We start from the raw sequence: 72,089 nt of genomic DNA on the forward strand, positions 1-72,089 counted from the left end.
TCAGGAGTACTTTTATTGTAACTATAGTAACAGAATCTTGTAAATCTGAATGTGCTTCCCCCTCCCTCACTTAATATTTTTATGAACTAGGGAGGAGCTTGTCTGAGACATTTAGTCAAGCCCTGCTTATCTGACTGTTGCTTTGGTAGTGGCTCTTCCTCCTGCCCATCAAGGCCATTTCCTATATCCTCTACATATTTATTTATTTATCATATTTATATGCTGTCCATCGCACAGAAATGTGACTCTGAGTGGTGTACAATAAAACCATAAAAACAATAATTACAAAGATACTTTAAAATTAAAACATAAATATTATTATTAAAAAGAAAAAAAACTAAAAAGGGTAGGGAGAGCATAGATGTTACACACAATGTGGCCACCTCATTAAATCCCCATTTCCATGAGACCCCCAACCCTGTTGATATAACCAAGTTTTATGGGACTTCTGGAAGAACATCAAGGAGGGGTCCAGTCTCACCTTGGGGAGATGATGTTCCACAAGGAAGGAACCCTGGCAGAAAAGGCCCATCTCCTGGGTCCTGTCCAATGTAGTTCCTTAGCAGAAGGGACCCTGCTGGATATGACATTGCAATAGCTTTTTAAAAAAATGAATAAAAATGTTGCAGAGTGGGGTTAGAATGTTGGCTTAGGTCTAGAGAGACACCGGTTCAAGTCTCCACTTAACCATGAGGCTTACTGGATGGTCTTAGCAACCACCATCTTTCAGCCTCAACTATTTCACAGGATTTTTGAGAGGATAAGATATGAATGAGGACTGTGTATATCAGCTTAGAAGAAATGTGGGATATATACACTATGTACTGAATAAATATCAATACAAATGAGGACTTTTTGCAGGATAATTCATCCCATTTCTTACTATATCCCAGTATTACATTCTCTCTTTCCTGTTCCACATGTTCAGTTCTCATTCCCCACTGGATTTTTCTTAATGATTTTTCCAGAAAAACTTGAAGTTTTTCTAAACTTGTAGAAATCCTTCTCCTTTACAGTACATGAATGGTATTTTGGCAGCACCATGATCAACAGTTGGAAAACCGAATTTGTGATTAGTGGATACAATTAGTGGGAAGAAGGTTGTCTCTAGCTTCTAGGTAGCTTTTTATTGAACAGTACTTAGCATGTAGTTTAATTTGATAAGTGGCTGTGGATGCATTAAGCATTTTGTTTCAGTTTCAAGCTATAGCCCATTCCTTTGCATGTTTACTTGCAGGTAAGTCTCTTGAAATTCATGATGTTCTAAAATAAATGTATAATTCACTGAAATCTAACAATCATCTTATATGCACATGTATTTTCAATGTATTCAATCCAGTTTTCCAAGCACACACTCTGACGTGGAAGCAAGTTTAGTCCCACATCAACCTTCATAGGATTGCTTCCTTAGCATAATTTATGTCAGATAAAACTTGATGCACATTTATTGTATTATTCTCACAGAAATAAAATATATGTTCAAATCATCTTTCTTATTTTTCCATTAGAAGGTATTACACATAGTTCCATCACAATGGCAAATGTGTCTACAAGTCAGTCTCAGTGCAGAAGTAATTTCAAAAACATATGTGCTTGTGTGTTGCATGGTATGCTTTTACTGCTGTAGAAAACATATAAATACCCTTAGGAACATGCATTTAATTTATGTTTTAATTTAATAAAATATAATGGAAAATGTGTTCAATTCGAAGCCAAATGGAGCAGAAAGACACTGTAGGATGTCTAGGAAGATCCTTCCTTTCTCCCTAAGTTTAGGCATTCACTACACTCTTTTAATAAACACCTACATACTTCTTGAATTTTTACTGCAAGCAAGACACTATAGTAATATAAATAAAGATTTCTTTAAAATGTTATTGTGAAGTGGTTTGCTGTTTACTGAAATATGCATCATATCATTTTATTAAGAGTTAGAATCAAGATAGAACATTCTGAAGCTTAACAAAGTTTCAGATATGATCATGTTATATGACCGCATACTAAGCATTTGGTCCATGCTGCTGCACCACACTTAGATAAGCTAGCTTTCAGAGCAGCATGGACCAAATGCTTAGTATGCAGTCATATAACATGATCATATCTGAAACTTTGTTAAGCTTCAGAATGTTCTATCTTGATTCTAACACTTAATAAAATGATATGATGCATATTTCAGTAAACAGCAAACCACTTCACAATAACATTTTAAAGAGTAGAGCTGTGATGGCCTCAATGGATATCCCAACAGTCACAAATAAGTGTTAACCATTTGAATAATGATTGTAGTATATGAGGAGCAGGAATTTAGAACTTTTTTTCATGTATAACGCAGGGCTGAAGAACCCAATGCTCTCCAAATGTTTGTGAGCTATGGTTATCAGCACCCCTGTCATTTATCAATGTTGCCTAAGTTGATGGGAGTTGTAGTTCATCAACATATGGGTTCCAAGGTTAGGCTGAGGGCCACATTAAATCATCCCTAAGTTGCCAACACCCATTTTAGAATGATACAAGCATATATCGTTTCTAGACCATGATAACCTGATTCATGTCCACCCATTTATCCATAGTAATATGATTGCATTATTAGATCTATTTACAGGTGCTTCATTTATTTATTATTAGCAGTATTGTATACTGGAATTGTATTTTAGTTCAAAATCCATAGCAAATGTAAAAGCCACACAATTAATTATTAGTTATTTGTGACAATGACACAATTTAACAATGACATTAAACAATGACATTAAAATAAAACAATCATTAGAAGAATTCAAAATCAGGTTAAAGCAATGTACTTTGACAACAAAAGTGGATAATGTGGGGAGACCCAACCTAATTCCCAGGGGAGTTCATTTCACATTTTGGGGGCAAGGCAGGAAAGGCCTATCTCTACCATAATCTGACAAGCCTATATGAACAATGTGTCTTCAGAGGAGACTCCTGCGGTTTTCAGTCTTAGGTATTTGACAAATGGATATTCATCTACTAGAAGTGATCAAAAATCTACTTAATTTAGAAAAATCTGTAAATTTTGGGGGAATGAGCAGTAATAATCTCTTGGGGGGAGATGGGCGGTAATAGAAATGCGAATAATAAATAGATAGATAAATGATGTATACACATTTGTATGTCCTTTGCATATTACAGAATACAACTTTTACAACTCTATTTCTTGCATATTAACATTAAGAAAATGATAAGCTTGATTTTTCTCTTTCTCAAAGAAATGTCTTAAGAGTTGCCAGGCCAAGCAAATGCTAAGTATAGAGTCAGTAAAGACATAGGTTCAAATACTATATAGTTATTCTAAAACTGACAGAGTTTAATTTTGGTTAAAAATTAGCTTCAGTTAGAGCTACCCATCTTTCTCTATATGGCAATTTCTATTCAGTCAGTGTGGGGAACAGTGGAATAATTTGGCCTGGGCTCAAAGAACAGCTCAGATTTAGGTACTTGCTAATTTTTTTTTTAATCTGCAACTTACAACTTGTTTCTTTTGTTGCCTTATTCTGTTTACATGTCGTCATTTTACACTTTCATGAATACGAAGGGGTGTCAAATACACAAAAAGTTCTGGATTCTACAGCTCTCTGAAAGGTTCTGTCTATATTGGCTTACCATGTTGAGTTAAACTACAAAGGATATTTGCAATAGGGCCCCTCTGCCTTTTTGAAAAAGTTACATTTCACGTGTTTTTGGAATAATGCAAATAAAACAGATTGCCCATGGAACTAGGGAAGTCTAGGATGATTACTGTTAAATTGTTTACACACTAGACTTCTTCTGCAATGTTTTCGGCACAACGCTGCCATGGCCTTCAAAAGCACTTAAGGTGCTGCAGATTGAATTGGAGATGACCCTAGCTTTACCTTGTCAGCTTCATCAGTGCCTGATGGTCCATTTCAACAGCACACTCATTAAACTCTCTGTTTTCATTCCTCTAAACTCTGGAGAGAGCAATGCTGGGATCTTGTTTTGTTCCTTTATGGGCCACAGCTTTGCCTGTACTGGAGACTAATTTGCTTCTGTTTGGTGTCGTATGTGGTCCACTACCTTTCTTGCTGCTTTGTTACCTCCATCATCTGGTCCCTGTTAAGATCTGTATGCAGGGCTATGCATACATTCTAGTTTCCAAGTATCTGGACTGCTCTACTGTAATGAACGTAGTTACAAGCAAAGCATTCATGTGTACAAACATATACACAATTAAAGTTTGGTTCTTGCAATCCCTCTACCAAATAAGAGAAATAATTTTAAGTTCACAAATTGAAGACTTTGTCAAAGTATAACAACATTCTTATGGTAGTAACAAAATGCTCCCAAGCGTATTTCTGACTACTATACATAATCTTCACCTGAATGTCTGAAATGATCAATGATACTGTTACCAGGGGTATTTTTTCTTCAACTTTATCCATCTTTTCCTAAAAACCTAAAGTTTACAATCAATAAAGTAAGTTGCACAAAGTAAAGCATTAAAAAGGCATGTGCTACTTTGTCATATAATTTATTATCCTTTACTGCTTTCTTGTATTCTTTTGTAAAATAATTTTATTAAATTTCAGAAAAAGATAAAACTACAAAAGAAAAAAAAGAACTAAAAAGTGTGAAAACACAAGAGAAAATTTTTTAGATAATTACAAAAAGAAGTGACTTCTGACTTTAAACATCAAGGATATACAGTAATTTCCCATAATCAATCCCTTACTCTATATGAAACCAAAATCACTTTATTTCTACAAATCAACCCCTTAGCACATTGTAAAACTCACTAAGTACCATTGCCCCCTCCCCTTATATTAAAAGAATGGAAAAAGTATAAATTACCTAATCAACTTCCCCCCCAAAATAACAATTACTTAATTATACCCTTCCTATTACTATTCTATACATTCCTGTCTACTATAATATAGATCAAAAATAAAAAGCATGTAAATTGTCTGCCATTATAATTAATGATACAAGAAACATGAATTAATATTATTTTTTAAAAAAACCTTAATAATCATAATCCCAATCATTAACGATAAGTCATCCAAAGCCAAAAGACCATCCAGATAAATATTTTTGGTCCCTTAACCCACTTCAAAATAGACCAAAACATTTACAGTACATATCCCCATAATAAAAACAGAGCTATTTTCTTTAAAAAATCAAACAGCCCAACTGCTCCCCTCACAAACACAGACTTCTCTCCAGAAAACCTCCCATACATAATAACCCCTTCTTTTCCATCACATTCCATCAGAAAGTCAAATTTACTCATGTCTTGCAGCTCAATTTCTCCGTTTAAGTTCTTCATTCAGCATTGCCAATTTCATCCAGGATTTCAACACAAGCCCGAATCTCTCTCTTAGGAGAAATAATTCCATCGCTGTTAGATTCTTCAGGTTCATCCACATCATCCCCAACCAGATGGCACATTTCAGACCACATATTTTCCACAATGCTCCAAATGTCTTGCAGAATAACTTGGCATAACCACATATGACCACATATTTTCCACAATGCTCCAAATGTCTTGCAGAATAACTTGGCATTAAGCAGAAGGAATCTGCTTAATATCTGCTTTGATATCCCAGCAACAGTCAGAGAAAGCCTGGCTAAGATCCTCCATTTCTGAAGCAGTAAGTTATGACACCCTCTAGATACTTAACCAGCAGAATGAGAGTCAATGGAAAATTTCTGAACTGAGTTAAGATAACAGACAGTTCTCAGAGAAAGTAGCTGCAGGAAAGTAAAAGTTCAGAATGGCAGATTCAACGTGTAGGAAAAATGCCAAAATCTTCAAAATTAGCACAAAAATAATAAAAGGGAGGTGATAACATACTTACAACCCACCTTAATATTAGATGGAAAGCAAAACCCAAAGCTTTAAAAAATTTATCACAAAAATAACGATAAGCACCAAGAGAGATTGTTTTTCCTTAATGTAGAAAGTCTCTCTTAGGGTATAAATACTTAAAAAAAAAATTGGGTGCTTTAGAAATGGGGTGGCTGGACTTGTCCCTTTAAGGGTTACAGCATGGCTTGGAAATGGTGACATCCCAGCCTCCCAGCAAAGTCTTACTTTTCAATCACACACGCTTTCCACGATCTCCTGGCTACAACTCGCCGTCCGGAGGACGAATGGGTCAATTCCAAGTGTTTTCCTTAATCCTGAAAAATGCTCTGGCCTACAGGAGAAGCCAGCCTGAGCCTGAAGAAACTGCCACAATGCCAGTTCTGCCCACGAAGCTCGCAGGCACAGCTGCTCAGTCTGCCATATTCCCAACCAAAGCCTACTGCTTTCTTGTATTCTAAACTGCAAAATGTTTCATATGCTCATAGTAGCCTTGTGCTCTCTGAAGAAAATCTTTGTCTTCAGTGATTCCTAAAATAAACATGTGACACTGTAAAATAGAAGACAGAAGATTCTCAACCACTTCATAAATTCAAAGAATATATTCCACTTCCCATTTCCCATTGCAGATTTTCTCCCCTGGAAAATACAAATGCTAACTGGATTTCTTTCCTGGTACAGGTAGTCCTCACTTACCAACTGCCTCATTTAGCAACTGTTCAAAGTTACAACAGTGTAAAAAAAAAAGCTTTGTGACCAATCCTCACATTTATGACTGTCACAGCATCCTGTGGTCACATGATTGCCATTCGTGTGCTTCATAACCCGCTTGTGAAAAGCAGTGTTAATAGAGAACGCAGAAGTAAAATTGTAAGTTGCGGTCATGTGATGTTTTGCTTAGCAACCACAGCATTTTGCTTAACAACTGAATGGGAAGTAAGGTCCTAAGCCCATTGTGGTCACATGATTTTCTGCTTAGCAGCTGAGTTGCTGGTCCCAATTGTGGTCACTAAGTGAGGACTACCTGTAGTATTATCTCTCTTGGATTTGCTAGGAGTGAACCACATACATTCACTACCACCAGAATCTATGATAGGATTTTTAACTTTAGTGTGGTGAAAGTTGAATTGAAAAAAGGGATCTTGAAATTGCTCTTTAACAATTAGCATCTGGACTGTCATGGCCTCAGGGGACTCATCCTCTGAGAACAAGAACAAGCCTGAGGAGAGTTCTCAAGCCAGTGAACACTCAGAGAGTGCCTCCAGCACAGCCTTGGAGCTCCAGATGTTCATGTGGAGTCATGGTCTCAGGATGTCTTTTAGCTTATGAGAGTGACAATCCCCTAGATGTATACTCAAAGGCTGAAACATGTCAAAGCAAACACCTGCAAAGAAGGAATCATTGAGAGGACAGGTTTATTCAGCAATTGGAACAGCTTCTGAGTAGGTCTGCATTCTGAATGAAGTTATGCAACTCAACTTCACAGCTTCTAAGATAAAACTCATCACTGGAAAATACTGAGTACTTTCCAAAGTCCGGAGTATGAGCGGCTGCTTGAAATTTTGCCTTGAACTAGCTGGATCCAGATCCAGCTTGTACCTTGCTGCTTTCTTGCACTCTCTGATATTTGGAAACCCCTTGCTATTTTGGCTGACTCCTGGATTGTTGTGAGATCTTACCTAATAACCAGCTGCTCCAAGCTACCTGTTTGGCTAGAAAGCAGACTCAGGCCGGCGAGTCCTGTCAGAACGTGGAGAAGTATAACCTCTGTGAAAAGGATACGAACAGCAGACTAAGCAGGGCACCTAATCACAGTCTTTTTTATTATGATGAGATATTTAAATTATAGTAATTATTTATATCTTTGTACTTATATATTTAATGTAGGATGAGGTCATTTTATGCAAATGTTTCTCTTCTGTTTTTGTAGCGTAATAGTGTAGAGCCTACAAGGAGACTCCTTATCATCAAAAACCTATTGCTGGCCATACTTGCTTTTGGCTCTGACATGTTTAGCAATCAATTAGGTGGCTCTCCTTATGCTTCTGCCTGCCCACTTGCCCTCCAGCAGCAATACCTTTTTGTGGAGTATCATAAAGTAACAAACAAACTGTTACTGTCTTGAAAACATATAAAGCCCATCCAAAGCACATCACATCAGAACAGAAATAGCGGACTCAAACTCCGAGGCAGAGCTGGATTCTCTAAAGTTATTCTTCTCACACTGGCTTCCATATTTTGTGTGCTGTTCCCCCCTTCGTGCTTCAAAGTATTTCCACAGGTATCCCTCTTGCAGGGACGCGGTGGCACTGCAGGTTAAACCGCTGAGCTGCTGAGCTTGCCGATTGGAAGGTCGGCGGTTCGAATCCGTGTGACGGGGTGTGCTCCCGTTGCTAGTCCCCGGTCCTGCCAACCTAGTAGTGCAAAAACATGCAAATGGGAGAAGATTAATAGGTACCGCTTCGGCGGGCAGGTAAAGGCATTCCGTTTAGTCATGCTGGCCACATGACCACGGAAGTGTCTACGGACAAACACTGGCTCTTTGGCTTTGAAACGGAGATGAGCACCGCCCCCTAGAGTTGGACATGACTGGACTTAATGTCAAGGGAAACCTTTACCTTTACCTATCCCTCTTGCATACTAATTCAACATGCAGGATATTTGTAGTACAAGTCTTTCTACTTTGCAGTAGTAGTCTCCCTTTAGATCTTTACAGATCACATTTCATACATCTCATGCTGTATTTTTGTGAGCTGTAACTACATTACTACCAAACGCATTCCTTGATGGAAAGGATAGGGGAAATTGAGCAACACAAAGGTACACAACTTTTCCAGAATGAAGGCTGTACTCAGTCTTTGAATGGCATGCTGGAGGCAATTTTTCAAACAGTTATGCATGCATCTGATAACAAATATCAAGACTGCTGTTTCCTTGCTGATATTAACAGCAGGGAAACAACCAACGTGATCAGGATCGCTGGGATGGCTTTAGTCTCACTTCAAACACTTGGTGACCACTGCTAGAAAAAAAGTTTCTTGGTGGAAACAGCTATCTTGAAAAGGATCTTGGGATAAATGTAAAATTAAGCCCAATATATGTTAGAAATTAATCTAGATATCATTATCACCATTCACAAGTGGCCATTTATATGTAAATAAGAGATCTGCCTCTGGCCATTTCTTTTTTTTCCCCCTCCCTGGGACATTATTCTAACCAAACAGGCAAGCCAGTTTTTAAACTGAAGAGTGACTTGCATCTTCAGGGATAGGAACTGCTGTGAATCATTTATTCACATGTGAATGACTTTGTTCAGTTTCAAGCCTCTTGCTCTGGACTGTGAATTATACCGGTAATTCCAGCTCTACAGGATCTTTCAGAGGCGACCTTGGCTCTGTTTCAGAGCAATCTGTTGTTGTACAAAACAGATGCTGCTCGACTTTAGAACTCTGAAACAACAACAACAAAAGGAATCCCTTTAGAGTCAAATAAATTAAGAAAAAGTATGCTGTGCAATTACTGTACGGAGTGTGTCCAATTGTGTTTGAACAGTACCATATGGGAAGCTTCAGACTAGACTGCTGCAAAAAACCTCCTTGTGGAACAGCTATAGCCCTAAGAACAACAGCAGAATCTGACAGGGTGTTAATGGGTACAGACTACACTCCCATTGAACCATTGAACACTGATTTGCATTTTGTTGGCCTGGCAGAAAACAAACAAACAAACAAATCCCAAAGCCTTGCCAATACTTTTTCCCCTTCAAATGTCTCCATGAGCATGTGGTGGTCTTCACAAATTCACATTGTCCTTTCCAAATTTTTGCAGAAGTAAAGGCAATTATTTGATCTTAACAATCTTGTAGGTTTTCAACAGCCATCAGCTAAATGTTTTCTTCTTACTTATTCTTCCCAAATTTTTATTTGGGAAGTACCTGAAGAAATGCTATTTTTTAGTGGCCGACAACTGATTTGGGAAAGGTGCTGGGCAACAGGGAAGGAAACAGTGATGGTGCCACAGCGATGAATGCCCTTATCCAGGGGTGTCCACAGGATGTGCTAGAAAAAGTCAGGATGGTGGTTGCAGTGGAACAATTGAAGCTCTGCCAGTTGTTTTTCCATGCATTGCATGTAGACAGCTTCGGTCCCACCACTATGGCTGCCATCTTCACTTTTTTTCACCACAGCCTGTTGACACCTCTGACTGTATCTGAAGGTAGACTTGGCAGCATATCTCACCTTTAGTGCAGTGTTCCCCCGCCCCCCAAAAAGTTTTACTTTCCCAGATGTCCATTGTCTAGGGCTGAGCACATTTCAAACATTATTTAGAAGCAGTGATTTTGTACAAGCTTGAAAAAAGATGTGTCTGCTTTAAGGAGTCAGTTCATTATTTGACTCTTATGGCATTTGCACCTTTTTTTAAGGCTCCTGCAGAAACCTGAAGAAAGAGAAGCTGTTTTAATGAATAGTAGCATGTACTAGTTCTAAAGCACTTCTTTCAAATAATTTTGGAAATGTGCACAGCCTTATGACTCTCAAATGTCTCAAACTGATGTTCGTTGCTTTATGCCTCATTTTTCATGAAGTATTGTAGATTCATAGTTTGTAATATATTTGCTATTCCTCTTTAGGAATGCACTGGGTCAAGAGAAGTATGCAAATATTATAAAATGAAAATTGTTTGGTAATATGGTCTGATTTGAGTCATGAGAACATAAGAAGAGCCTTGCTGGAAAAGTACAAAGCTAGTATTCAGTAGCCAAGCAGATGCTCTGGGAAGCCCTTAAGCAGTAATGACTCCTACAATATCTCCTTCTATTCCCCAAATTGATTGATATTCAGTGATAGGATATCATTGTCTTGGACACTGGAGATAAGTTATACACATAACTAGTAGGCATTGCTATCACTTTAATCTCTATGAATTTAATGAATTCCCTTTTAAAATTGTCCAACTTGGTTGCCGTAACTTGTGACTGAGAGTTAAATAGTTTAACTAGATACTGGATGAAGGTGATCTGCAATAAGGCATTTCATATTTCACATGATTTACTTTCAGTTCAGAAAAAATAAGAAAAGAACATCATTCAGGTTTGTCTGCCAAACTTTTACGAAAATGGAAAAGACTAGTCTGTAGTCTTTGGCAAGGGATGATCATGTCTCTCCTATCCCCCAAGACAAGCCCAGTTGGTTTCTTTGTAATTTACAAGCAAATACGTTACACTGCAGCCCCTCATGACATGAGGCATGCTAGTCTACAGTTTCCACTATATTAATGACAGTAGCTGGAATGCTCCTAATATATTTTATTGGTCTAACATAAAAGGGAATTTCCACAAACAATTGAGCAGCCTGGGTTCCCCCCTTGCTCCAGGTGTGAAATATGAATGTAAAGCATATGAGTCTTTACAGCCACAGCAAGCCAGCTACATAATGTCTTCCTTTGTTGCAAAGCAAGCCAAAATTATTAGATCTTGAAAATCTGCCATCTTTATGATCTTAATCAAACCAACAGATGTTAATCAGCTGCCAGCACTTTGTTCACTCATTGTGTTATGTTTGGCTTCTGCAGAAAAGGATTTAAAGGGGAAAGCTGAATACAGATGTCTTTGGCTTAAAATCCTCACATCAGATGATGAACTAAATATGGGTGGCTGCTGTTTGACTTTCCAAATCTTTCAGGACTGGATTTATTTATTTACTTTATTAAGCATATTTGTATGATGCTGCAATCAAAAATGACTCTTGGTGGCTCACATAAAAATACAATGTAAAACAATCCCCATACAAAAATTAAAATACACAACATTATTGACACAGAATGAATGAATAAATAAATGATGGCAACGACAACTCAAACCAGCTTTGTTTCTGCTCTGTTCTTCATGACAATCCCTTGGCTGGTGTGCTGTTGTCCTCTTAATCCAATGAAGCCCAAAGCCTTCTTTCTTCAAATGTAGTCCCATTTTCACCTGTGCAACTACTTCTAACATAAATTTGCAGAGCCTCTGGGTGGGGGACCCATTGCTTATAAAAGCAATAAAATTAAGTTCTGGCATGAATGGAGCTGGCATTAATTTAACAGCTTTGTTAAAAAAAAATAGCAAAAAAAATCACAAACTCATTTTGACATTAAAGTGCCTTCACCCTGCAAACATGGTGAGATTCCAGGATGAACAATTGCTAATCCTTATGAAGAGGCCACCCAGTGCTGGAAAGAGTGCTGCCTGCTGCCCCATTGCAAGACTGTGCAGGATACTGTTTCTGGAGGACAAAAAAAGACGGCATTGCCCTGTATTAAAGTCCTGCTCACTGTCTGCTCTACTTTCAAAGTACACTTTTCATGTTCTATTGTCTTGAATGCTCCTGTCCATTCTAGATATTGTGCTTCAGTTGTTGCAGGCTAACCTCAGCAGTTCATTTAAGAGGAAAAAAATGTCCCTTCACCTGACACAGTGCGTACCATGCTTTCAAAAGCTACCTTTTATCATGACAGCTATGAAAGCACAGCAGTTATAACACTTCCTTGCAAATAGATGTTTGCTGGTTCGAAACCTGGCAGATTTTAAATTACTTTTTCCCATTCCCTGAGCTTCCTGTTTTTTTGTGTGCTTTTTTTTTTTAAAAACCTCAGTGGTGCACTGTTTTACCATTTTCCCAGTCACCTGAAGTAGAAGAGTTTCACCTTCAGCTCCCAAATAGTTCAAATAACCTATGGAATATTTGGAGCTTGGTGTGGAACCTTGCTATTGCAGATGACCGTGAAAATGGAAAAATAGTATACCACTGTAATTTTTTTTTTTAAAAGAAAAGTACAGGGAAGAGTGAAAAGCTCAGGGAAATAAAAATAATTTCCCTGCTTGAATCAGCAACCTTACATTTACAAGGCAAGTTGTAACTATTTTGCTATTATGTCTAAAAGACATTCAATTTTTAAAAAAGTTCTTGTGACTTAGTATGTGCATTTTTGATGCTTTAACTTTGTACATATAATTTTACTTAAGTGTGCGTGGGAGGGCACACAGGGGAATGGTCCAATAAGAAAATGTGGTAGGCTACATTGCAGAGTGAATATTTCATAAGCTGTTGTCTGAGTGTTTTAGGATTTTCTTAAACTGGCTTAGATTCAAGCTGACATGAGCACAGGAGAGGAACAGCTTAAACGTTAAGTGTGAATATGACCTTAATTTACACACTTGGTTTATGAGGTTTGAAGCATTTCAAAACTAAGGTCCAGTTTTTTGTACTATATGCCAAGTTTTGCAGCCAAAAGGAAAACATGAATTCTACGCATTCGGAATAAATTATGTATTCTCTGCAGTAGTTCTTAATATACTTAACCCTCTAATTCAGTCCTGATGCACAACCTAAGATTTGGAAAAAGTAGGGAAAGAATTTTTTTCTGCCCTGGAACACTGGATATGCAGGACAAACAGGGATTAAGGAGAAATAGGCAGTTGTATGATGTACTTCCCACCCTGGTCATTGCTGCCCAGGCTCACTTTTTCAAATTTTCTGGCACATCTACAATAAATATACAATAAAAATATGCATTGCTTTATACACTAGTTCTGAAGAAAACTATGAGCAAGCAGCTTTGTGAGAAAACCAAGAGCTGTATTTTTAGAGATCTCTTACCTGCAACTTCCCAGGAATTTCTGTGCAGAAAGAATGCCTTGAATCACCTTAAGTGCATAGTGTCAGTATGCCATTATAGCCCTGTTTCAGTTCAATAAATGGTCTCAAAAAGGCAAGAAACAAGAAGGCTGCTTTTGCCAGTGCAAGAATTTTCCATTTGTTTATTTCCTTGTGGAAAGAAAAAGACAGAAGTAGTGGTGGAAAAAGCAAATAGTGGTAGTAGACTTAACGGGGGGCAGGGGGAATAGGGAAGCATTGTCATCCAGCTCTGGTGTCTGAGGGCATACAAATGCACAATTAAGGGCTAATAAATTATTTTGTTATTTGTATGTTATTTGTATGGCCACAAAGCTTGGAAACAAAACATCCATAAAAGTGAAATTAAAAATATAAGCGAGCAATTGCTCAAAAAGAAACCAGTCCTTAAAACTTTTATCACTTCAATGAATGAATGGCTTTCATGATTCATTTCCTATTTAAACTTATTTTAAATTATTTTTTATAATAAAGTATGAAAATGGTGAAAGGTCCCCTGTGCAAGCACTGAGTCATGTCTGGCCCTTTGGGGGGACTCCGCTTTCACCACGTTTTCTTGGCAGACTATATCGGGGTGGTTTGCCATTGCCTTCCCCAGTCGTCGCCTTCCCCAGCAAGCTGGGTACTCATTTTACCAACCTTGGAAGGATGGAAGGCTGAGTCGACCTGAGCCGGCTACCTGAGAGAGAATCCAGCTTCTGCTGGATAGTAATGTATAACTTCAATAATTTTAAAATCCTAATGAACAATTGCTCTGATTGCAAAGTGAAAACAAAGAAGTAAAAGTCTCTTTACAAATATAACAACTGACTAATTAAAGGCAATTTAGGAACTCCAGAATCATAGCAAATGAATAAAACAGCAAGAGTTGCTTTAAATGACAGTGGAAAGCAGGAAGCTTCTGCTAAAAGGTACAATAGCTGGTGAATCACAGCATCCCCCTCTCCCACCCATCTAACATGCAATGAAACATAAGTTCCCATTGTTAGTGTTGAAATATGAATCAATCACCTGGGCTGCTACACTTGGAATGCAAACACCACTGTCATTCTTCTCAGGAGCCAAAATACGTTTGGCCAGTCTGTTCCACTCACAATTTGGAACCATTTCCTCAGTCACTGTTCTGGTGGGAATATTTTTTCCGCACATGAAAATAACTTTCCTACATTTTCCTTAACAATTATGTCAGCTAGCTTTACAATATTCTGTACTTAGTTCAGTGTGACTCTGCTAATGATCCTTGAGTACTGTCTGTCAGAACTAAATCAGAAAGAGGAAAATCAACAAGACAATGGTAGAAATAGAAATACTGGTATTTCATATAAGCTCAAAGCGATAACACAAGTCTTATGACATCTCTCAAGAGCAACAGTTTGTCCTTCCAAAGTAAAAAAAAAATGTGGGGGGGAGGAGTGTTACTTTCAGTCATTGGCAGAATCATTTGCCTTTTTACCTTCTTGATTTTCATATTTATGCTTTGGCAGCACAGGACTAAAACAATGAGCAACAGATGTCTTTTTCAATCTGCAGAGCATATAACATGCTGTCATCTCCTTTTGACTCATAGTTCCTAGAAAAAAACAACAGAGCTCCTGATGTGTGGATACTGCACTGTCAGAAACATGTATGTACATATATGGGTTTATGTCCATGTAATTGGGCCCACATGTAAACTTTAGGGAAGACTAACATTTAAGTGTCTGGATTCAATCACAAGATTAATTGCTACAACCCTTTTCTTTTTGTTAGCATGAATGACTGGTAGCTATTATGACAAAAATATTGAGAATGTACATGAAGAATAGTAGCACTAAAGAAGGCTGATGGGGGCCTGTGTTTGATCATTGTGATCAAAGACCTACAGTGCAATTGGCCTTCCGTGTACAAAATGTAATTTGTGTTGAGAGAACTATGCATAGATTTGGAACTTGAGGGCTTGATATGTTTTCTTAGACTTTTATCTCCTCCTCCTCCTCCAGCAATAGGTCTTGCTCACCTTAAGCCTGGTACCCTTGAAAAGGACTAAATTTACAGCGTTGAGTCTGGCATTGTCCCAGAACTCCAAGTGGATCTAGATTTCCAGAACAGAAAATCCATGGTATAGATTAAACCTTGGGAATTAATTTGAAAGACTCCAAGATCTAGGGAGAGGCTGTCATAGAACTGTTCCCAGAGATATTCTACACCTCTGCAGTGGTTCCTGGCTCACCCTAGAACCTCCTTCCATAATAGAAGGGAATCCAGATTACCTCCCAGGCCGGTGGAGCATAGATTCTTCAAGGTGCAGATCCATGAAGCCCCTTTACAAAGGAATGTGTGCCTAATAGCTCAAAGTAGTAATGGTATTTGTAAGCAAAGGTTTCCTTGTGAATAAAAGTCAAGAGTACACCAAACTGTCTGCAGCTAGAACTAGATAGGGGCTGAGAGATCAAACTTTAAAAACCCTTACCTGAATTCTAGTGGTTGATATGGTTTGATAGTTTCTGATAATCACTTGGTAGCAGCAAAGAAGTACATAAAAACTACTCCTTTGCTGCCAACTAATGGTAACCCAGATTTTTGCAGCCCCCAGATCTGGTATCTCTTATGACAGAAACAATCCATTTTTGTAGGTCTCAGAAAACAGATAGATTTGCAGTTCAACTTTCTTAACTCTACTTTGCTTATTTATCCCCATTTAACTTAGATCTACTATTGCTCTTCAACTGTCAGGTGTCCACAGATTTAGTCCTTCTAAAATAAACATTGTGATGGAGTATGGCAGTCTGGATTTTTTTACAGCAAAGATTAAAATGGAAACCTGACCACCAAAAAGGTGGCAATTTGTTGCTATCATTGTATATGCTATCATTTCTCCATCCAGTGTCTTTATAGAAAGGTCCTGTACCCATTTTTCAGTGCTATATTATCACTAATTTTGCAACTCAAAGTATAAAGATTATGGTATCTTTGGTACTTTATTATGCTTTTTGTCAAAAATGTTTAAAATAATGGGAACTGGTGCTGATTAAGATTTTATACTGTCTGAAGTAACCTATTTTAGAAAAAGATTGTTTTCAATACATTACATGGCCATTGCATATGAAGCAACATGAATCTTTTATTGCAATGTCTCCAGCAAAGTAACAAAACCTCTGGATTAATGTGGTGTCATTCCCTTTTTGGTGGATTTATCTCCCAGGATTACTGCATAGTTAATTAAGTGCTGGGGAGGCAAATCCACATACATATTACTGAACTCCTTTGAAGAAAAAGTATAAATATTAATTCTGACTCCTTATCTTTGGGCTTAATTCTGAAAGATAGATTTGTTCCATTGATTACTCTCCTTCAACTGTCACTTAGGAAGAAGGCATCCCATCAGAATGTAATAAAAGAGAGTGATAGAACGCAGAACTTCATCAACCCTGATCACACACCAGCTCCCTTTGGCTCTTATAATTCTTTGTTTCTATTATAACTGTTATTAAATTTTGTTATTTGCATTGAGTAGTTGCTGGAGTAGAAAGATGGGATATATCTCAATCAAGAGATCAAATAAATAGATAAATAAGAACAATCTGTAACTTTGATAATTAGTGACTGAAGCTGTTTGTTTTTATTTTATTTTCCCATCTCTTTCTGTCCCCTACCCTTATGAGTGTGTCAGAAAGCTAGGTCAGCAAATAAGATGTTGGGGCAATGTATTAGATGGATCACTCAAACTGATTTCAGTGAAGAATCTTACAGTTGCTTGTTCGACCATTTCTCAAATGTTCGTTCAATCCATTTGATTCTGAAAATGCAACCTGGAACAAATTCTCTAATCCCCAGAAAGAAATTACAATCAGGAAAAATATAAAAGACACATCCTTATACCTGGGTGTGAAAATCTTAGTTTGCGTATTAACTCATGGAAAACTTTCTAAATTATGTCAGAGGTTATCAATACTATGAAGTAACTACTTCAGACAGTAAATTGAGGCTATCATAGAACGATAGAAAACTACAGGTTATTTCATTTAATTGTTTTTACTGCCACAGAGTAGGAGAATCACTAGAAATATTTTCTGCCTCAGTGGCCAACATATGTTGTTTATGTCTGCTATAAAACAAGGGGAAAGTGCAATTTGCTAATCTATCTGAAGTGATAAAATATCTTCACCAAACTATTTGCTGGTCTAGTCTATTGTTGTTTTGATTGGCAATGGCTTTTCTGGGTGTAAGGTAAAGGTAACCAGTTTATGTGATTACATATATATAAATATATGTTTGCCATCTACAAGGTAATCCTCCTCATTGCTGGAGATGCCATAGACTGAATCTGGAAAAGTGGCACCCTCTACATACACCCCGCTATTGGTCTTTTCTTTCTTGATCTGAGTCTATTATTTTTAGGGGGAGGTGGGATTAATTAGAACTGAAAACATGAAGAGCTATGGTCAAAGTAACTCACCTGAGTGGTAAGTTAAACCATTTCTGTGTTGTTGATCTCCGTGTTGCATTGAAATACAAATGTGTAAAAAAGTTTAAGTCTTCCCCAAATGGACTTAGACGGTTTAGCATGCTCTCAACACTAGGAATAATATCGTGATTGGTGTGATAAATGTTATTTTATGATATTTTCACAAACATATTTCCCTAATAAAATAAATAGGTCACTACTATTTTTGAAATTATATCTAGGATACAGTCCCAATTTACAGTATATATAGCCAATTTATTTGACATGGCTCAGGTTTGTAAGCCTGATAAAAGTGAGACGGTATATGAATAATTCCTACCAGTCCTTTGGAGTGGTGTTCCTGTGTTCATTTTATAGTGACAAAAGATACCCTCCTTGCAGCCTGATGAATGAGAACTTCCAACAGACACCAATCACACTGTTCTAAGGCACCACTAACTGCTCTCAGAAGGCCAAAACAGTATTTCTGCACTTTTTTTTAGTCAGCAATTGAAAACACCTGGTATGCAGCTGAGACAGCAAACCAGATCTTCTCTGAAGCAACTGAATTGCTTTACAGAAATTAAAGGCTAATTTTTATACAGGAACCTTCATTCATCTTCAGCAAGGATAAATTTTGGCATAGTGTCAGCAGTGGAAACCAGGGGTTTCTATCTGCATGTCTTTTCAATGATTCTTGCCTAGTTCTACAAATGTGAATGCAAAGCTATCACAGATCCAAAGATTTATCTGCATTACAAAGTCCACTCAAATAAACAGCATGAAGGAAAGAAGCAGTTGAGCTTTTAGCTTATGGTCGAAGTGTTACACCCCTTCTTATACCGATTTCCCAAAGATGAAACCCTATTTTATCATGCATGATAATAATGACTCTTTGTGGGAGCTGATTTACATTTTCAGAATTATTACATGGTAGATCCTGCATACAAATCGATAGTTAAGTACTGCAGAGCTCAAAATGGTTCTTGCTTACCCTTTCCAAGTGATATATCCTGTTCTATAATTTATTGGTTAAAGAGAGGGAAGCAGGTACACATCTCAAGGCCCCAACATGAAAGGGACACTGCACTGAGACCTGAAGAACTGAGATGGAGAAAAGAGAGTAGCCCATCTGCATCCTTATTACAGTAAAGAGAGAAATTGGGCCAAATTGTACCAATGCCTGAAGACATTTTTCTTTTGTAGATTTTTAAAATCCTGCCTTTATTATTTTTATAAATAACTCAAGGCAGGGAACATACCTAATACTCCTTCTTCCTCCTATTTTCCCCACAACAACAACCCGGTGAGATGAATTGGGCTGAGAGACAGTGACTGGCCCAAGGTCACCCAGCCGGCTTTCATACCTAAGGCAGGACTAGAACTCTCAGTCTCCTGGTTTCTAGCCCGTTGCTTTAACTGCCAGACCAAACTGCTCTCCATTCAGTTTGGCTAATTGAATTAAAAAAACACTGAAGGATATCAACTGTATCCTTGGATCTGGATGGTAAAAAGCAGTAGAACTAGGCATTGCCAGAATATTATTTATTTATTATTCAAATATGATTACCGCCCATTTCCCCAAAAGAGGGACTCTGGGTGGTTATTAGCTATATCCTATTTTAAAACTCCAAATTTTCTCACCCAGCAGTTTCATGCAGAATTTGAGTAGGATGGAAAACAAATTAGAACTCTGTGGGACACCATAGGTTGGTGGCTTAGGTGTTCATCAAAACTTTCCTAGTAACATCTTTTGGTTGTAGCCCAACAAGAAGGACCAGAGCCACTGAAAAAGAATGCCCAAAAGCCACTCCTGCCAGATGGTCCAGAAAGCTATCATCAGTGATGGTATTGAACTAGGAAGACTGATTCTCCCCATCCAGTTTCTGGTATGGTCCATTTTTCAAGATCACTACAGCAACAGTATCATATAATATTCGAAAGTGTGAGTGCCGGCCTTTTTCTAAAATAGAATATGCCAGTGCCCAAAAGACTAGATTCTGAGAGTTGGATCCTTTCATACTACTCTATATGGACTCTCAAAAACTAATGGGCAGAATATTAAACTGAAAATTAGCAGGATATTTGCAGACCAGCCTCAATGTGGACCAGAATGCAATTTCAGAAATACAGAAAATACAACTTTATAATTAAAAATAGAAACTTTCCCTTCATGACTCATGCGATTGGCTGGCAAGGAGAATGCTCTATGTATCACTGAGGGATAATCTCAAAAGTATACTGTATTCACCCTCTTCTGAGTTACGACTGACACCTGTAGTAATAAATATGTCACAGGACTATCCCACATGATTATTCTAAATGTGAAGATATTTTGACATTGTCTTCTGCTAAAGAAAGCATTAGGCAGAAATAGATTTAAGTTTGGATGCCCCAGAGTATGGGAACTGATGTTTACTTTTCCTAAATGGCATTTTAAGCTTACTTGAAACTTACCAAGGCTTTGAACTGAAGTGACTATACCTACACAAGTAGATGGAGATAACTGGGAACTGTTATGAAGGTGCTGTGTGAGCTTGGAAGAAGATGCAGCTGCTTTATTGTGTCAGAAACAGGTGCTTTATATGCACTCCCACACATTGCATCACCTCTTTTGAGGGGTTTGCATTTCCCTATAATTTACCCTCACTTCAGGGTATGGATGTCTCCAGTTGTGCTGTTAGGTCCATCAAGCTGTTAGCCACTGAATAAGACTATAGTATTGTGTTCTCTAACCTGGTGATAGATCCTGTCAAACACCTCAGTTCTTTTTTATGGATTGCACTATAAATGTTGATGTGAACAGCACACAATCCCAGAGGAAAGATTTGGAAAAACTAGCCCTGAGAATTGCACTCTCCAAATCTTTGATGTTGGCAATGGTATATACTCTGTATATAGTTCTATTTTGTAGTAAGCAGTGAAATGAAGGAATTTAGAGTGACATACCGACAAGACAAAACATACCAATGGGTCAGCTGCAATTAGTGTATTTTAACATTCTGGCCTGATTAAAGCTTAATTGGCTAAAATGCTGATTCTACAGACTACTTGTCTGCAGTGAATACAAATATTTAAAGTGCACTATTCTCGAAAAGACATTCTATGCACCATTACCAGCATTAATATAGAACTTAAAAAGGAACTGCATAACAAAGTGTTCTCACATTGCAAAAATAGAACTGTAGCCAATCTGAGGTTACCTTTACCAGAAGGTATGCAAGCTTCTTTGTCTTGAATGTCTTTATTTAGATTTTTTTAATGCCCTATCATGAAAGCTAGGGCTTGCTTATAGTATTTCCCATATTACTAAATACAGATATATCAGAATAAAATTCCGAGAAGTGGTCATCACTACTTTCCCCACCTCTCCCAATATTTTACTTTTTCTCTAAACTTCTGATGTCTTCTTTTCCAGGATCCCCCTGTGTATTTCTTGTCCTCCACTTTCATGAGCACAGAAGGAATACTTTTTTCAACAATAACATCCGTTTTCAGGTGCCTCCAATCTCTATAGTCCTCTCTAGTATTAAAACCATTATTTCTTCACACTTGTGGTCCTTTGCTTTTCAAATCTGAGGTTTCCCTTCTGATGCACCACCTCCACTGACCTTATGCTCCCATCTCATTGGGAGGGACAAACAACTATCTGCTCAGTCCTGATTATCAGATACAAAAAATACGTGTTTTTAACTTTTTGGAGTATGAAGTTATTCCATGAATGATTTGTTTAAAGTTCTAAATTGGCTTGCAGTATTTTGGTTCAAGTGCTGTCAAGTGCACATAGGGCTCTTTCCTATGGCAGCTGTAAACTGCTTGTTACCTATATTGAAATCAGCAGGAAATAAAACTGGTTTAAGAAACTGCAGTCTGCATTTTAATCGATTCTTCAGTTTTAGTAAGGATGCTAGCCAGGTGTTCTGTTCAGAAGTGGTTACAACAAATCCTGATGGATGGATTGCCCTCTTCTTTACTGGTTCCATATATCAAGGAAAGTGCATATCAACCAGTTCCTTTACATGAGCGAGTCTGAGATTCCCCTTCATATTTGATACCTTCCCATCCAACACATCCTCTGGTTGCCTGGTGAAACTAAATAGAAGAAAATGCCACGGCTTTATCATTCTCCCTGTCACTTGGCCTAAAAGGGGAAAGCAGCATAACTCTTGTCAATTTAACCTGATTAAAGAAAAAAGAAACAGAGATGTTTTATTGGTCTACTGATACACTTGTAAAAACAAACGAATCTCAGCATTTCACTGGTGAACTATAAAAAAAAATAATAAAAGCCAGCCTTTCACTGGTCCACTAATGAACCTTTAAACAAACAAACAAAATGGTCCAGAATTTCATAGTGAGACCGTCTCTTTAGAAGAGGCAGGCAGTTAGTGGGTGTCCTTGTGCTGGAGCAAGCAGGATATGCAGATGAGCCTTTAGACCATGATGCCCTGGCTATGATTAGTTGTAATATGAAACATTGGAGTGGAAAACCTGGCCCACCATGTACCTGTTTTTCGAGTAAGCCCATGATTCACACATTCACAACCTCCCAACAGACTTCTCCCTTCAAAGACAGGACTACAAATGGAACTGAAAAGTAAAAGAATGGGGAACTTCGAAGAAAGAACAGGGAGTGAAGAGACAGCACTGTGTGGTATTAGAGAGATAAGGAGAGAAAAATAGGTTCCTGTAATTGTTCTGTAGGAAACTATCTTGAAAAATTTTTCTCTTTAAATTGTGAGTTGCTTTGTTTAATTACCAAACCAGATTCACTTGGAACATTCCCCATAGGGAAGTAGGACTTGGCTCCTATTACTAGTAAATAATGAGTTTTGCATAAAATCAGGAATTTGCCCTGGCATCTGATGATTCAGAGGTAGTAATTGAGAAGTCAGACATATGGATGTAAACCCAGTACTAAAATGCTGCAATTGGATTAAAAATGTGGCTTTCAGGAGGAAGAACAGCTCCTCACTGGATTATAGCAAAAGTAATCAAGTTTCAAAATATGGTGCAAGAACTAATGCTAAATTTACAACTCTGGGTTGAAAGTCTCATTATTCCTTAATATAAACATTGTGAGAACTTCAGGTTAAGTTCATCCAGTCCATAATAGTAATAAACATTGGAAACTGTTGTTCTGAAAGTTTATCATCTCTGTGAAAACTGAAACATGTTCTTCAAACTCATATTTAATCCATGCAGAAGGGACATTGGTAGCTATAAAAAAAAAGTGCCATGACCTCATTTGAGAAAGAGGAACAAGATAGGTTAAATAATCTCGCTAAGCCCTCTGCACTAGTTGAACCAAATCCTAGTACAGGACCTGAACCAGAATGGGTCCCCATGAGTCTGAAACCATCTCCAAAAGAAGAGAATATCTGTAGTTCAGGGTTGAGCTGAGAAGTCCTTGGTGTTCTCTGAGCTTGGTTGTTTGCTTGCAGACATTTCATTACCTGACTAGGTAGCATCCTCAGTGCGACTGAGTGTGGGGTTTGCTCCCTGTTTATGTACAGTAGCTTGCCCTGTCAGTGTTGGTGGGTGTCTGGTTTTCTCCTTGGGAGTTCCTTGATTAGGGTATTGTTTTCTGCTTGATTGTTTGCCTGGTGTTAATCCCTGCTTATCTGGGTGTTGGCTGCTGGAGAGGAGGTGTTCTGGTCTTCTTGTTTCCTTCTTAGCTTTTTTGTTCTCTCTCTTGAATGGTGAATAAATATGGTTTATTTCTATGTGTCTGAAACCATCTGCTCAGAACTCCTGTAGTCAGATCTGGCTTATTTACCTAATTAAGGTTGGGTAGGTACAGCCCTAGGATTGGATGGGGCTGGGATCAAGTAATAAAACGTGTCATGACATCACAACAGAGGTAGAAAAGGGTGTAGTTGTGATGTCATGATGCACATAGCTAGGACTGGTTACTTATGATTTCAGCTTGTATATAAAGCTCTCTCTTTTAGGCAAGGTAAGAGCTGAAAAGACTTATTCTGGCCTTCATTTTTAAAATCAAGATGTGCCTTGAACTCTCACTGCCTAACAAAACTCCCACTGAACTTTTCACTACCTGGAAGTTCTGTCATTCTCATGTCTTCAGCATTTGAAACTACAACTTAAACTGATTTGGCTTTTGACTTCTGGATTAAATTTCAGTTCCATTTTTCTGTATCTCTCTGACTGTGGTTAATTCTTTTGTAGAATTTCACTCTGAACTGTGTAACTGCACTCCATTTATTCCCAGTGTCTCATGTCCCCTCAAAACAGGACAAAAGCTTAACATGATCATCCAGAGTTTAGGGTACCACTGTATATCTTCTGGCATGGGCATAAACCTGTCATTTCTGGGTTGGGGGAGAGCTGCAATCAAATAACTGCTGTCTAAAACAGGTGAAAATTCAAAACATTAGAAATGAAGTTTCAGTCATTCCTATTGGGAGACACAATATCTTAAGGAAACCTAGGATGCTCAACCTTACTGAATGTGTTTTGTCAAACTGGTACTTGCAGGAGTCTGATGATATCAGTTGGCTGGGCAGCTCAACCTAGAACAGTAGGGGAATGGTTCCTTCAGGGAAATGGGCGGGGGGATATGCCTTGTTTCCCTACAGAAGTTTATACCCAAGTCTTTTTGGCTAGCCTTGCATTCATCTGAGCCCAAATCAGGCTTTGTGACAAGCCAGCTGATAAACAAAGTCCTTTGCCACTTTATGTATTGGTAGCTTCACTGTAAGAAGTATGTAGGTGAGTTCCCATGTTGCCCATGAAGTATTTCCTTTGGCACAACTATAAACAAGGAATGAAGAGGATGAATATCAAGAGCTTTGGAATAGGAAGATATTGAGTGATGGCTAGTGACATTTATTTTGATTTAGTGACTACAGCTTTCACAAGGTCTTCACCTGATTCTCTGCAGCAACAGGCAGGGCCACAACTAGGGAGAGGCAACCGGGCATGTGCCCTGAGCGCTGTGCTGGGGGGGGGGCACCAAAATGAGCACTGGGGGCCCCCCAAAATGGGCATGGAATCCATGTTTGTCCCGGGTGACACAGACCCTAGTTGCGGCCCTGGCAATAGGTGTAGAAAATGGAATTATATTTAACCACCAGGTAATTAAATGAAGCAGAAGTTGTTAGAACAGTATTTCTTTTGTGTATAATATTTCAAATATTATATAATCTCTAACTCCTTTGCATCTCTTCTGCTATGTATACAATATAAAGACCTCAGAGTAAGACTTCATACATTTTTATAAAACCAACAGGTTTTTTTTTAAAGCATTTAGACTCTAATAGTACTTTAACATGATCTTGTTATTTGTGAGACTATGGTGCAAACATCTTTTCAACTATTTAGAAATGCTAGTTCAAGATAGGAACTTCCCGTTAAAGTAATACCAACTACTGAATGAAAAGTCCTTTTGGTCAAATGTAGCCATTTGTTTATATTATTTTTACCTGATATTTTTTCTTTTAACAAGGTAGTCAGATGACCTTCCATATATATATTTTTGTCTTTCTTCATTTTGTTTATACTTATATTTTAATTGTGCTGGACCCATTTCTTACCTTAAAGGCTTTAGAATCCTACAGTTTGTGACAACTTCTGATGAACAAACAGAGCAGCAAAAGAAAAACTTTGTGCTCTGTTCAAGTGACAGTTAAGTGATGCCCCTCACAATTAAAAGATCAAAGAGAAATCAGGGTTACTTTGTAGCAGGTTTAACCTTCTATGTGTAATCATGTCCAGGTGATGCTTTCCTGAAGTATGGGAAAGGATTCATTGCAAGATAGACCCATCCATCCACATCTGGCTATGAGCTAAAAATGGTATGGAACCACTTTTGCTTTCTCAATCATGGTCTTCAAACTGTCCCTAAACAAATGGCCCTTTAAAATGGAAAGGCACTGGTGATTTGTACTTCTGAGATTCCGGCCAAATAATGCTTGATAGTAATCACAGTTCTTCTTTTAGGATGAAATACCATTTTGATTATTTATCCTAGTAATATAATTCAGTTAAGAAAAAAAACTCCAATATTTTATCAAGAGTCTTTCAAGTAACAGTTACGTAGCTTGTATTTTGTAAGCAGATCTTCCAAGACTTTTAAAACACTTCTTTGAAAAGTGGGAAGCATCATCTGTGGCAGAAAAGACTTGCCATCACGGATGACAGTGTTTATGGATTGCTCATCGTTGTTGGGATTTTACTGAGGAAAAGCCAAAGACTACAGTAAACAATTGTTGCTTTGAGAAAGGGAAAAAGATTCCTGTTATACAACAGATAGCTGTATGTTATTAGGTTCTAAATGTGAAATCTCTCTCTAGTTGAGCTTGGTTCCTGGTGACTTAATGGACACATGCATGTTTTGGAGGCAGGATGTTTTTTGCCTTCCCAGCCTAGTTTATTGAGTTCCTGAGTATCTTGTATCCAAGAACTGACCAGATTCAATCTTCTTGGGTTTTCAAGATCACACAAAAGTTGTTAGGTGCAGCCATGTCCTATAATCTTATATTAGGTTCTGCTAAGTTAATTCACAGGAATGGTGACTGTAGCCATAAAATTGAAGCCATTAGTGGACAGCTAGGACCACTGAATGGAGCAGAGCTTAACACAGCTGAGAAGCTGTACACAAAAAAAGAATATTATCTTAAATAGTTTTAATGAGCACGTCATAGAAATACAGGTTATTGATCTTACACACTCCCTCCCAAGCATAAAGAATCACATGCTTAGACAAAGTAGGTTTAAAAATAAAAAGAGTCTTACTGATTTTATTCTCAGTTCAGTTACATCCATCTTCGGTGGAAAAATGAAGATACTTTGTTTCTTCTGTTCCCTAAACTTAATGAACTCTTAGCCTTCATAGCTGCTAAGAGCTGTGTGCAGAAAATGGGAAAATCCTTCTTCAAGGCCCAAGCATGTGGTCATAATGGAGGGAGAGAGAGCAGCATGCATGCTGCCTCCTTGGTCAGTGGAAGAAGGAGGAAGAGAGAGAGAGGAAGTGGGAGTAGCAACAAGCAGCTTCCTCACACATAGAGAATTGCATCATGGGATCAACTCATCTATATGAAATGAGGCATGCTGATTTGTTAACTTCTCCAACAGAAATAAGGAGAAATCAACTATTTGGAGAAAATATTAAGTGCAGAGAATCAGACAAATATATGTATTGTCAGGAGTATAAAAAAATTAAAAAGCCCTTGAATGTTGGTGCTGGTGAAAATTATTGACAATACCTTGAAGTACAAGAAGTATACTCCCTACTAGGTGAAGTAAAACCAGACTGCTCACCAGAAACATTAATAATGAAGCTAAAACTTAAATATTTTGGACACATAATGCAACAGCAAGAGTTACTAGAGAAGATCCTGATGTTTCTAAAAATCATAGGTACTCAAAAAGAGGCTCACAAATGACAAGATGGTTAGGTACTTATCACTGATGACACAAGCATGAGGTTTGGAAGCTAAATTGCATTTTGAAGCCAGTAGGGTGAATTATGGTTGTGGTGCTGAGTCTTGTTCTCTGTTGTAAATATATTTGAAATATATAGTTAATACTATGAAGACAGTTAGCAGTGTCTTAGTATGAGATCTGCTGTAGAGTCCTTGGTGCTCTCTGAGCTTGGTTGATTGCCTGCAGGTGTTTTCAGGCCAATGATGATGTTACCTAGTTGGGTAATGAAATGTCTGCAGTCAACAACCAAGCTCAGAGAGCACCAAGGACTCCACAGTTCAACCCTGAGCTGCAAATACTCTCTTCTATGAGATTTGCTGTCATCTCAAACTAAATATATAAAGTAACTGCAAATTCAGTATAGAATTTACAAATTATAGCACCATGTATAAGCCTTCCTTATTTTTACAAAATGCCATGCAAATGCTCTTTAGTTTAACTATTTTTTTTTTCAATAGCATGTTGCCCTGTGAAGTTGTTAGATAGATAAAGACCAGCTCTCCAATGGTTATAACTGAGGTAGTGGATGTTTATTGTGCAAATACACTTCTTGCCATTGTTACCAGTCAAAATCCACAGATAGCTGGGAGTCAAGGAGCAGTCCCAGATTCAAATCTACTTTTTAAGTGGGAATGCAAGCTCAACCAAGAAGGAGGTTTTCCCCAAAGCCCAATTACACAAGTTAGTCAAGATGGATATCATGGTTTATGGTGCCAAAAGAACTCCAACATAACTAGCATGGCTGTATAACACCTGCTTATATATTAAATTAAACATTTTGAAAACCAGAGGCAGCGTTGGCAGGTGTGATCTTGTTTACCCTCTTTTGCTCTCCATAGAACATCTGTATGGTACTTTACATCTGGCAAGTGAAAATAGGATTGATTGCTTCTGCTATTAACTCCCCACCCTTTTTTTACCCTTGGTGTTTCTGTGAAAGCAGAGCTAGAATGACCAGGCTCTTTCTGGGGTATTGTGGGCAATAACAATGGCATCTGCCTTGCTGTCATCACAAGAGCGTGACTGACTGACTGACTGACTGACTGACTGACTGTATACCACCACATTGAAAAAACAACTCACAGCTGTTTAAAGTGTAAAACATAAAAACGAATAAAAACACAAAATGCTATAATCATTACCATTACAGATACTGCAGTCCTCTTCTAATGACCCTTGCTTGCCTGCCATTTGCCTCCAATTGAAACTAACCGAAGAAATGCAGAGCATGAGCAGGAAAAAGCGGGCTGCTAAGGATTTATTGGGCTATGTATCAGATTTGCTCCATGTCAGTATCACAAAGTATTATGCATAATTGTTTCATCATATATTTTTGAGTAAAACAAAAGTACTGCTGGGAAATGTGCTTGCCCGTTTCTCTACGAAATGTAGTTCTGTGTGCAACCCTTCCTCACAGACATAGTTTTATATGCAAATTTCTCTAAAGCAGTGTTTCTCAACCTTGACACTTTCAAGAAGTGCAGACTTCAGCTCCCAGAATTCCCAAGCAGCACTGGGGAATTCTGGGAGTTGAGGCCCACACTTCTTAAAGGCGCCAAGGTTGAGGAACACTGCTTTAGAGAAACTTGCATATAAAACTATGTCTGTGAGGAAGGGTTGCACACACTGCTCTCTCTCACTTTTATATGCTTTATAAAAGACACAGCCACTACTAATATTGCTGGTTTCCAATATGCCCTTTTTTGAATCCATCTTTTGCCAAAACATATCCTTGTATCAGTGATTCAGCAGCAAATGATAGATGTTGGCAGATTCCTTTCACTGCTACCTTTCATGCTGTAAAAAGGTCATTTTGATGGATCAGCAAAATCTATGCTAACTTTCTGTGATTTTTTTTAACCCTCCAGTGCTAAGGTCTATCAAGCCTAGAACTGACCCTGATGTATGATTCTGCAGACCAGTTGTTGCATCTGCAGTATATAGCAGCAGCCCGAGAGTCAACAGAATCTTAGTATAAAATATGGAAATCAATCAAGCAACATGTGGACTACTACAGTACTCTGAGTTGAAGACTATTCAGCAATTGCAGTTGTGGTAGAATGCAGCAGCCCACTTATTGGTGAATGAGAATCTCCATAGTCATATAACATCAGTATAGTGAGCCTTGCACTGGTTGCCAGTAGGTTTCCAGATGCCGTTCAGAGTGCTGGTTTTAGTCTGTTCTAATTGTGGCTTTCTGTGTTGCATGAACTGAGCCGTTGTGGCTTGCAAACAATTTTTATGCCCTAATATATCACAGCTACTTTTGAGTTATGCCATGGTTAAGCAAACGAAAGGTTAGCATATTGTGTGAACCAGGCCACAGATAATGTGTATGTTCCAGAGGCTGCTATAGATTAGGAATATTCCCCATGTCTGTATCTTTTATCTTTTTCTGAAACTTAATAAAATTCTTAAAAAAAAAAAAAAGAATATCACCCATGTGAATTACAAAGCATATGCATGAGGAAGGTTGTTGTTGTTCATAGATGTTTATGCACACATCAGGACACTGGAACCTCGAGTTTATAGTGAACTTAATGAGAATTGGTACATCCAGAGTCAGAGATACCAGCACAATTTGCTGTGCTTAAGTGAACATTGCATAGCTGAAACCGATCTGTGGATTAGCTGTTCATCTGTAGGCCTCTGTCTCTCAGTTTCCAGATAGATCCCAAGAGAGAATGAGTAACTTTAGCAAGAACAGATTTGAATAATCTACATGAATTACAAGAAGAATTTATGTGCTTTATTCAGAACACAATTGCAAAAAATGCCACTCTTCCTGTCATGGGTTGTTTTAAGTCGTGTGGTTTCATTTTCTCAACAAGCTTTTAGATAGAAAACATTTACTAAATGGCACATTAAAAGCTTCTCCCCACTCTCCATTCTAAACACTCAGGCTGAAGTCTTAGATTTTTATGATGTGTTAACTCAGCATTGCTGAATATGTCTTAGTATTATATGGTGTCTCTAATACAAGGAGATCCATCCATGAACTTAGCCATTGCTGATGCCTATCACAGTTCCATATGGCATAGAGATGTTTCCTTTGCACCCTCTGCAAATTAAGAACAAGACATTGTTTCGGTTCCATCTTTCTGGTGTCCCTATCTGGACTCCAAAAAGCATCCTCAAGAGTCCTTTCATCCATTTTGTTTAATTTGTTTACAGTAGGTGGACTGTCTGAATCTTCTCCTAGTTTCTCAGACTGAAACTACAGGGCAGGGGGAAAAGCCCATTGAAAACATACCCTGTGGCATAAGCTTTAATTCTAAACCTCACACCGGGAACATATGGTGAAGCATATTCCCAAATGGAGAGGCATATGTGACCTCTTCTTAATGTAAGCAGCTGGTTTTGATCAGATGGTTGATAAGTAGAATGTACGGGACCAGAGTGGCTACGCAAGTATTCTCCCCAGCCAGGCTGTTACACAAAGCAGTCCAAGCCACAGTGACTCAGACGTAATGGCCATTCATGCCAGAAGTACAAGTAAATTGTTATTGTTGTTGTATTTCTTTAAAAATATTTGCATACTGCTTCTTATTATAACCCCCCCTTCAAATTTACAGCAGTTATAACAGCAACATTACAAAATAAGAACGCTAAATAGAGCAACTTTAGGAACAGTTAGTGGCTGGGGAGGGCCAACATAAAAGTATAAATGTTGAAAAGATGACTAATCCTGTCAACCGTCTCAAGTTGGATGGGATACCCACCAGTTTTAAAGAGAGAAAAACTTGCCCGAGTAAAATCCTAGATTCTGCCAGAGATGACCACAGCTGACCGCTGTTGCTGACAAAGAGTCTGAATGCAGAGAAGCCTGAATATGGATGAGCTTGGTTCCTGAATTCAGGAAAATGTATGAGGCCAGAGCCTTAAGTAGGAAGGAATGGAACTGATCCAAGCCAGTGAGTGCACATATTCAGGATGTTGTCCCAAACTTTGTGGAGCGCAAGATATGCAGCAACACCAAAGCCATGTTGCTAAGTAAGGGAGGTGGAACCTGTGAAACTTAAAGCTCTAAGAAAAGTGCCAGAATTTGAAATGCTCATATAGAATCAAGTCCACCTATCAGAGTGTATATATAAACTGTTACTTAGATGACATAGAGACAGAACAAATTTAAAAATGTATGGTAAAACTTCAAAGAAACAGTCATAACATACCAATGGGAAGATATGGCATAAATCTATACAATGTACCCCAAGTTATAACTTAAGAGAAAACTGGTATAAAATGTTTTATTGATGGTATACAACTCCAATAACTGCCCAAATAAACACATCATATAGTACTAAATGCTGGAAATACCATGAGGCAGAAGGAACATTTTACCATATGTGGTAAAATGTTAAAAAACTCAAAAGTACTGGAAAGATACACACAGTACAATTCAGAGAATTTTAGAAATCAAATTTGAAACGAAACCATATTTTCACTAGGCATAATTCCAAGACACGTTAACAAAAAAGATTGTAATTTACTAAGATACAGTTCATGGCCATGAAGATAAATATAGCATAACACTGGAAAAAAGATACATTACTGGTGATTTCACACTGGGAACTTAAACCTGAAGAATATACAGTAATGGCAACATTAACAGGATATATTCACAACAGGAGTTTACCCAAATTTAAGCAAGAATGGCTTCCATGTATATTACACATTATACAGCAAGGCAAATTTAAGCATCGAGAGTATGATTCTTCTGAGAGAGAGGAAGAGGGCAAAATCAGACTAATGCTGGAACCTGGGGATGGCTGCTAGGGTGGTGATGGCAAAAAATGGCTCCAACTGTGTGGTTACAATTGCTATCTTGATTTTTTTTACCCCCCACCCCCATGGGGCTTAATTAACCAGGAAGAAAAATGTGGGGCAAACAGCCCATGGCTGTAAGTAGAAACTGAGTTGTTATCTTTTCCATCTACCTCAAGGCAGATACAAAATATGAATTTGAAGAATTTAGGCAAGTATATGGGAACCAAAGGGACTAGCATATTAAGCTGTATGGTAAATAATTTTTATAGTTCTGGATTTTTTTAAAATAAAGGAGCTGGGATAAAGTGCTTGACAGATTTGTCAAAATGATAAGCCAGGATAAATCACTAAATATGTGTAAACGGTGTGCTCTTCCCATAAGCATGGGTGTTTGTGGAGGGGGGGCATCATGACGTTGTGACACAAATGTTATGATTTTCTGTATGTACTTGCATTAGTCGTCTGGATGCAAGTACCTAAGGAGCAGATTTGTGTGTTAATATTTTATCCTGGCTTGCTGCAGATGCTGTTGCACACACTGTTGCAAGCAACAGGTAAACAAGGCAAATATGGCTAACTTTTTGCAGTGTCTGAACCTGGAAGCACATAAGCAAATAGGATTCATATGCTAAACCAATCCCTGCTTTATAGTTGTCTTATATTCTTGGTTTATATTCTTGGTTTATTTGGACATGATTAGCTGTAGTTCTAGGTTCAGATATAATAGCATCATGTGCACCGAAATATTTAGAATCTTTAAGAATTCTGTCTTCCAGTTAACAAGCGGCATGCTGAAATATGTTGCTTGGGTATGTCTGCTTTGATAATCCTTTTCACAGTGGCAAACACTTCTTCAGCTAATGTCTTTTTCGTGGGGCCTCTCTCTTTAGGCCTTGGGAGTCAGAATATATGGTGTTACAAAGAAGAGGGAAAAATGTGCATCACAAGATGCATGGCAATAACCACGTCCCTATTTCTTATTTTGAAATATTTGCTGGTATACAGTGTTGGGCCTACAGGCCGTCATAGAAAAGATTTGCCTCCATATTTTTTACAAAGTTGCAGGCTATAACCTGGAAAGTAGGACTTCTTGCAATGGTCATAGTTGCCTGGAAAAAATGATGTAACTGAAGATACTAGGTAGTCCTGAGCTTTCGTCCATTAATTCAGTTACTGTTCAGAATTATGGTGGCACTGAAAAAATGGATAGACAACTGATCCTCGAAGATCCAGTTATTACAGCACCCTGTGGTCACGTGATTGCGATCCAGGTACTCAGGTGCCTGGCTTGTGATTAAAATGTTGCAGGGAGCCGTGGTCGTGTGATCACCATTTGCGACCTTCTCTGCCAGTTTCCCACAAGCAAAGTCAATGGGGAAGCCAGCAGGGAAGATCGCAAGTTGCTCCAGTAATCCCCCTTGGCTTTCCTGTGCTCATGCCGCGCCACTCCCTCCACCCCACAGCCTTCCTGTGCTAACATGGCACCGCAGCACCACCCTCCCCTGGCCTCCCCCAACTTGCATGCAGGCTGTGCTGGGCCTCCCAGGGCCTCCCCAAGTCTCCCTCACCCACTGCAGCCCCCCCCCAGGCTCCTTGCCTGGGACTCCCGCCGCTTCCCACTTAACAACCTGTGCGTCTTGGGGTTACGATGGCAACCAGGACTGCTGGAATTGTCATTGCTAAGTGATGCGGTCATGTGACATTGCGCTTTATGACCGCATCGCTTAGCGATGGCAATCTTGGTCCCAATTGCTGTTGTAATACCTAATCTGTTCCTGACCTGTTTAGAGCTTTGGGCACAAATGCCAACACCTTGAATGCCCTCTAGATACCTTTCTCAAAGGCATTATGCATTTATTAGCTGCATGGTATACAAAGTGCAGATGCACCTGCTGACTAAGCTATTATGCATTCAGCAGATGAATAAGAAAGCTACCATGCATTCAGCAGATGTGGAAGAATATATGAATATATAATGCATAATTTTTCATAAGATGGACTACATGATCAGTATCCTTCCCTACTTCTTTTCTGGCTTGCCACTCCTTCCTTTTTCCTATTACAGCTGGAAGAAGCAATGGGAGGAAAAAGGTCACTTTAACCAGTATTGAGGTAATTCTCCCATGCACAAAAGTTATACTCTTAGGGTCTTCGAAGGGCAGGTGTTTAAAATGTTTTGGCATAACTGACTTGTAATGGACAGCAGATAAATCACCAAAAATATCACCTATTGGAACATGCTAGAAACCAGCACCCATTTGCATGGCTCAGCTAGGGAAATGTAATCAAAAGCCAGCCCGCCTAGAAAATTTGATAACTTCCTTAAGGGGGGAAGGATAGAATCAAATTATTTGTAGCATGATTATTGTATCTTTTTTTTTAAAGCATGGTTATGAGTCATAACCATGTTAAAAAATTCTGTCTGTGGCACAATTCCAGGGCATTTGGACAAGGCTTACACTGATATGTACAAATAAGCATAACTATATTTCTGGAGTTATACATTTCACTTTCATGTTTCAAGCATATACTGTCAAAGCGGGTTATTATTATTATTATCCCTTAAATAGGGTGATAAACTATTGGAATAAACCAATACAAATGAATTTTATTAATCTTTCTACACTCCATAAAAATCAGTTCACCTCATTTTCCTGTCAAAATCAGCTAAAAATTCATCTGTGCACATGGTACTAAAATTATATATTCTCTACAACAACTGAGATCATTCAGGAATTGCCTAATAAATCATAAAGGACTGCTGGAGTTTGAATAACAACAGCAAGCTCAAAGAAAAGGATGAGAATTTGGCTTATATGGCATCTTTATTGTTTCTTGTAATATCCTATTCCATTCTTCCAGAGCTCGTTAATGGTGTTTAAGGTGAGAATCTGTGTATTTGTGTATATGAATGGGTGGGCATGGAAATACTGACCAGTTATCATGTGAAAATATGTTGCCCAAAATATTTGGATGACAAATGTGACAACAGAAAATGCTTGAAAAACATGGTGAGATTCTATTGTTAAAGAGAATTAAAGGAACTATTTCTTGAATAGGAGATGGATTTCTTCCAAGCCTTTTTTGTGCAGAAAGCTTGCAATGCGTGAATAATTCATCTAGAAATTCTATAGTGAAGTTGTATCAGTTTCCACAATAAAACCTGGGCTGCAAAGGAGGGAAAATACATCAACATCTGTGACAGGCCCTATGAAAGGATCGTTACAAAGCCTTTCAGGCACCAGAAGCAAAGCAAAATATAATAAATTCACCAAATGTCAAATTTGGGTTGGCTGAATAATGACACCATATGGTTAGACTGCTGTGTCACTGTAGGATCTTTTTTTTTTTAAATCCAACAACTTTGAAACTCCCTCACAAATATTGCAAATAAAGACTTCACCTTTATCAATCTATAGTCATTTTAACTATCATCTTAATACATACAGCCTTCTCCAGTTAGTGGAAAGGCAGTAGAGAAATTGTGATTTCTGCCAACTTATTTATTTGACCTTAAATTCTGCCAACTTACTGTACATTTAATGGATCTTTTCTAAAACATTTTTTCACTGGATTTTGATAGTCTGCCTTTAAAAAAGATTGAAAACAGTCTGCTGTCACACTTTCCTCAAGGAACCTTGAAATGTGTAGCTTTAATTACTTTAACATGATGTATTTTTATTGTAAATTCTCCTTCAAGTAACGTTTGACTCCTAGTGACATCTTGGATACATCCATGTAGTTTCTTTGGTGTTTGCCCTTGCTTCCTTCTAGCATATTTTTTAAATCCCCAGTCAATCTAAATAGGTCTAAATCTGGTTAGCTTTTAGAAATCAGGAAAGATTGTCTAGGTTTGGTCGCTTACCTAGGCTGAATTTTTGATAGATGTTCCTACTTCCTTCACAGAACTACGGTTCAAGAAGTTCATGATTGACTGGAAACCTTGATAAAAAACAGATTTGAAACTTGTTTTTCATGTGAAGTGGAAAAAGGGTCCTCAGGAATGAGAGATGACAATGTCATAGTGTAAAGATTCCCATGGCCTTACTGAGATCAAAACAATAATGTTTGTTATGTGTGTATGCATCTTATAATTTATGTATTTCCTGCACCCTTTTGAAAACATAGCAAAATGACTTTTGAATGTGCAACCTGTCACTGTGATGCCTGAGTCAATGGAACTGGCATTTCATATGATTCTGGCGTTCTTTTGTTTGTATTTCCTGATTCCCTTAAGCAGAGGTTCAGGGAATAACCTCTGAATGCAGAATGAGGAAACAAGTGATAGAAGAGTTAGGATGCCCTGCATTAAACTGCATTTACTGTAATAATTAAAGTAGCTAATAAATAGTAATTATTTTTATTTATTGCATCCATTTTATTGCAATGTAACAAAAAGTGCTGAAACTCTGAAAGATGCCCTCTGCTTATTAGCAGCTTAATATATGAAAGTAAACAAAAGGAACTATACAAAAGAGAGGGAGAAAGTTTGGAGATGATTAAGAAACCAGACACCATAATTTTATTATGTTGGATAGTCAGGTAGTGTAAGAGTGAAGCAAAAACACTCCATGAAATGAAATAGAAACATGAAATAAAACAAGTGATCTTCACCTCTTAGGTTATACTATTGCAGGCATTTACTTGTCATCACATCTTTTATGTACGAATGACAGGTCTATCCATAAAAATAGGAGAAGCTGAAACCTCTGCTTTGAAATGGGTAGAGAATGAAAGAGATATAAATGTTTCTGCAAGATGTCAAATTGAAAGGGAACAGGAGGAAAGAATGCTGCAGTGTAGCAGGCTAAGGGACAAGGAGGAAGGAAATAACAGTTGTCCAGACTGAAGAGAGGGTTGGGAGGTCTGTAGATATTTTTAAATGTCCCATTTACGATGGATGAAATCCATTTGCAGCTGTGCCTATTCATTCATTTCAGTGGCTCTTACTGGATGGGTCCAAGACACTTTGCTGCCTAAGGCAAAAGCCAAGCAGTGCCCCTTCCACAGGCTATCCTCCAAACCACCTGGACTGGACAGACTCTTGTACGTTAACACCAGGCACAGGTTCTGCTGTCTGCGATATTTAAGGCAGCAGCACCTGAGACAGGGACACTGTGAGGGGTTCAGGGACAACTGAAAAGTCAGTCACTATGACTTTATACCCTAAATTTGCTTTCAAAAGTTGAGTGAAAGCCTAGGTTTTTACTGGATTGTTTGGAAACATTGAATAATGGAGAACATTATCAAGGTAGAGAAGCCACTGGATTGGAGCAGCCACCCTACTTCAGGCATATTAACAAAAGGGGATACTGCCCTTTTGTTGAGCTGAAGAGGCTGATCAAATCAGATCAAACCCATCTCAGAACTTCATTGATGGGGAGCATGTGCCTTGTCAGGAGAAAGTGTTTTATCTTTATGGAGTGAAACTCATCAATAATATGCAGATAGCTGCCAATTCATACACTTCTATTAATATGTTTCTTTATACAACATCCTCTTCCTGTTTTCTGCCCTCTCCAGTTTATTATGTGGCCCAAGGATGCTTTTTGAATTGGGATTATATTTATTTTGAAATAAGCTAGAGCTGCTATTAAGGCCTACCTTGTGGCGGTAAGAGCGGCAAAACATCAATATTTCTCCGCTCTTATTGCATCCATAGAATGCCACCCAGACCCTGTTTAGGGTTACCCAATCCCTCTTGGGTAAGAGGGATTCAGCAATCCACTTACAGGGCCATGCAGAGGAGTTTTCTGAGCATCTGCTGGATAAAATCGCTCAGATTCGTTCTAAGTTGGACTCTGAGCATGAGGCACAGTCTGAGATGCTGAGGGAATGTACTTACCCTGTTATCTGGGAACAGTTTGATCCTGTTGGGCCTGAGGAAGTGGACAGGATCCTCTGGACTGCAAATGCAACCACATGCCATCTTGACCCTTGCCCCTCCTGGCTGGTAAAATCGGCCCGGGAGGTGACTTGTGGTTGGGTCCAGGTGATGGTTAATACATCCTTGAGGGAGGGGGAGTTTCTGGCTGCCTTCAAGGAGGCACTGGTACACCCCTCAAGAAGCCATCCCTGGACCCTACTATACTGGGCAATTTTTGCCCTGTCTCCCACCTTTCCTTTTTGGGAAAGGTGGTTGAGAAAGTGGTTGCATTGCAGCTCCAGAGGATTCTGGAGGAAACAGATTATCTGGACCCCTTCCAGTCAGGTTTCAGGCCAGGATATGGGACAGAGACTGCATTGGTTGCACTTATGGATGATCTCTGGTGAGAGCGGGATGGAGGGAGTGCTTCCATCCTAGCTCTTCTTGACCTCTCAGTGGCTTTCGATACCATCAACCATAGTATCCTTTTGGGTCGGCTCAGGGAGTTGGGGGTGGGTGGCGTAGTCTTACGCTGGTTCACCTCCTTCCTCCAGGGCTGGTCCCAATCAGTGGTGATAGGAGAGGAGAGGTCTGCCCCTTGACCCCTCCACTCCAGGGTGCCACAGGGTTCAGTTCTCTCTCCACTCCTATTCGACATCTACATGAAACCTCTGGGTGAGATCATCTGTCACTACGGGATGAGTTATCATCAATATGCTGATGATACTCAGTTATATATCTCCATCCCGGGTGAGGTAAGTGATGCGGTAGCTGCCCTCTCTCAGTGCCTGGGGGCTGTGGGGGTCTGGATGGGGAACAACAGGCTTCAGCTGAACCCTGGTAAGATGGAGTGGCTGTGGGTTGATGGGTCCTCTGTATCCGGGACTTTGTCATCTTTGGTTCTGGATGGGGTGGCACTGCCCCATTCAGACCCGGTGTGTAACTTGGGGTCCTCCTGGACTCATGAATCCTGCTCAAAGAGCAGGTGGCAGTCATGGCCAGAAGGGCCTTTGCACAACTTCATATTGTGCACCAGTTACACCCTTTCCTGGATCAAGAGGCCCTCCGAACAGTCACTCATGCCCTAGTCATCTCCCACATAGACTATTGCAATGCACTCTACATGGGGCTACCCTTGAAGAGTATCCGGAAGCTTCAACTGGTCCAGAATGTGGCCGAGCGAGCAGTTATTGGTGCTCCAAGATCGGCACATGTGACACCACTGCTGCACGAGCTGCACTGGGTACCAGTTTGCTTCTGGGTCAAATTCAGGGTGTTGGTTATCACCTTTAAAGCCCTATATGGCATGGGACCAGGTTACCTGAGGGACCGCCTCATCCCCCTAACATCAACCAGCCTCACCCTGTCATGCAGAGAGGGCATGTTATGAACCCTGCCGGTAAGGGAATTCCACCTGGCAGGGTCCAGGAGGCGGGCCTTCTCTGCAGTGGCACCCACCCTCTGGAATATTCTGCCCCCAGAGGTGAGACAGGCCCCTTCGCTCCTGGACGTCCGGAAGAACCTAAAAACCTGGTTCTGCCACCTCACTTGGGGTGGGAGGGGCACCAGTTCATCTTGGGGGTGGCTAATATCATAGATCTCTCCCCAACAAACAAGATCTGTGCTGCTTGGATTTTATTTTTTATATCTATTTATTTTTTACTGATCTATTTATATTGTAATTTATGTTTTAATTGTGATTTTATTGTAAACCTCCCAGAGTCCCCTTTTTGGGGGAGATGGGCGGTGATAGAAATTTGAAAAATAAATAAACAAATCTAGCAAGAAATGTGTTAGATTTGTGGATTTATTATAATAGTTAAGTGCTTGGCTTGGGAACAGAGAAATGGTCCTACTTGGCCATAAAAGTTACTGAGTGATTTTGGACTTGTCACTCTTTTTTCAAGCTAACCTCCCTCCCAAAGGAGAAACTGAAAGAGGGAGAGTTTGACTTCTTTGGAAAGTTGGGACCTATATCTCTCATGTCTACTAATTTCCCCATTGTTCAGTATCTGGAGTACTGCATCCCATTCTGAACACCACACTTCAAGAAGGAAAGCATAGGACTAACTGCAACAGATTTTGAGGGGGAAGATGAAGATAGTTGAGGATATAAATATCAAGTCCAGGGGGGGGGGGAGGGAGGGAGGGTTATGTTTAGCCTGGAAAATAGACATCTGGAGGTACAGGTAGCACTTTGACATAAGAGATTGGCACTGAGCTACCTAATTATCTCCTTGAGAATGTGTGTGGCCCCAATTCAGTCATAATCATTATCAGAGAAGCACTGAACTCTGTGTGAAAAAGATGTGGGCATGTTCAAGTTGGTCCTCACCAAGGGTGTACATCACAGCAGCTTTTTTTAAAAAAAAGAGTTGTTAGAAGCTTTGAAGAGGTGACTTAATTTGAAAAAGAAAATCAGTTGAATCAGCTCTTCAAATTGAATCTTTGAACTGAATATTCAGATTTATTTGAGATGTCAAGTATCAAATTCCGAGACTATTTGGAGATTTAGTGGATGTTTTTGCTTTGCAGTCTCACTGTTGTAAGCTTTAGCTTTCATTCCCTATATGGACAAAACTAAGGTGGGGGGGGGGGTGAAGGGCACCCTGATTTTGACATGAGTAACTGACCTATGAATTTTATCACTCAACAAGCTCTGTTGTCCGAGCACTTTGAGGAATGCTGTTCTACTGGTTTGTATCTTACCTTTCTCCTATTTTTAAATTTTACTTGGAGAAAAAGAGAGAAAAAGACACAGAGACTCAGATGTATTCTGCTGCTGTTTTCTTACACTTGATTGGCTTTTTCTTAAGTAATGTTTTATTTTTCTGAAATCTATAATTTTTTATCATTATTGTTCCTTAACTTTGTCTTTTTGCCTGACTTTTAATGTAGATGCCATTAGTCTCTGTTTAGTCTGTCTTTAGCTCTTCAGCTCTTTCTTTCCTCCTTCATCCTACCTGCTCCCCCATAATTTTTAAGCCCTTCAAAATATTGTATTTTCCTTATGCTATTTGTATGTGTATTATCCTGATTTCAGACTTCTGTGCATGAAGATAGTGTGCTTGGTGCATAAACAACAACTTCTTTATATCATGATATATTTTATATGCAATAGACTTTTTATTTATCTAATATAAACAGAATATAATGCATGATTTCCAGAAGAGGCTAACCTTGCCAATGAGCCATGCAAACAAGTCTGGCAGCCCGGAAAAACAAGTGGTCAAAGAGAGAGAGCTGCAGCTGATCTTTTAAAATAGTTTTTGAAAAAAAACTTTTTTTTTTCAAATGAGGTTCCTGTTGTTCTGTCTCTGTTTGCATTTTTGCACTGTTGTTGTAGTAAAAAAAAGGGGGTTTCATCAACAACCCAAATCTCTCCTTTCTCCCCTCTCCTTGTAATTATGGCATCATAGGAGCTTCTGCTATCCAGGAGAAAAGTCAGTCTCACAGATTCATATCCCCATAAATCTCACATTATTTCTATTATTCGCTGGAATATTACATCCTTGCAGGATTTTATGATCTTTCCACAGTGATTTAACTTTTAAGATGGAGAATATTTTACTCCTGAACAAGTAGCAAGGGTATAAATAACGGTTTCTGGTATCATTATTACCTTTTAGCAATGGGTGTTGTTTCAGCACTGATGTTGTAGCAGCTGAGAATAATTTCTGTTGCTCAGAGGTCCAGCTTTTCTTCCATAACCAATTCGTGTTTCTATGCACAGAGTCAGTTCCTCCACTCTTAATTCCAGTCCATTTCATTAGGCCAAATAATAATCTCCATCTATTCTTTGTACATTTTCCTCTATGGGGACCTGAATTATCAGCTAGATTGCTTAGGCAGTGATTTTATGTATTTTATTTTCTATCCCGCCTTTATTATTATTTTTAAATAACTCAAGGCAGGGAACATACCTAACACTCCTTCCTCCTCCTATTTTCTCCACAACAACAACCCTGTCAGGTGATTTGGGCTGAGAGAAAGTGACTGGCCCAAGGACACCCAGCCGGCTTTCATGCCTAAGGTGGGACTAGAACTCTCAGTCTCCTGGTTTCTAGCCTGTTTGGCAGCAGCTCAGGCAACCATCTTTATTCACTGAAGACTTGTGGGTTGGTCAAAGTCTGGAGTAGAGGCACTAGGATTCCATATATGCTGTACTGAACAGAGACAATTCCTGATTGTCTCTGTTCATCTGCGTGTTGACACTTAATTTAGAATTTGCAGGTTGGATACCAAAGAAAGAGAACACCAAAGGAGACGCCAGGTTGGTGGTAAATCTTAAAAAAGATTTATTAAGAAATCACCCCTAAATACTCATAGCATGAGAAGGATACGACCCCAAACAGCTGGGTGACCCCAAATAGAGGGGAAGGTTCATGTTCCGGAACTCGACTCACAAGGAAGCTGGGAAAAGAGGGTAGATCTTATAGCCCTTTTTCCTCACTCCCCCACCTTTTGGAATTCTCACTTCAGCTCTGGGATGACTATCGAGGGGAAATGAATGTTTGTATTTACATTCATCGAAGAGGAAGAGATTACAAGAAAGTAAGCAAGTACACAGTGGGGGAATGCACATTAGCAGGAATACTTCTGCATACATAATGGGGGAACACCCATTGAAAGGAACGCCTTGGCGCCGGCTGCTTGCTTAGAGTGTTGGTGGCTGCTGTGCTGAAGAGCAGCCCAGGAAGAGATAGCTTGTCTAGGCAATCTCTGCCCTCTGCAAAGGGGGAAATTCTGCAAAGGGGAAAAGGGGAAAGGTAAAAAATACAAAACATACAAGTTAGGCAGTTGACACAGGATGCTGATAAAGGGATTGTAACCGGGAGACCAGGAGTTCTAGTCCCGCCTTAGGCACGAAGCCAGCTGGGTGACCTTGGTCCAGTCACTCTCTCTCAGCCCTAGGAAGGAGGCAATGGCAAACCACTTTTGAAAAAGCTTGCCAAGAAAACTGCAGGGGCTAGTCCAGGCAGTTGCCAGGAATGAAGACTGGCTTGGAGGCAAGAAAGAAAAAGAAAGAAAGAAAGAAAGAAAGAGAGAGAGAGAGAGAGAGAGAGAGAGAAGTAATCGTTCTCACATTTAAATATGGTTGCAGTGAAGAAGTATTGATGTTGCATTTGTATGCATGTAGGTATATTTCCATTGATAGGACAATGTGGTCAGACAATATTCTTCTGTCTGGCTAATCTCTACATTTGTATAAATGGAATAAAATTAGACTGTAAACTCATCAGTGCAGGAAATTCTTCTGCTGATTTTTCTCCACATACTGTACTTCCATGTACAATATTATAATCATTACCATCACCATGGCATAGTGCAAAATGCAGAACAAAAAGAATTTAATTTTACTCCACCCATGTAACGTTTTGTTTCCCTGTCCCATTTTTAAGTCATACAAAATAAATTCAATAAAATGCTAATTCTTTTCTCACTTTTTCCTTTAAAGGCATACATGCAACTTGGCTTCACCCTCATATAGACTAATTAAAAAGAAATATAGTCACAAGGACCTAATCAGGAGAAAGTGAAATTAGCACTGCAGGCTATAATGCTCTGTTATTACAGGTAAGTAAATTATATCCTCTTCGGTTTTCATCAACCCTCATAAATCAATCTCACTGTTAATGTGATTATTTTTGTTGCTCTTTTATGAACTCCATCCAGTTTATCAATACACTCTGGTAATGTCTTGTCCAGATTTAGCATTCTATTGCAGGAATAACCATAATGGGTATGTTGGTGGGAGCTAGTCTTAAGAAGCAATGCTAACTCTTCTCTCAACCATATTATTATCCAGTGTGGACCAGTAGCAAACAGAATGCCAAACCTGGAATAAATAGAATTAGTTCCAATCAGTACTTTCTCCAGAATTTAGGAGCTTTGTAGGATAGAAAGAGCTGTGTCCTCTCTTTAACTTGGAGCAAAAGGCCCTGCACTCCCCCATCCCACTGCCTTTTACCTATCAGAATCCTCTAGGCAAACCATTGTTGTTACACTGCTATGTTGTATTCTTGTTTTATGACCTTTTGGGTTACAAGAAATATCCAAAAGTGACACTATAGGAAGCTTCCTTGAAACAAGTCTCTTCTAACTGGATAATTTTGGAGCAAGCATAAACTCAGTCTAACCTAGCTCACAGACTTGGTCATGAGGATAAAATGAGATTATGCCTATGAAAATTGTCTTAAGGGGGAGGAGAATACAAATGTGCTGCGGTTGTATGTATGGAAGAGGAGGAAGAACTGATCTCCATCATTTTCCTATATTACAGGTTCATAGATTTGAAAACACAATCACCTAGTTTAGTCTCCTCCAGCCTGGCTATCTTCCAGGTATGCTAGATGTTCCCAACTAAACTTGCTCAAGCTGCTGGGAAATTCCCAGAATCGTTGTCTCAACACAACCACAAGGTATGCCAGAAACACCCTTTGGAAATGCACCTACAGTGCAAAAAAAAAAAAAAACACAATTGAAGCAAGTGCTACAAGCTGCATATTTCAGGAAATGAAAAACCACACAATGACCATCTAATCATACTATTTGTATTTCCCTAAAATATGAAAATTATCCTCCATCCTGATCTCTAAAAATCTGTTTGGTTGCCTTATTTGTCACCAAGAGGACAATGACATTCTCGTTACTGATCACTCCAAAAGCACCTGTGCCATTTGGCACCCTGGGCTTAATCTAGAGAAAAATAGACTCATGTTTGTAAACTTAGTTTGAACACGTCATAAAGTTAAGGATTTTAACTTGGAAAGAAAGTCTCATCTAGATAAGCTAAACTTAATTCCAATGGAATTCATGTCAACAGGATTTACATCTGCCTAGTTCCCCCCCACCCCAGAACTCCAGCTATATTTTTGAGAATCACCAATATCCCAAAACTTGGAAAGCCATATATACATACATACCTATCTTCATAATCCCTTGTGGGGTAAGCAACATTATGCAAACTGCTTTGGAAAGCCACAAGTAATTATTTGGGAAAACAAAACGTGAATTGATAAAAATCAATAAGATGTGCAGTAGCTGCCATACATGTAAACATTTGCCAAGTTTCTAATATCCCTCTAAGAATAGCACTCTCTCTTCAACTATTGACTGAAGACGCCAAGAAATCCAGGGAGCTTTAAAGGATCTGTTTAATTACTTGCTTCTTTCTTTGCCTTTTATAGTTTATATGTCTTCCAACTCTGATGAAGAGCTGTCCTCTGATTTACCTGTGGCAATAATAGCAAACCTGTGCAGACCGGAAAACTGCCAGAGGCATCAAACCTGCAGCCTCAGAAACCACTAACAAGTCTTTTTCTCTCTTGTACATCTCTTTCACCTTGCAAAATATTTCAACTCCTGCCAGAGACCCTGAAAGAAAGAAGATGAACTCCTCCAGCTCTTGGCTGGCTTGGCTCGCCCTGAAGTCATGAGTTCATTGTCTCTCTGTTCTTTTGAAGCCTGGGAAAGTACATATCAAAGTATTCTAACTGCCAGGACTTCACACCATTAGACACTGCTGCTGTCACTGAAAATGCAGACAAGTGGAAAGACATCTGGGGTTTAAAATTGCACCATTCCTTGAGCAATTCTGGGGACTCGAAAGGTAAATGTAGTGGTTACAAGCCCCCACCCTTCCAAATAAGGCGGTGCAGAGGCGGAAGGGAATAGTAATCTCTTTGACTTTTGTCTCCATTCTCCTTCACAATGGGCTCAACAACCCTCAGGTAACATGTGACACATTATTGTAAATACAGGAAGCACAAGAGACTTGTTATGGGTACCACTTCATTTCCTCACCAAGAGTAGCATCATCGCTTGCATTCAGCATTGTCCTGATGAGGAGTGACAGTGTAGATTGCTCAGCCTAAAATCATGCTACTGCTGAGAAGTTAGTAATATTCCAATGCCACTTCTTTGGTTTAATAAGGAATAATAACAACCACAGCAGCAGCAAAGGACTTCAAATCAGCACACACTTTCTTGGGATTAAGTCCCACTGAAACAGGACAGTTCCAGAAAGAACAGATTGGGATGTGAACAAGAACACAGGGTTTGGTATTTGCATTACATGCAGATATTTTCAGACTGACAGTTAAAGGACCACATGGAATAGCCAACAAGAAACATTTCAGGATTATCTGTTATTACTTTTTAGCAAAGTGAGTGCTTACTTAGACAAGCTTATTTCCAGATATAGAGATGAGTGTTGATTTGTACAAATGATTTCCTGTAAAACCGATTACAGTCATTGGGTTCAGTGAGTTAGCTGAGTAGGGGCAGATACAGGCAAAATCTACTCTGGGTACATACTGTATCTGGACCACTTTGATTTTTTCCATGGGGAAGGAGTGCAAAACATCAGCTAATTCTTACCAGGATTCAGAAGACTCAGGCTCTTACTCCTCCAGAATTTGACCAGACCAGTTGTTCTGTGGAATCCATGGGAACCGATTGGCTGGATGCAACCGTTTCTCCAGGCCCTGGACCCAACTGATATTTCCTTAATATCAAGCACCTTATACCTCTCCCCTTTGGAACTTGGTGTTCCTATACTAACTTTGGACTCTTGGGATATAATCTGGGTATCCATATCAATACCTATTTATGCAGAAGCCCAAATTGCACAACTCTTCTAAGGAAACAAACCAGAGAGCTGAAAACCTTACATGATCCAACCATACTTCCTTGGATGATATAATTGTGTTACGTGTAACTTTTGGGGCATTCTTTATTTTGTACTACAGAGTCTGTAGTATAGCTTAATATAAGTATTTTACTTAGGTTATTTGTGTATGATTAACTTTGTGTAGAACTGAGGCCATTACAGCAATCCAGAAAAAAAATTAAGATAATGAAATACAAAAGGAAAAAAGAGAAAAATAGGATAGAAAAAGAATCAACTAGTAAGTATACATAAAAAGCATTGTGACACATTCTCTCCTTCCCTTCTCTTTGTGTCCCCAACTGCTAACCACACTTTAGACATTTATACTTTACATTGAACATTAGAGATTACTCTTAGTTTCTCTTTAAGTGGTTTCATTTGTTATTTTTAATTGGTTTCTTAACTTTTTTGTAGAAATCATATTCCTAATGTCTAAATCTGACTTTCTGTGTAATGTGTTGTATGTAAGGCAGTCATCCCTGCTTAAATTTGGTTAAACACCTGTCAAGGATATATACTGTCAATTTTGCCATTGCTACAGATTCTCCAATTTTTTTTAGATTTTTTAAAATCCTGCATTTATTATTTTTATAAATAACTTAAGGCAGTGAATATACCGAATACTCCTTCCCCCTCCTATTTTCCCCACAACAGCAACCCTGTGAGGTGAGCTGGGCTGAGAGAGAGTGACTGGCCCAAGGTCACCCAGCCGGCTTTCATGCCTAAGGCGGGACTAGAACTCTCAGTCTCCTGGTTTCTAGCCTGATGCATTAACCATTACACCAAAGTGGCTCTAGACCAAACTGGCTCTCAAATTTTGGTCTCCCAATCTGATATCATTGGCAAGGTTCCTGTTTTCCAATCTTGTGCCAAATTTGTTCTTGCAGCTGTCAGCATATGGCTTAGAAAAAGAGGTTATTTTAATGCAGTGTTCCCCATCCTAGGCATTCTGCAGATGTGTAAACTTCAATTCCCAGAGTTATCAGGAATAATCATTGGGAGACTGGGGAATTATGGGAATTGATGTTGAGGAATGTCCAACCTGGACAGCAATGTACATTGGTTATTTATGTTGGCCTGTGTTTTTTGCCAGCATGATGACGTCTTTCTTCAGTTGGTGAGATCAGCCACTTAGTTTTCATGGGTCTTTTCATTAGTTCTTCTTGATACCAAAAGAAAATTCACTGAAATACACAGGGAAGCCAACACTCGAGTGCTATGTAGGACTTTTAAGACTTTAAAATCCCATGTTTTATTCAGTAATTAATAAAAAGTCTTGTTCTCGTTCTCGTTCTCATTCTTGTTGTTCTTTTTACATCCACTGTAATGGCTTTTGTCCCTTGGCTAACCTCAGAATCTTTATTTTGATTCATGACAAAACCATACAAAATTGCGTGTTGCTGTTGGTAGCTGAGGCATCTGCCAATCTTATGCCATCCCCATTTTTCTTCTCGATGGAAATTCTCTAAGCCAAAATTTGGTTCTCTCTCTCTTCCCCCCGCCCCCCATCCCAAAGAGCTCATATTTCTCCAAATTCAGTTTCTAATTGACACTCTTCAGTGTATCACAGGCCATCTGTGGAAGTAACAGTTCATGCTGAAATGAAAACAAAATAAAAAGGGATTTTGGCAGGCATCAAAATGATCAGCAAGGAATGGAAAGAAAGAAGGAAGGCATGGCAATTTCTGAAAAGGTAGTAGCAACATGAGGAACTCATAATTAGCTAAAGTGTCCTTATCACAGCTGAACTAAAATAACCATGCTTCTCATTTTAATTCTATGAGGAAAATGGCTTTACATGTATAGCAAATTTAGGTGGTAGAATTCTGAGTGGTAGGAATGGGATGTTCCATTTCAGGCAGACTGTTCTCCTTCAAAGATCTCTTCATTGTAGGTAGAAAGCTAGCCATCCAAGAAAAGGGTTAGGGTAAAACCATTCAAAGCATTGAAATAAACCTTTATAACCTTAAACAACTAAGGCCAGTTATCAGAAGGATCACCTCCTCACATACATTTCTATCAGCTCTAAGGAGCTTCATGACAGGCCTTTCTTTAAGTTCTCCTGCATAAGGTGGGGCAACAGCACTAGAGAAGATCCATTTGGTTGACCCTGATCTAGACAAGGACTATGGTAAAGGGCAAGCAATTTTTAAAAAATCATTCTTTATGCAAAGGGTCAGAAGCACCCAGCTGTGCTCAGGATGACATCAAAATGATGTGTGTGTTAAGACATCATGATGCACGTGATGTCACTTGTTCTTCTTGTCTCCCTGTACAAGGCCATGATTCTGATCCAGAGTGGTATGTATATATGTGTGTCTGAAGGAAGGAGAGGGACTTGCTGGGAATTTTGGGGGGAAAAAAATCTGTACTCAAGGCCTAAACTATCCCACTAAAATAGTGGTTCTTAGACTGGGGGTAATTACTCCCAAGGGACCGAGGGGATAATTTGGGCATATCCTAGGGGTAATGCAGCACTTTGTAATTGCTTGTTTGTGAGTCAGGGATCCAGTCTGGGACCGTCACTGCCAAGATGATTGTGTGAAACAACCAGGACTGTTGTTTTGGGGTTTTTTTGTGGGGGTAATGACATTATTCAAGACTGGGATAAAGGATAATCGGATCAGTTTAAGAACCACTGAGCTAAAGTAACATGGCCATCAATCATCTTTAGTCTATTCCATGTTTGCCTTGCTTTTCTTTGCAAATCTTCCTTGTCACTTACTTGGACAATTCACTGTCCCAGCACTGAACTAAGATTCCCTAAATTTAACAATGCAGTAGCACAATGTGCTATCATACCATTCACAGGGCTCAATTTTGTCCACATTCCAAAAGCTCTGGCAGGTAACTCTTGCTATAATTTTGCATCTGATCTTGCCTAAGTAACTGTTACTTCACCGAAAGGTTGCCCTTATGATTTGATTCACTGGAGGCCCGTAATGCAGTATGATCCCTAAAGGTTCCCAGCAAAGCATATACAGTAGTTCATCAAGAATTGACCTGTATTATTACTGGCCAAAGTTGCTGATCCTCTTTGCTAGTCTTTGTTATAGATCCTTTTACCATAATCATGTCTATATGAATTATGAAAACAGCAGCTTGTTCCAAACCATTCAGTTGCTTTCTCAAGTTCCAGTTTTAAATCCTATCTTTTTAGAGCACTTGAACTTGGAATTCCTCTTATCTTTCTCCACCAAAAGCTCAACGAGTAATGCTTAATTTCTGTTGCTGTTTCATATGTCTGCATAAATGTAATTCCATGGATCTCCCTGCACATTCATCATAGTTGTTACACAACAAGGAATGTGTTAGTATACCTTTTATACAGAAGCAACAAAGAGCACAGAGCTAATATTCCCTTTAGTTTTGGGTAATTTGTAAAAACTAATTTGTTGGGCACAGGTTTAGGGTTCCAGGGTATATTAAACAACTTAGTAATGACATTCTTACATTTACAACATCTGGGGTTAGCCATAGTTGAATTTTCCAGCATTAAAGGACATAAAGAGCACAGAGCCGCATTCAAGATGTTTTTCCCCACTTCTCCAAAATATGCATCCTCTTATTCCTGAGCTTAAGGTTGTTGTTGTTTATTCGTTCAGTCGCTTCCGACACTTCGTGACTTCATGGACCAGCCCACGCCAGAGCTTCCTGTCAGTCGTCAACACCCCCAGCTCCCCCAGGGACAAGTCCGTCACCTCTAGAATATCATCCATCCACCTTGCCCTTGGTCGGCCCCTCTTCCTTTTGCCTTCCACTCTCCCTAGCATCAGCGTCTTCTCCAGGGTGTCCTGTCTTCTCATTATGTGGCCAAAGTATTTCAGTTTTGCCTTTAATATCATTCCCTCAAGTGAGCAGTCTGGCTTGATTTCCTGGAGGATGGACTGGTTTGATCTTCTTGCAGTCCAAGGCACTCTCAGAATTTTCCTCCAACACCACAGTTCAAAAGCATCGATCTTCCTTCTCTCAGCCTTCCTTATGGTCCAGCTCTCGCAGCCATATGTTACTACGGGGAACACCATTGCTTTAACTATGCGGACCTTTGTTGTCAGTGTGATGTCTCTGCTCTTAACTATTTTATTGAGATTTGTCATTGCTCTTCTCCAAAGGATTAAGCGTCTTCTGATTTCCTGACTGCAGTCAGCATCTGCAGTAATCTTTGCACCTAGAAATACAAAGTCTTTCACTGCTTCTACATTTTCTCCCTCTATTTGCCAGTTATCAATCAAGCTGGTTGCCATAATCTTGGTTTTTTTGAGGTTTAGCTGCAAGCCAGCTTTTGCACTTCCTTCTTTCACCTTCATCATAAGGCTCCTCAGTTCCTCTTCACTTTCAGCCATCAAAGTGGTATCATCTGCATATCTGAGATTGTTAAAGTTTCTTCCAGAGATTTTAACTCCAGCCTTGGATTCCTCAAGCCCAGCATGTCGCATGATGTGTTCTGCATACAAGTTGAATAGGTAGGGTGAGAGTATACAGCCCTGCCGTACTCCTTTCCCAATCTTAAACCAGTCCGTTGTTCCGTGGTCTGTTCTTACTGTTGCTACTTGGTTGTTATACAGATTCTTCAGGAGGCAGACAAGATGACTTGGTATCCCCATACCACTAAGAACTTGCCACAATTTGTTATGGTCCACACAGTCAAAGGCTTTAGAATAGTCAATAAAACAGAAATAGATGTTTTTCTGAAACTCCCTGGCTTTTTCCATTATCCAGCGGATATTGGCAATTTGGTCTCTAGTTCCTCTGCCTTTTCTAAACCCAGCTTGTACATCTGGCAATTCTCGCTCCATGAACTGCTGAAGTCTACCTTGCAGGATCTTGAGCATTACCTTACTGGCATGTGAAATGAGTGCCACTGTTTGATAGTTTGAACATTCTTTAGTGTTTCCCTTTTTTGGTATGGGGATATAAGTTGATTTTTTCCAGTCTGATGGCCATTCTTGTGTTTTCCAAATTTGCTGGCATATAGCATGCATTACCTTGACAGCATCATCTTGCAAGATTTTGAACAGTTAGGCTGGGATGCCGTCGTCTCCTGCTGCCTTGTTATTAGCAATGCTTCTTAAGGCCCACTCAACCTCACTCTTCAGGATGTCTGGCTCTAGCTCACTGACCACACCGTCAAAGCTATCCCCGATATTGTTATCCTTCCTATACAGGTCTTCTGTATATTCTTGCCACCTTTTCTTGATCTCTTCTTCTTCTGTTAGGTCCTTGCCATCTTTGTTTTTGATCATACCGATTTTGGCCTGGAATTTACCTCCAATGTTTCTAATTTTCTGGAAGAGGTCTCTTGTCCTTCCTATTCTATTGTCTTCTTCCACTTCCGTGCATTGCTTGTTTAAAAATAATTCCTTATCTCTTCTGGCTAACCTCTGGAATTTTGCATGTAATTGGGCATATCTCCCCCTATCACTGTTGCCTTTTGCTTTCCTTCTTTCTTGGGCTACTTCTAGTGTCTCAGCAGACAGCCATTTTGCCTTCTTGGTTTTCTCTTGCTTTGGGATGTATTTTGTTGCCGCCTCCTGAACAATGCTGCCAACTTCTGTCCAGAGTTCTTCCGGGACCCTATCTACTAAGTCCAGTCCCTTAAATCTATTCTTCACCTCCACTGCATATTCCTTAGGAATATTAGTGAGTTCATATCTAGCTGATCTGTGGGTCTTCCCTAATCTCTTTAGTCTGATCCTAAATTGTGCAAGAAGAAGTTCGTGATCTGAACTACAGTCAGCTCCAGGCCTTGTTTTTACCGACTGTACAGATGTCCGCCACCTTTGGCTGCAAAGGATGTAATCAATCTGATTTCGGTGTTGTCCATCTGGTGAAGTCCATGTATAAAGCCGTCTCTTAGGTTGTTGGAAGAGAGTGTTTGTTATGCAGAGTGAATTGTCTTGGCAAAATTCTATCAGCCTATGTCCTGCTTCATCTTGTTCTCCCAGACCATATTTACCTGTAATTCGAGGTGTCATTTGACTGCCCACCTTAGCATTCCAGTCTCCTGTGATGAAAATAACATCTCTTTTAGGCGTGTTGTCCAGTAGGTGCTGCAGATCCTCATAGAACCGCTCTACTTCAGCTTCTTCAGCATTTGTGGTTGGGGCGTATATTTGGATCACTGTGATGTTAGATGGCTTGCCCTGAATTCGAATTGAGATCATTCTGTCGTTTTTGGGGTTGTATCCAAGCACTGCTTTAGCCACTTTACTATTAATTATGAAGGCTACTCCATTTCTTCTGTGGTCCTCTTGTCCACAGTAGTAGATCTGGTGGTCATTTGATGTGAAGTGGCCCATTCCAGTCCATTTCAGTTCACTGACGCCCAGAATGTCTATCTTTAATCTTGACATCTCACCAATAACTACATCGAATTTGCCCTGGCTCATAGATCTTACATTCCAGGTTCCAATGGTGTGTTGATCCTTAGAACATCGGATTCGCCGTTCACCACCAGCACCGTCGGCCGCTAGCCGTCCTTTCGGCTTTGAGCTAGCTGCGTCATCACGTCTGGGGCTAGTTGAGCTCATCCTCTGTTCCTCCCCAGTAGCATTTTGACCATCTTCCGACCTGGGGGTCTCATCTTCCGATGGTATACCGACATATCTCTGGTTGTACTGATCCATTTAGTTTTCACGGCAAGAATACTGGGGTGGGTTGCCATTACCTTCCCCAGGGATCGCATTTAGTCTGACCTCTCTGTCATGACCTTCCCGTCTTGGGTGGCCCTTCATGGTTTAGCTCATGGCATCATTGAGGTGCTCAAGCTCCAGCACCACGACAAGGTAACGATCCTTTGCTGAAGGAGCTTAAGGTAGGTGTAAACTATTTTCAAAGAGTACAAATTATTATTGCTAGTGATGTAGCACATGACAAAATAAAATCTCAGAGCATTGCAAGAACGAGGCTTCTATGATATGAACAAAGAACATTTCTTAAACTCTTTGTGATACATGATGCGAGTCATAGGTTTTCATGCAAGAATGTCAGAAACTTCTGAAATCTCATTTTTTATCCTCATGGAATTTGGGGATCTCAAAATGTTTGAGTTACTCTTATTATTTTTTAAAAATTGCATTTTAAAAAAAAAATTAGTATAAGTTCGGGAGATGACAGATATTTTAACTCCTGCAAGTCCTTGGTAGCTGATGCCTAGATAATGATACTTGATTTTTCTTTTAAAGATGCCTTTATATAATCAAGAGATTCAATCTTTAATAGATAATGAACATACCTTTTAATTTTAATTGCTAATTACAATTCTTGTACATATTATCAGAAATTAGTTATACTGTTTCCAAAGTGGCCTGGTCCTCCATATACCTAATCCTGTGATTTAATTCTAAGCACTGAACACAAAGAGACAGTAAAGGATTTACAGTATTGTCTGTATCTCTGCAAATCATGTCACTGGATGTTACGCGATATTCCACCCACAGGAAATGGAAGCATGATCCATTGAGATAGACTTGTTGAATGTAGCTGGATTTGTATAATCATTGCATTGGAAAAATAAGATATTACGCTAAAAACATAATGTGCCCTAGCCATATCCCATTTGACAATAGAGTTGGATGGATGCTGATATTTGAATCAAAGGAAAGGAAATTTGAACAACCTAGCTCTGCATTACCAGGTAAACGCCCTACTTTCCTCAGCTTAGTAGATGTCATAAGCAAAAGGTTGTTATGATCTTACACATGAACAAGCCGAATCTCAAATCCAGCACAAATGCAATTCAGAACTACATTCAAAACTATTTCAAAAAATATAATGGAAGAAGTGGGAGAAAAGTTGGTGGAAGCTTGACAAACTGTTAAGGAATTATTTGAGCTGTTGGTTTAATAGCTCACAATGACTGAGTTGAAGCAAAACCGCTTTATCCCTGAGACAACAGAGATCATGAAAGAAACTCTGGAAAGAAACCAAGGATTTTTGTGGGGAAATTCATGTGGTCCCACAGAGCTCCAGATCTTGTAGGAAATGTCTTTGAAATAAAAGTTTATGAATCACTAGTGCCTGAAAAAATTGCCTGCAGATGTTCTAAAGTGCCCCTTTGGTAACAATTGCCAAAAAGGTAAACCAAGGGTGGAATACAGTAGATGTAAAATGAAAATCTGTAAGAATGATCAGTTTTGTGAGTGCAGTATAGAAACATGTTTTTCTTTCCCTTCCTGCTTCCTGTATTGTAAAATGAATATAAATTGATGTATGCTCCACTGAAATTACTGTAAGCTGTTCATTGGTATGCAGTAATGAATAGGTCCTGCAGTATGCACAAGCTAGGGCCAAAGCCAGATTTAACTTGCCATATTTTTCTGAAAAAATCTTCAGCAGACTGACTGGTGGCAGTATCTTAAAAGGTGAGATCTCTTCAGGGCAAGTCTGCAAATGTTAGGAATATGGAATTCTAGGTTTCATAATATTTTTGCTGATTGGTTCTAGCCTAGTGTGAATGGCTGATGAATGGTTCTAACCTAGTAAACAACTGGTGCTCTCCAGAGGTGTTCAGCTAAATTCCATCAGCTCCAAACAGTGTAGCCAAAGGCAAGAGACTGTGGTAGAAGTGGTCCAAGCCCGACTAGCTTCATTGAACCATCCAGAGAAAGATACAAAGAAATATATGACACACATAAAAAATGGGCAGAACTATGACCCGGCTGTCATGTTGACTTTTTTTGACGACACCTTGTGGACAGCCCTGCTGAGGCCATAGCAGCTCAACAGCCTTCTGCCTAATGTCATACTATAAAAGAGTAGCTCAGACCTCTGTTAATTTGGCCGTCCTTTAAAGTCTGCCGATAAGAAGAAAGACAAAGATGAATTAAGAAAGAAAATAGGAAAAAAAAAAGATTGGTCTTATAAACAAAGTGGGTATCAGAAGTGTGTCCATATCCACTTTTGCCTCTGGCTGCACCACTGCTTGTTTGGCTCTGCTGAAGATGTACAAAAACTGAAGAAATAAAGCTCTTGACAGAAAAGAACTTGCCCATCCCTGAGTTAGAAAAAAGAGTCTAAAGCAGTGTTTCTCAACCTTAGCAACTTCAAGATGTCTGGACTTCAACTCCCAGAAGTCCCCAGCCAGCTATACCCAGGGGACTTGCCAGCATAGCTAGCCAGGGAATTCTGGGAGTTGAAGTCCAGACATCTTAAAGTTTCTAAGGTTGAGAAACACTGGTCTAAGCATTAGAGATCGGACTGGGCTGTAAGTTCAATCATACTCTCTTGAATACACACAACGATTTAATATATTTTAAATATCCTGCTGTTCAGCCTTGAAAGTGGTTAAGAAATTCAGCATTAAAAAAAAGAATAAACCTCATAATATTTTGAATAAATATTAAATGCAAAACAGTAAAATCACTCTTAAAAACAGAATCGGGAAACTTTAACACCACAGGTTCAAACGGCATCTAAAAGGCCTGGACGGTTTTTAAAAGGTCTTTTCAAATTGGGTCATCCCTGACTACTGATGGGAGAACAAGCCAGAGAAAGATCTGTTGATACAGATTTCAGGTAGGTTCAGAAGGGAAAAAAATGATCCTTGTGATACAGAGTTCTTAATCATAAAAGGCAATAAACCTTAAATTGTGATTTAATTTTCATTTTTCAAGGAAGCGGACATATAAACATATTATTTATGAAGTTTTTTCCCATCATATTTTCAGTCAGAACCAAGAAATGGTGTTCAAGAAACAGACAGAAAGAGAAAGCATCTTTGATGAATTCAAAGAACCAAGAACGTGGAAGAAAAGTTGGTTTAAAAAACTGCTTTAAATGAAAATTAGTACACATTTGAGTCACCTAAGGGCTTTATAGACCTTTGCCAAATTAATTTCAAAATAATTAATAGAAGAAAGAAAAGCATTTTAATTGTATTCTGTGAATGGCACAAAAAAGACAGACAAGAGACAAGTATTTCCTTTGTATTGATGGGGATGGATGGCTGCACATACATCTGGAAGTAAAACCTTCCTGAGCAAATTATTCACAGGCATAAGTGAGTGATGAAATTGCATGATGTAAAGTCTTAATGAAATTGATGAAGCATGTGCACATGACAGTACAGCCATGCAACAGGGATCCGGATCAGTTGGAGGATTAGAAAACACGGGGTGGGGAAACCACATGTAAATGTGTACTGCCTTGAGCAGGTTTCCTCCCCCTCCAGATGTTGGGTTTACAGCTCTTAACATTCTGGAAGCTGTAGACCTAATACATCTGGAGGGCACTTAGAGAAGCCTGACTTTGAACATCCAAATCAAAGGCATTGATTTTTCAGATAGAGCTTCTTTCCAAGAGAGATTTAATTTTATCTGTCATACAAAAGAAGGGAAAGATAGGTAAAACGAAATGTTTCAGGACTTTGTTCAAACATTTTACTGTGTTTGTACTGTAAAAAAAAAAGATGCTGGGAGAAAGGGAGTAGAGGCATAGATAATGGTCATATGTTCAAATGGTTTTATAATATCTACAGGCTATTGTCTAATGACTGAGTCCATCACAGTTAATGACAATTAATTAATGTAAATACCTTGTAAAAGCTTGTTGTTCCTTAGTAAAGGAACTAAGAACAAAAAACCATCTTCCGGATCATTGATCCCATAGTTTTAGTTCTTTTCATTTTAAATAACCATAGGGTGGTTAAAAAGATTAGAAAGGGACAAGGAAGATGAGACAAGGAATGCATTGGCTCTGCTCTCATTTTCCTACTTTTTTTTTTAAGTGCAGTAAACTCATTTTCCTTTACATAATGTACAATACGGTATATTCCCTTTATTACCCAAACAATATTACGTGATAAATAAGGGACAGCCTAACTACTGTACTAGATTTTCTGGGAGAAAAACCAGAATACTTCAGTTTGTAATGAAAATAGATTCTAGTGGCTTACTGGTGCTAGAATAAACCCTTCGTACTGGGCACTAGCTCACTTTATTTGTTTTACCTTTTTTCAGGAAGCAAGCAAGTTGCATTATTGCCAGAATCACCAGCCCCGTTCCTTCAAATGAGGTGCAGTGGTTCAAAGGCTTTTGTTGGTATGTTTCCATATTGGTTTTTCAGTATTGTTGACAGTGGATACTCCAGAGTTGTTTATACTCAAGAAAATGCTTTTGTGTTTCAAAGGTGTATTTAATTAATGTTTGTTCTTTTTCTGCAAAATATATTCATTTGTAATAGGCTTTCAATCAATTCTCTCATCTCATAAAATCCTCAATAACTGGATTGATTATTGCTCATTGATTATACAAATGCATTTTCATTCTTTAAAAAGTATGATCAAGAAATGGGAGAAGAGAGGAATGATTAGGACCCAATTTCTAAGGTGAGTTTAAAATATGAATTTATTATAGCTGGATATTTCAAAGGTTTATTTGATTATTTACTGTTTGAGCTCCAAGGCAAATTATTCCTTATTTTTTATACAGAAATGTCTTATATAGTAACATTTTTCAAAGAACTTCAAATCAATCTATTTCTGATCCTTTACAAATTCTTATGAGTTAATGTTGTTTCCACATTGTGCATTTTTAAAAAGAAAATTCACATTACTATTTTTATTGAATATATTTTCTGTAAAATGCACCAAAAGCATGTGACTCTTCGTATGATCTTATATATGCTTTGCACACATTTTTAAATTCAAGAATTTGATTGCAAAATTTGGAGTTCACATTCCAAAGGATTACTAATTCCAACTGTGTAATGTCCAAAATTGTGAATTATGCTGGTCTGCTTTAAAATATGGTTCATGTCGAAACAGGACCTGTTCTCTCTTGTTCCAGAGAACAGGACATGAAATAATGACTTGAGCTACAGAAAGACAGATTATGATTGAACGTTAGGGGGGAAAAAAACCTTTAACTGTAAAAGCAGTTGGATAGTCTATGGAACCAGTAACTCCGAGAGGTACTGTATGTGGTCTCCTCCACTGGATGTGTTCAGGTGGAAGCTAGACAGCCATATTCCCTGGGTTGCTCCAATAGCCTTTTCCAACTCTGAGTCTATGAAATCTTGGAGCACCAGTTTTCAAGTCTGAAACAGCTTGATATAGGCCAGAAAAAGCAGGAACTCCTTATCCTCCTTCCATGAAAAGCAGCATTAATTTGCATGAACAGATGCTGTCCTGGACATTTGCATCTTGAACTCCTGGAGAATTATAATACATATAGTTTAAGTGTCCACTGTAGTGGACATGGAAACCCAGATCTTTTTTTTTTTTGTATCACTTCAGTTTTATACTATGCATATTGAAATGGGCAGTTCTGGGGGTTGGGCTTAGGGTCACGCTTGGCCACCGAATGGAATTCCTGGTGCTAGGACAAGAACTAAAATGTATTTAGTTCCATTTACATCTAAATTTAAATAATATTTAGTTGATAACTCTCTAGCCATGAATTATAGACCTCTCTATTTTATCAAATTAAAAATTACAATTTGGTAACAATTATGGGAGATCTTTGTAGAGCAAGGCCAAGACTTCAGATGCCTGGACCCTGCTGTACACCAGCCTGCTCCATTCTGGCAGTGTCCAAGTGGGTTGAGATTTTAGTTCCTAAATGGAAAGATGCAAGATGGGAATTTTGAGAATTGTAGTCTCAACACATTTGCAGTTTAGCAATGTAAAGGTAACTACAAATGGTTTCATCTACTTGTTTACATTCTCCAGTTCCTTTTATCCATCTTGTCCTGATTCAGCTGCAGCTTCTACAACATCAAGAAATGAGTATTTATCTTATCTTAATTCCCCTGCAAACTGTTGGAGAGCCATTTTGAACTCCTTTTCATTTGGACTCTTGGCTGCTTCACAAAACTACACACAAACTATAGGCCCACATTTATTTTCCAAATCTTTGCACTTTAGTTAAATGTCATTCAATCAACATTTGAATGATAGCCATTCAAAAGGAACTGGTGCAAACTAATTAATGGGTAATCCCCAATTCAGAGTGTGGGAAATTAGTTTGAAAATAGCTATTGATTTTTCTAATCCACCCTTGCTTTTTTTTTTTTTAAAGCAGACTTTCTTCCATGCCTTGAAGCATTTTCTTGTTTGTAGTTTTACCTTTGTAAAAGAGGTCCATTTCCTAATTATAGTTTTGGTAAATAAATAAATCTTCAACTAATATCCAACCTAATCCTTTGGCTACCCTTTTTTTCTCCATTCACTTCCTGGTACCATTGAAATCTTATGCATCAGACAATGGTACTTACAGAAGTTTTTCTCCCCAATGATTTACCTTGCTAAAATAAGCAATTTAGTCTAGCAGAAATATGAAGATTAGATTTCCCAAAGCTCTTAGTACAAAAGGTTCTCTTACTGTAATTAACAAGCTATATAGATGCAATTGGAGTTAAACATATTGATATTTCAAAATTGCACTTTCCACATTAAATGCCAGATTCACAAGGCACATTCACACATTATGCAGAGACAAGCTGCATGTTCCTGCAACTATGTCTTCTTGATGGCTAGAGATCTGGCCAACTATAGCTCCTGATTAGTGTACCCCTGTGATGCATATAATTGCCAACAGACTGCCATATTTATATTTTGAACCAAACTTGATGTAAGCAGCTTGTGCTTCCAGAGTTACCTATTATCAGCACTTGGATCATCTACTATTCGATGCATGGGAAAACGCCTTAGAGGAGTAGTCTTCACAACTTCAAATGAGACACAATGTTACATGTGTCAGATCTATCACAAGCAGCTCCAATACCACTACAATCATTTCTGGAATGAAGCTTTTTTTTTTTTTTGCACTAGGATCCACACTGGAAAATCACACTGTCATCAAACAAATAAAATCCAGAGGTGAGACGTGCAGTGGAATAAATTAGATTTTGCCCCCATTAGCATTGTGAGTGCTAATGTCTCCAAATGTCTACTGAGGTCAGTTTGGGGATGCTAAGTAAGATGGAAATAAGAGGAAAATATTTGGATTATTTCAATGGCAGGAAAACCATTCAAATGGTGTAGTGATTAATGTTGGATCAAGACAGCGAGAATCTAAATCTTCAGTTAACCAGGAAGCTCAGTGGCTAACTTTGGATCTGTCACCAATTCTCACCCTAGTATTTCTCAGAGGATTGTTGTGGAAGTAAGCTGGAAAGGAAGAGAATTTTGGATGGTAAGTAATCTTCAGTATCTGGAACAGGAAAAGGGAATATTTTTCAGCTAGGTACTGCCTCTTCTTTAAGAGTAATACCATGTTCATAATGTCATTGCAAGTGTATTCAAAACTTGTTTATTTTGGAGTAGCTTCTTGCCATTTTGCTTCTGCTAAATCTATCTGAAGTATCAACATATTTTATTTAGCTTTCTACCATAAACAGATAGGCCTCTGAAGTGTTAAGCTTCAGCAATTTCTGCTGCATTCCAGTGGAATATCTAGGGTGATTCTGGAAGTAGCACAATGGAGACCACATATGATCCATGGGTGTGGGTAGTCCTTCTCCATCCTAGACAATTGTAATAAATAAATAGCAATTATATTTTTAACTTAGAAAAAAGTTTCTGATAATTTCCCCTGATAATGACAAGACTGCCTTCTCAAGACGCTTATGTATGTATATATATATATATTCACACACTCACACAGTTGTTTTCAATTATCCCAAGAAATTTGATGTATGTTATCATAAGACATTAATGCAAGGTCAGTGCAGAGTATCTGTCTAATCTTTCAATAGTATTTTGTTCATAACAAAACATCTCTTCATTAAAGTGATTCCCAGAAGTATACAGGCTCCATGTAATGAACTAGAAAGCCTGCATTATACATTGAGTTAGAGCTTCCATTATTAATAAGCCCTTCTCTTGCCCTCAGCAGTTGATTGACATTTAGATGCCTGTGACAATTATATGACTTTAAATTGCCTTAAGTTGGCATCATTATTTTAACTAGCACAAACATGAGGGCATCTACAAAGCAGCAGCACATGAGCAGGTGCTGTAACAATCCCATTAATTTCAATTGGATTAAAGCCAAGTTAAATCTAGAATACAAGCTTAATGTATATGTGGATACAACTCTATTGTTCTATGCTATGGTGAGCAGCCTTCAGTCCTAAGGTACATTTAGTCCCTGGGCTAATTTCATGTGGCCCTGGCTTTATTCAAAGTTCTTTGGAAGAAATCAGGATGTGCTTTTAGCAAAAGCTACCTGCCACTTCTTTGTAATCAGCTGCTTGGGAGAGAAAGATGTCAGAAAAAAATGGGATATCAGAGAGTTAATAGTCAACCCCAGCTTGTTTGTACTGTCTCTACCCTCTGCTTGCTTGCTTTAATCCCAGCCACCATGCGGCCTTCAACAGATTGCTCATGGAATGTGACCCTTGCTGCCAACAGACACATTTATGCCTACATGATGTACAAGTAAGCCATTCACATTTTAAACATTTGCAACAGTAAAATAACATAGGTAATATAAAACTAAGAGAAAGTTTTGCTATGGCAGCAGTTGTCATCTTATTTTATTTTCTATCTGAAAGGAAACTTCCTAATATTTTAAGGGTGAAACAAAGATCCTCACTGTTATTACAGAAAACATATATATCCCATTGAATGCCAGTGCACACCTCCTTATACCTTTGTCACTGCTGATGGGATCTCATAATATGTCTCTCCACATAACTGAAATCTGAGAGGCTGCAGGGGAATTCATCTCTCCAACAGCCTTGTGACAAAAGCTCTCTGTCTCAGATTTCACTATTATCCTTCAAGGTGCTGCCGCCCTTCACTTCCTTCTAAGCTAGAGACAAGCAGGTCAGCCGAGAGATTTGTGAAAGCAGTAGAGGAAAGATCAAGAGGAGGAGGGGAAAGGAGCAACAATTTGGCACTGTAGGAAGAGGGTTTTATGTAGGAACACAGGAAGCTGCCTTATGCTGAGTCAAGCCACTGGCTTGTACATAGAACAGGGCTGGACTCAGTGGTCTAAATGGTCCCTTGCCATCTATGTCTCTGATTACAGTCCAATATTGAGAATGTGTGACAAAAAAAGGGTCAACAAATAAAAGTAAGTTTGGAAAACCAGGACCCAAACAAGAATCTGTGGTTATGGATACAGTGTGATTATACTGATATAATTAATAACCTGAAGAAGATACTCAGTCTGCTATCCTCAAGTCCTGGCCATACTTTCCTGGCACTTCAGCCCTCTCCAGTAAGACCAAAGTTTGGGCCTTTTCTTTCTCCAAGTCCTGGAGTCCCCCTTATGTCCTGTCTCTCATTGTACAATTGTTTTTCCATCCAAATGTACATCCTAACATTTGTAGCTCTTCTGTCCTTCCATACTTCAAATAAATCCCAAAGTAAGACACCATGTAGAAATCCTCTCAAAGGGATATTCAGACTAGAAAAAATGGGAAGCCTGGAGTGAGAGAAAGAAGTATATCTGAAAATGTAAACCTTCCACAACCTCAGACCATGCAATATCTTCGAGAACACCACCTTTCAAATGAGTATTTCAGAATAAAATCTTAAGCAGCCTGAAACTAAGATACAAGAAATGCTGCAAAAGACTATTCTGTTTTCTAACACCAACACTTCCATAGACATTTATGTCCCTGCTACTGTAGTTTTGAAGAAAATAACAATAACACAGAACATGTCTATAATGAAATAATTTGAAAAAAAAATCCCACTTGGCCCCAAATGATTGCTCACACCATGGGAGGTATTTTACCTTTATCTTTCTTTTTTAAGAATGGCTTGCAGCATGATGTTGGTAAAATATTACTGAACTACACATTTTAGCCACACACACAGAAACATATTTACCACCACACACATATTGGTTTATGTCCTGGTTTGTAGACAATTTATTAGGATTTGCATAGGAAAATGCACTGTTATTCATAAATATGGTACTACTTTGCTGGTTTGTCCAACTTGAGATCTGACACTTTCTCTAGTGGATGACCATTGATGCCTCAAAATGTGCATTTTTCTAGATAGATTTGCAGTTATCACAAATAATGCAGTATAGATTCACACGTGTTTATTTAGCAGTTATTCAACTGGCTTTGCTCATGAGAAAATGTGCATAGGATTGCAGGCATATATGTGCGTCAGTTATAAAGGCAATAGGAGTTGTGGGCTGAGAGCTGTTGGTTTAGCATGACACAGAAGCCTTTAGAACCGCGTTAGAGGTTGCTACGGTGATCTGTTTCTGCCTGCGTTCCCACAACGGAGTGTTCAGTATATAGTTTGAATCTGCTTCTGGCTCCTGTAATATGGATGTCATGGTAATGTCCTCAACAATGAGAAGAAAGATATTCCAGCCTGAAAAGTCCCAGAAGGTCCTCTGGATCAATATTTTTGTCTGAGACTGAGCAGAATGATTAAGGAAGGAGAGCATGGCAGTGGACTTCTGGAGAGCCTTAAAGAGGCCATGTCCTGCTGACGTGTTTACATCAGTAGCAGCAAACTTAATGGGGGGAACAATCAGCAAAACAGAGTAACCATTCCCCAACCCTTTACCATTCCTCAGTTGCAAATCATAGCTTCCTTGGATTGCTTTTTAGGGAAAAATAATTGGTATTTCTCACAACTTACTTGCTATTTAAGTAAGTCTGCGGTCTGCCAGAACTGGCCAATAAGTAAAAGGAAGGAAAGAAAAAAGAACCAAGGTGAATCTTCCAATCACTGGTATGAAAGTAAAGGTAAGTGTTATATCTTTTCATCAGGCCCCCTTGGGAGCTAATTTCTGTAATGTCATAATCCATTTCATTACGTTTCTAAATAATTTTTTCTCCTTTTCCTTTCTTTGTTCCACAGCTCCAAATTTTAGGTCTGATATTTGATGTGTGTCTTCTATGAAGGATCCCTTAAGAGCAGTTCCACCTTCTGATTTCTGATGTTGGCCAAGTCTTCTTCAAACCTAACTTTGCTACCTGTGCAGTACAGCAGTGCAATGCTATAAATCTCCAGGTGTTTTCCCTGGAATGAATGAAAAAATACACACACACACACTCCAGCACGTGTCTATATATTTTTTCAAGAAGTTAGTAGATTTACATATCCTTACTGTATTCAACATTCACACCATGACATGCTTCCTGCTAAATGACAATGCCAATAACTTTTGGGCTCTGCATGAGGTAGCTAACTGGAGGAGGAAAGAGTGTCTTATGTTGGCAGCAGAGAAATTACTCTGAAAATGTGGCCCAAGAGCTACACAAAGGTAGCCCTTAGCGAATGCCACACATACAGTTACGGCCCTTAAATAAGTTTATCATAGCAATTCAGTAAAAGCGGTTCAATAAATGATGGGGCTTCTCCTATCAGGGAGTTTTGCAGAGCAGATGTTCTCCCACTCCTATGTACCAATCCTTTCAGACATTCGCAGGCCAAGGGTTTGGCTCCACTGCACAGCCTTGTAATGTAGGCTTTGTGCCAGAGGGACTGGGACAGTGAGATGAAGAGAAATCCACCCTCCATTCTCAACTATTCCGCAGCTGCTGCTGCTTCCTCAGAGCTGTCACGGCCCTGCTGCTCCTGCCTATGCGCTCCGGGAGCCAGAACAACAGGTGACACCACATAGCTGACGGTCCATCAGCCTTGCCAAATGCCACAAACAAATTTTGCATCATGCTGGACAGCCTAGCTGTCTCTCCAGACTTACTCCCCAGACTTCACTCCCAGGGTACAGAAGAGTTTATATGGAAATTTACTTCTCTGTTTCATGTGTCAGACATAAAAATCATTTCTTTTTCCCCTCTGTTGAAACTGCCATACAAGCCAAAATGAAGAACATTTGGGATGAGAAGGAGCAGCAGTTACTTCAAGTTCATCATGTTTTTCAAGCTGATTTTTAGCTAAGGCCTTTATTTTTGTATTTGTTAAGTTTATATTCTGACTTCTGTTTAAAATCTAGAAGTAGCTTGCAAGGAGGTCAAGAGGTAAGTTTGAGATAAGTTGGGCTGAGAGTGACTAGCCCAAAATTAGCCAGTGAGCTTCCATGGCTGTGACTGGACTTGTATTTTGATTACTCCAGTCCTGGTTCCAACAAATTTACCACTATGCAACACTAGCTGTCCTCATCACTGCTTGACTATCTCTACAGATAGCTTTTCTAAATGCTTCCACCACCTTTTCATCAAGCCCCGTAGATTTTGGGAATGTGTTCATTAGGCTAACCTTCCCCACCTCCTCTTATCCCCTTTCCCTACAAGCTGTGGTGGGACTAACTGCTGTGACATGTCATACAGCCATTCTTCCAGAAGCAGCATTGGCAGATGGCTTGATTACATAATAACTGAGATAATGCAGCAGCCTCAGCCAGCAGCAGGAGATTTTTGATGGCTTAAAGCTGCGCTTATGAACGTTTTTGGGGTTTAGAGTTGCAAAATTGGTGGAAGTATATCATTTAGGAGCCTCTGATAACAGAGACAGTGGAAATAGCAAACAAACCTAGTGCTGATCCTTAGAGAATGTTACAGATGTTCATTTTGTTATTTTACTTTTAAAATGCATTTTACTCTTTTCTGCAATAGATTATTTGCTTATATCCAAATAATCTTCATGGCCATCTGCTTGCATCAGAGACCATTTAAATTGTCTAGCTGCAGCACTACTTTTGTGCCCTCCAATTTCTCGTAACCCTATGCTTGTGCAGGCAAACATTTCCATAGAATTTAGACCTGCTTCAAGGTTAATTTCTTTTGGAAATAAAGATAAAGACTCTTTCATGAGAAGCTTGATTCCTAGTCCCTCCATGGAGATGTCCATGTAGTTTTCACTACAGCTGTAAGGAAGGGGCCTTCTTTGGAGACAGTTTCAGTCCAGCCCCAGATCCTTCCTTTGGACTTCCTGGTTGTCTCCCATTCAAGTAGCAACAGGGCTCAACCCTGCTTAGCTTTATTCAAAATCAGCCAAGTTCAGCTAAATGGAGAAATTACAGTCCTATAATCTATAGCAAGAAGCATAAGCTGTCAAGTATTATCTCAAGATTCCAGATTGGTTGAGTGCTTTTGTAGGATATTTCTGTAGTGGGTCAGGTAGGTTATACAACGGAATGACGGGGTTAGTTAGAAGGGGACATTGAAGCTACTGAATCCAATTGTCTGATCATCAATACAAATTAAACATGCTTAACATCAAATAAATTGCATTCAGCTCAGTGTCCTGGAATCTAAGATTTCACATTGAAATAAAACGAAACCTTCAAGTTTAAAATGCGATCATTTTTCTGTTCTTAGAATATTAATGTGTGTCTTATTTTCTGTTTTGTTTAGTGAAATAATTAACAAACACAATTTCTAACTAAAATGTGATGTATTTTGCTGCATACAACAAATGTCTTCTTTTCACTGTATTTTTATTTGCAGGGATAGAGGCCTGTGGGATTTTCTGCCTTAAGTGCAGATCTGACTTGAGAATAATTAGGCAGCTCAGTTTTCAGATGGACACTTCCTGTTCCACCTCAAGCTGCATGCATTGTATGTATATGAGCAAGGCATGCATGTCCAAAAGGGGAGTATAAATCCTTTGGCCCTGACACTGTGCCCCCCATCTTGCAGATTCTGACACTCCTGCCACAGATGCCCCTGTATCTTAAAGAAGATAGTTTCAGAGAATGAAGCAACAGCTCTCTATATAGGAAGCAGGAACATTTTTTAAAACCAAATCATATCTGTCTCTGGTCATCTGTAGCTTTTCGCACCATTTTCTGGAACAGGGCTCATAGCTGGATTGTTTATACAACACAGTGAACAGTGTTGCTTGTTTGATCTTAGCTTAGCAGAATGCTCGCTCACTATAAATTACATACCATGATTAAGGTATAGCATTAGGCATGAACCAGGCTACTGTGGTTTACTTAATAAAATTATGTTTTAGCATGCTATGGAACCTGTAACACTAGTTTGTTAAGAGGGTAAGGCTGGAAGGACAAAGATTGCGATCTTTGAGTGACCTTGAACCAATTACTGTATCTCAGCCAACTTAATTCTGGTGGGATGTCATGAGGATAAAACAGGTGTGTGTGAGGGACATGTATTGTCTTGATCTCCTTGTTACAAGTGACAGTGAATGAATGAATGAATGCATACATGCATGAAAAACACAGCCAATTTTACTATCCCACTTGTCTGAATGTCCTGGTCACAAAGATATACTGTCTTTCAAATGCCTGTAAGAAAGAAAAGAGGAGACTGGGATTTTAGGAGTATCTTTTCCCTTAAGTTCTACTGATAACTGCAGATCATCAACACTAGTCCTGCTCCCTTGATTGAAAGTTTGGCGAGTAGCTATGAGAAAAAGTGAGGCTGACTTCTGTTTTGGAGTTCTTTGTTATAGAATACAGGTCATCCTCATTTAGCGACCACAACTGGCCCGGCAACTTGGTTGTTAAGTGAAGCGGTTGCTAAGTGAAACCACAACCGTGCTTACGATCTTGCTTCAGCTTTCCTACAGACCCACAAAGGTCGTAAATGTCATAAAGTTACTTCTTCATCACTGTCATACCTGCGAACAGTTGCTAAACGAGCACTACCAGTACCCTGTCTTGTGATTGGGGGGATTTGGTAGCATTTTTTCTGACTAGCCAATGTGATCAAGAGACATACTGTAAGCTTTCACGAGCTGTAGCTCAATTCACCAGAAGCATCTGGTGAAGCGATCTACACTCACAAAAGGTTATGCTTTTTAATAAAAATGTGTTAGGAAAGGTGCTACCAATTCCTTCTGATTTTTGGCAGCCCTAGGCTAACAGGGCTCTCCTTCTACAGTCCCTCCTCTTGTATATACATCTCTTTGGTATGAGACAGATCTGCTTATTTTCCCAAAGAAGATTTAAACTAGACAAAACAAAAACCTCTTTGGCGTTATGGATTTTGTTGTATCAATGGTTGTAATATTTGAACTCGGTTTTTTCTTTCACAGAAAAATATTCGCATTTTAGCCTGTATGGTGCCTCTTTTCCCATTTGGGCTTGCTTTTTATTTCCTTATTCTAAAGTTCCATTTGATTAAATTATCTGTATGTCTGACTACTATTTGTTGCTTTGAGAATAGTGGATAAATGCAGTCAATCGCTGTCCATAGGTTGAATTCTTCCACCAGAGTTCAAGAGACTCCCTGTAATAGTCACAACATAAACCGATGCAGGTTTAATAGGAAATGAATTATTTTTATTTTTCAGGTCTTACAGGTTGGACAGTCATTTGTCCAGCTGGGCAGAGGGTTGGACCTGCAGAGTCCCCTCCAACTCTATGATTCCATGATTCCTTGTGAATACATTTATTGTAACTGAAGGCATTTTTAGACCCAGGACATTTGTCCCCTGTATATAGAGACATTAAACTAACTGCTTCTGGAGTTACTGATCTATGTTAGTTATTGGCTAGGATTTGATTTCATCCTTTTTCTTTTCTTTTTATGGTTTCACCCCCTCCCCACAACTTTCATAAACTAGTATCAAACTTGATGTTACTAATACTGATTTGAAGTAAGTGAAATGAATTCATGCAGCGGAATGAAAACCAATAAGCTGCAGCAGTGTATAAAATTACAAGTGATAATCATTTTCCCATTATCTGTCATTCAGCTTTGCTGTGATATATTTGCTGTCTTTTTGGCACAGATACAACAATTTTCTGTGGGCAAGCACATGTCTGACATTCCAGTGTTTGTAATTATGGTTACATGCACATTCCATAATGGGTAGGTTCCAGAATACATGGCACAAGTGCCCATAGATTTATATGATCTGTAGATTTGAAATGTTTCGATATTAATGACACATTTGCAGTACAGGGAAACAAAGGAAATTCAGAGACAGCACACACACACACACACACACACACACACACACACACACACACACGATGTAGCAAATGGGTACCATTGTATATCCCAGTATCTGTTTGATATTTTACATTTCTACATTTACATTTTAAACAACTGAATCTAGTGACAAAATCTTGTGTGAAGTTCCAGACGTCAGCATGGTTCTGAGTGCTATTGTGGAACCACAGAAGCATGACAGTGGTGACACCCCTGTGGTGCACACCAGTGGTGTCATTGCCCGCCATGGACATTGCTATCATTGCCCATAGCAAAATGCCATACTGACTTCTTTCTGGTAGAAACCATGGCCACTCCTACCCCAATCTCTGTGCCTACTTGAGATGACTCATTCTACTCAAAAGGCCTGGATATTCCACTCGGCCAAATATTTTCTCAGGCCATTCCAATCTTCCCTTAGTTTTATATTTTCCAACTGAGATGACATGCAACATTCTGTGGCTACTATACATGTTGATTATCCTCTATGTTGCTTTGAAGCATGGGTGTCCTAGTCCCCCTTTTTTTAAAAAATAAAATTACTTCTACAAATTTCAGGATTCCTTAAAGACATTCTGATAATTTGCTTTCTGTTTTTCACTGGCTCTGCCTTGGCTCCATTTCTGTTATCTAAATAAGGCAACAACCAGTTCTCACAATATTTATTTCATCTTATTCCTTCAAAATGAGAAATATCAAAATCACTGATAATTGGGAGGTGCCAACACATCTTCTAAAAAGATGAATTACTTCAATAAAGATTAAAGAAAAAACAGTGGATCACAAGAGCATAATTCAGCATTATGGGCAACAATGGAAATATTTCAGTGGTAATTATGATAAATCTTATTGTTTTAAAGTCTTGTAAATTGCTTTTTCAAAGATCATTCCTTCATTATCAGTTGCTTTGCTTTTTATTTATAAGTTTATTTATTTTCAAATAAAATTTATAGGCCACCCAATGTATAATGACTGTGGATGGCATACAAGTTAAAAACAAAACCCAGTACAATAAAACAGATAAAATAAGATGCTAACCTAGACCAACGTACCCAACTTCTTATTATAATTCACTCAGATATCGCATACTCCCTTAACCCAGAGTCTGGAAAAAGAGTCAGGTGTTCAAGGATAATTTAATGGACAGCCAGGAGGACCTGTTTGAATCGCCAAGGAGATCCTATTCCAGCAGGTAGGCACTATGAGAGAGAAGGCATGCCCCCTCAGTCCCATCAGATTATGCCATTTTCATGATAGTATGCCCAGTCTCTCAGATCTTACCAAATGGGCAGAGACCAGGGAAGAGGGGTGGCCCCACAGACAGTCAGGCCCTCTGCCATGAAGCACTTTAAAGGTCACAAACAGCACCTTGAATTGAATCTGGAAGCTTTCTGGGAGTCATTGCAGCTTGTGCAGAAGTGTTACATGGGTGTATCCAAAATTATTTAAAAATAGTCTTGCATATTTATCAAAAAACATGTAAGATAATTCTCAGATGGGATTACAATGGGAGAGTTCCACAAAGCTAACAGTCATTTTGCAGCAGTAGCAAAAATATGGACATCTAGTGAGATACATAAAATTCTATGTAACTCTTTGCTTTCATTTAGTGGTGGTCTGGAGTTTTACAGCCCAGATTAGTTTTAAAGAAAATAGTGTCAGAGCTAAAACCAGAGTGCTCTCACAGACTTCTCTATGAAGGAGGATCTAGAACTTTCTCATGCTAGTATGAGCAGTAAGGTACTTCTGGAAACCCCCAGGTGGAATAAGGAGCCTTTTGGGGAGAACACACTGGACCTGCTTCCTCTGGTTGTAGAGACCTCTCTGATATAAGCTGAGCCACCTCTCTGCACCATAAAGAGTATAGGTAGCAGAGGGTATTAATTCAATTGATATTCAGGTGAAGGAATGCCCATCCAAGGAACAGAACTCCTTGTAAGTAATTGACTGTTCTTGAGTAAGGCAGTCCTCAAGAGTGGGGTCATTCCAAAGAGGTCTCTTCTGGCTAAGCCCTGGGAAGAGGTCGTAAGAGTTCAGGCTAGAAAGACAGCAGTCTTGATGTGGTGAATATTATGCACTTTTATTAGCGGTTGCTACAGTTCTTCACTCATAAGCACATATTTAGATTTGGTAGAACCACCAATTACCATTGGTGTGATGATTAGAAGTCTGCCCAATTAAGATGGCACTTAATGAATGAAGGTGGCTGAGGTTGCTGTTCTAAATTACATGTTGCTCTTTTCGTTCCCAGGAGGCCATTCTGATAGCTACAGGCAGTAGCATTTTTCCTAGCTAAAACTTCTACATACAGAAGTGGCCTACAAGTGTGTTCATACAAATAGTGGTTTTCGTGGTTTCATGCCACAGGTTCTACTTATGAAAGCTTTGGTTTTGATCCCACTGGTTTTTCTGACTGAAACAAAGCAGCTGCTTTGTGTGCAAAAATGCACTTTCCATCACTGTTGGCAATAATTATAGTGGTATAAGAAGTCTGGTAAACAGCCACCATCTATGACCAGCACCAGCACTTGCAATCCTATGGTGTATGCATTTTGGCTAGTCCTAATAAAGGCTTGCTCATATGAAGATTCCCCACCCCC

This window comes from Candoia aspera, chromosome 3 (genome assembly GCF_035149785.1).
Source record: "Candoia aspera isolate rCanAsp1 chromosome 3, rCanAsp1.hap2, whole genome shotgun sequence".
Taxonomy (NCBI): domain Eukaryota; kingdom Metazoa; phylum Chordata; class Lepidosauria; order Squamata; family Boidae; genus Candoia; species Candoia aspera.